Consider the following 69,892-nt stretch of genomic DNA (forward strand, 5'->3'; position numbering starts at 1 on the left):
GACATATCTTAAAACAAAAGGAGGGAAGGACTCATTTTGAATGTGGTAGAAACCAAGAAAGACATTAGAGACGATTTTGTGTCTTGGCTGGATATTTAAGTACAAGCAAGAGTTTGCTGAGTTGACAAGGGAGGAAGCATATTTACACAAATGAGACAGCAAGGAAATGACTTAGGATATAATATTCATAACTTCTTTGAATGTTCTATGGAAGAACCACCTTCCCTGCTTACTGTGTGACTTCAGTCTATCTGAGCCATAATTACTTCATGTCAGAAGAGTTAAGAAAATTGTGTTTACCTCACAGAGTCCTTGTGAAGTGTAAACAAGATAACAATTATAGAAGACTCAGAAAATTCCTAACATGCAGTAGTCACTCAAAAATTATAACTATTAGTGTTATATTTTATAAAAAGTATATGGATTTAAATATATAATTGGTATTTTGTTTAGTAATCACACTCTAAATAGCTGTAAACCTCATGTGTGTGTCTTATTTGTCTTATTCAAGTGCCTGTGGGATAGAAAGTAAGACTTAATCCCTTAATCTTTCATTTATATCAAGGAAAAATCTCAAATATATCTTGCTAAGAGACAATACCTCATAATACAAGAAAATATATTTCAATAATACTCAGTTATACATATTCCATTGGGTATGTTGACCTACTAAAATATAGATTAAAAAAACTTATGTAATCTCTGAAGAACATGTCAATAATAATTTAATAATGTTAAAAAGGGCCCATCATGCCAAGGTGTTTTTACTATTTAGAAGTAGTGAATCACTGCAATATAACTCTTTCAAATTGAATAGATCCAATAGAGAAAACATTTTATAGACAGAATCAACAAGAAAACATTTTATAGACAGAACCAATAAAGAAAACACCTGGTGGCACCAGTGGTAAAGAACACGCTTGCCAGTGAAGGAGATGTAAGAAACATGGGTTCAATTCCTGGGTCGGGAAGATACCCTGGAGGAGGGTAGGGCAACCCACTCCAGTATTCTTGCCTAGAGAGTCTCATGGACAGAGGAGCCTGGCAGGCTAAAGTCCATAGGGTCTCAAAGAGTCAGACGTGACTGAAGCGACTTAGCACACACATAGCACAATAAAGAAAACAGGCACTTCCTTTGGGATCTTTTACACCTTAATGAACATCCGGTAGTCCAAAGGAATCAGAGTATTCTTCATTGTACACAAGTGGTTCTCTCTCCTAATCTAAGATGGGTCTTTAATCCTATTTTCCTACCAGCCTTTCATATGATTGCTCTTAACCTCTTTGACAGCAGAGGAGATTTACTCCCCATAAAATCCACTCTCAACATATTATCCTGGAGTTAAACACATAAATAAAAACTTGTGAAATCCAGCAAAGCAATGTCTTATAATGAGTCTACTTGAAGGATACATCAGATAAGGGAAGAAATATGGGTGCTGATTTACTTGGCTTTAACCAAATTAGGTAGCTCAGAATATAAGAGGAAAAGGAAATGTGCCATTTCTAAATATAGGAATATTTACCAGATAAACATAACTATATAATTTGCTAAAATGAACTGATTTTCTATTGAGATAAAAACAACAACAATAATCCTGCACATGCTCAAAGTAATCCTCAGCAGGGTATAAAAGTGACAGATGGCAAGGAGAGATCATACTCAAGAACCTCACTCACCTATTAACAACAGAACCTTCACCCTCTGACACCATGGTCAGCTCCTGTTGTGGATCCGTCTGCTCTGACGAGGGCTGTGGCCAAAGTCTCTGCCAGGAGACCTGCTGCCAGCCCAGCTGCTGCCAGACCACCTGCTGCAGGACCACCTGCTGCCGCCCCAGCTGTGGCGTGTCCAGCTGCTGCCGGCCTGTCTGCTGCCAGCCCACCTGCCCTCGTCCCACCTGCTGCATCTCTAGCTGCTGCCGCCCCTCCTGCTGTGTTTCCAGCTGTGGTTCCAGCTGCTGCAGGCCTACCTGCTGCATCTCCAGCTGCTGCAGGCCCCAGTGCTGCCAGCCTGTGTGCTGCCAGCCTACCTGCCCTCGCCCCACCTGCTGCATCTCTAGCTGCTGCTGCCCCTCCTGCTGTGGGTCCAGCTGTGGTTCCAGCTGCTGCAGGCCTACCTGCTGCATCTCCAGCTGCTGCAGGCCCCGCTGTTGCCAGTCTGTGTGCTGCCAGCCCACCTGCTCCCGCATCTCCAGCTGCTGCCGCCCAAGCTGCTGCCTGCGCCCAGTGTGCGGCCGGGTCTCCTGCCACACCACTTGCTATCGGCCCACCTGTGTCATCTCCACCTGCCCCCGCCCCGTGTGCTGTCCCTCCTCTTGCTGCTGAATCTCTGCTTTGAACACACTGCTTCCTCATTTCCTCCCTCCCCACAGTTGCAGAGCTTCTTTTTAACTTGTGGAGGGTTCAAGAGAGCTGGTTTCTTGAATTTCATAAGCAAACACCAGGCATACTGAGCCCACGTTCTAACTTCTCTCCAAACTCCCCCACTTCTAAATGTAATCACTCAGAATCTCCCAGGAAATTATATTCTCCCAACACTCCTCCCTTTTTCTTCAGCACGTCTATTTTTCATGCTTAAGGAACTTGTCTAAATCACTTGTGAGGCCACTGAATTTATCTCTCTGACATGTTTTTTGGTGATTTTCTTATGTCTTGTTATTCCCATGAACCTAAATAAATGTCCTCCTACTGGCACTGAAAATTGAATCTGATTGTTACTCTCTTTCTTTGTTTTAAGTATTTACATTTTGATCCAAAGTAATTGTATTTTGCCTGCACCTGCCAAAGAGCAGAAATTAATCAACCTTCAGTTCAGTTCAGTTCAGTTAAGTCACTCAGTTGTGTCTGAATCTTTGTGACACCATGGACTGCAGCACACCACGCCTCCCTACCCATCACCAACTCCCAGAGTTTACTCAAACTCATGTCCATTGAGTCGGTGATGCCATCCAACCATCTTATCCTCTGTCATCCCCTTCTCCTCCCACTCTCAATCTTTCTCAGCATCAGTGTCTTTTCAAATGAGTCAGTCAGCTCTTTGCATCAGGTGGCCAAAGGATTGGAATTTCAACTTCAACATCAGTCCTTCCTATGAATATTCAGGAATGATTTCCTTTAGGATGGACTGCTTGGATCTCCTTGCAGTCCAAGGGACTCTCAAAAGCCTTCTCCAACACCACAGTTCAGAAACATCAATTCTTTGGCACTCAGCTTTCTTTATAGTCCAACTCTAACATCCATACATGACTACTGGTAAAACCATAGCTTTGACTAGGTGCACTTTTGTTGAGAAAGTAATTTTCTGCTTTTTAATATGCTGTCTAGGTTGGTCATAACTATCCTTCCAAGGAGTAAGTGTCTTTTAATTTCATGGCTGCAATCACCATCTGCAGTGATTTTGGAACCCCCCCAAAATAAAGTCTGCCACTGTTTCCACTGTTTCCCCGTCTATTTGCCATGAAGTGAAAGGACTGGATGCCATGATCTTAGTTTTTTGAATGTTGAGTTTTAAGCCAACTCTTTCATTCTCCACTTTCACTTTCATCAAGAAGCTCTTTAGCTCTTCTTCACTTTCTGCCATAAGGGTGGAGTCATCTGTATATCTGAGTTTATTGATATTTCTCCCGGAAATCTTGATTCCAGGTTGTGCTTCATCCAGCCCAGCGTTTCTCATGATGTACTCTGCATATAAGTTAAATAAACAGGGTGTCAATATACAGCCTTGATGGACTCCTTTTCCTATTTGGAACTAGTCTGTTGTAATACTGGAGTGGATTGCCATTCCATTCTCCAGGGGATCTTTCTGCCTCAGGGATCAAACCCAGGTCTCCTGCATCACGGGCAGATTTTTATCTTCTGAGCTATCATGGAAGCCCGTACATATACAGTGGAGTTCTGCTTTATTCGAGTAGCTGGAATTTCAGTACATTTGATTTATTATTATTATTCAGAATATTCAGTTTACTCTGCCTTATAAAGAGGCTACCTTCAGTGCCAGGGAGGTGATATAAAGCAATGGAACAGACCTGATAACAGTCCCTAGGTATTCCTGGAGACTGTGGTTTTATGTTCAAGACCAAAAAAGGGACCTTACCAGTGCCACTTCTGCTCATGTCCCTTCCCTTTCCTTCTAGCAGTGCTAATCTCAAGAACACTTCTCAATAAACATCCTGTTCGTTAATTTTTATCTCTGGGTCTGCTTGCTAGGGGACTCAAACAGTCCTGAAAAGCTATTTGTAATTCACAACAGTTAATCTGAGAGTCGGAAAGACTGACTGAAGTGTAGTTCTCATCTTCAGTGTATAATAAGTAGGAGCTTAAACATAAACGTAGAGAACTTACAGAAATGAATCTGTAGAGAGAACTGTGAATTTTATCTAAAGTACATTTATTCTTTGCTAAGGATTTTATGTCACTTATATACAAGCATCTCCTTTAGTTAAAAATTTAAATAACACAAAAGAATGTGTTCAGAAGTGAGTTTCCTATTATTAATCTTTCCCAATTCCATTGAAAACCCTTTTTTACAAACAGAGATACATTCTTATTGAATGCATTTGTATCACATTTGTCTGTACTCACAAACCCAGCTTTAGTTGTATATTTTTTTGTTCTGATGTTTATTCAAATATTATTTTTTTGCCTTCAGAGAATGTTAATACATTCCTTCAATACCAGGTAAGGTATATTATTTGACAGATTTGTTTACATATGTTTTATATTTACTGTTGAGAACTGTAAATACATGTTTCCCATTGGATTTTATGAAGAAATCTTGCTAAGTGCATAAGAAATTTATCAGTTTTCTAAGTCAGCCAACTTCACTGTTAACAATAATACTCAGGTGATTCTGTGGGATTTTCTAGACATATAATCATGGCTGAGAATAGCCCCCAGCCTCAGGTATGCCCCAGATTCATTCCCCAGTTACCCAGGTGGTAACCGCATTATTAACCCAAACTCATGGGTTTTTCTTTCGTTCCTGCCTTCTTTCCCGCTTCCTCATGTGTACCTCCCAGAATTTCCCCCCATCCCCAAGTGAGCTACTTGCACTCACATCTTTGTCTCAGTATCTACTTTGGGTGCAATTCAAACAAAGACAATAGATGTTCAGCAAATATTTTTAGTTGATTGATATTAAACCAGTTATAGTGGTTACTTCTCACAAAAGAGAGCTAAACTGGGATGTCTGGAAGTGAAGAGAACCAGGGTCAACCTATGTGTTCACCTCCTTTCTATCATATCTGTTTCTGTCTTAATACAGCATATGTATCCATGGTGTCCTATAGGTAAGTTCCATCCTGTGGATCAAATTTGAACTTCCACAAATGTGTTTTATCAGCTGACACGTTGCTTGCCACATAAATAAATGTGGTTTTCCTCAAGTGTAACCATGATCCCTCTGTTTGGAATGTTTCTCCCACTTTTCTCCAACAGACAAAACAGACATATTTTTAAAGGACCATTACATACGTGTAAGTCATCCAAGAGCCTTCATTCACTCAACAAACATTTGTCACTAATGTGCTCTGTCTCAGTAACAAAATTAAATTTTATACTTCATGCCTTCACAGTGTCTGCATCGCAGTATGGAATGACAGAAAGTAACTGTGGTACATCAGAGAGTGCATAATTCAGAGCACAATGCAGGGACAAATTGTATTTGAACGGGGTAGTTAATCATTGGGGGGAACGCATTCAGGGGAAACCTGGGGTATTGACAGAGGAATAGTAGTTTGCAAAGATAAAGATAAAGATGAAACATTCCAGGAAGATGAAACAGCTTCAGCAAAGGCATGCAAGCTTTTTTTTCATCTCTTCCTCAGCTGCCCTAAAACAGCTTAACTTATGTTTAATCTTATACAAGTTTTTTTTTCTTCTTTCCTCAACGGTTCTATGCTTCCTTGGCCTATTGCTTAAAGAAGTATTAAGAATATACACTGTATTATATGCTGTATTAAAGACTGAAAACAAATATAAGATATTCAGCACAATGCTCAGTGAACTCAGCACAGTGCCTAGTGAATTTAGCATAATGCATAGTAAATACTACAAATGATAAATATCATTATACCTCACCTTTTATTGAAGATGTGTGGAACATATCCATGTACTATATATGCTGATTCTAGTTATTTAGTTAAAAATAACATATGAAGCTCAGTCTGGTGCTCTATGACAACCTAGAGGGGTGGGATGGGATTGGGGTGGAGGGCAGATCAGATGGAGGGCGCATATATATACTTATGACTGAATCATATTGTTGAACTGCAGAAAGTTATACAACCTTGTAAAGGAATTATCTTCCAATTAAAAATTAAGACTTAAAAAATAACTGTCATTCTCTTGAAAATCAAAGTCGCTCACTCATGTTCAGCTCTTTGCAACCCCATGGACTATACACTCTAGGTCAGAATACTGGAATGGGTAGTGGTTCCCGTTTTCAGGGGATCTTCCCAAACCAAGGATCAATCCCAGGTCTCCAACATTGTAGGCAGATTCTTTACCAGCTGAGCTATCAGGGAAGCCCTTCTTTTAGCTATTGTCAAACTGTTTCTTATGCATGTGTCTCATTCAAGTATCTACAGGAAAAAGATGAGGAGTTATCTGTCAAGTTCTCTTACTACCCAACAGAATGTCTTGGATCCATATTTTTGAAAACTTAATAATTCCAAACATGTTTATATATAATGAATGCTTTTGTAATGAAATATCCTGTGCACAAGTCTGACAAAGATAAATCAAAACATCCCATTCATGTTGGGATGAACACAGGAAAAATGTGTTTCTTCTACTTAAAAACTGTGACTATTGTTAAGTGCTTCTGACAATAGAGCCCAAACAGACACAGAATTTGAAACTTCCTTGTGGTCTAACAATCTTCCTGACCATCAAGATGCCTACAGAGTATCACAATCATCCATATTATTTGTGGGACAACCTCCCCACAAACATCTTTCTTTCTATTTCCTTGCCAGTGCTTCACCTTATCAGCACATGTTCCCCTCACCCTTGACACCAAAATATACATGAGCCGTATAAGAAACTTTTTCTCTCTGATGTTCAGACAGCAGTGATAGGAGAGAATATCACATTCAAAAAAAATGTTAGAGTCATATGATTAATGCTTTGTTAAGACATTGAACACACCAGGAGCAAAAGTGACACCCACGAAAGAAGAATTGGGATATGGCTATCAATTGGACACACACGAGCATATCAGGAAAAGGAAAAGTGTTATTTTCTCCAATTTGTAATATTGCATGATAAACATAAAATTATGTAATTAAATGATCAATTATCCTAAGAGGGTAAACAATAACAAGGAAATAACGATGTTATGATAGCAGCCCTTCAGCAGGGTATAAAGGGGGCTGTAGGCCAAGGAGACACTCAAACTCAAGAAACTCACTGAGAACCTCCACCCTCTGACACCATGGTCAACTCCTGTTGTGGCTCCGTCTGCTCTGACCAGAGCTGTGGCCGAAGTCTCTGCCAGGAGACCTGCTGCCAGCCCAGCTGCTGCCAGACCACCTGCTGCAGGACCACCTGCTGCCGCCCCAGCTGTGGTGTGTCCAGCTGCTGCCGGCCGGTCTGCTGCCAGCCCCCCTGCCCTCGCCCCACCTGCTGCATCTCTAGCTGCTGCCGCCCCTCCTGCTGTGGGTCCAGCTGCTGCAGGCCTACTTACTGCATCTCCAGCTGCTGCAGGCCTACCTGCTGCATCTCCAGCTGCTGCAGGCCCCAGTGCTGCCAGCCTGTCTGCTGCCAGCCTACCTGCTCTCGCCCCACCTGCTGCATCTCTAGCTGCTACCGCCCCTCCTGCTGTGGGTCCAGCTGTGGTTCCAGCTGCTGCAGGCCTACTTGCTGCATCTCCAGCTGCTGCCAGCCCCAGTGCTGCCAGCCGGTCTGCTGCCAGCCCACCTGCTCCCGCATCTCCAGCTGCTGCCGCCCGAGCTGCTGCCTGCGCCCAGTGTGCGGCCGGGTCTCCTGCCACACCACTTGCTATCGGCCCACCTGTGTCATCTCCACCTGCCCCCGCCCCGTGTGCTGTCCCTCCTCTTGCTGCTGAATCTCTGCTTTGAACACACTGCTTCCTCATTTCCTCCCTCCCCACAGTTGGAGAGTTACTTTTTAACATGTGGAGGGTTCAAGAGAACTGCTCTCTTGCATTTCATAAGCAAACACCAGACATCCAAACCCACGTTCTAACTTCTCTCCAAACTCCCTCCCTTCTAAATGAGATCACTCAGAATCTCCCAGGAAATTACATTCTCTCAACACCCTTCCCTTTTTCTTCAGCACATCACTTCTGGGGTCACTGATTTCTATCTCTCTGACATAGAATTCCAGTGAAGACTTTTTGAGTACTCTTTGTTAAAGATTTTCTTATGTCTTCTTATTTCCTTGAACCAAAATAAATGTCCTCCTCCTTGCACTGAGAATTGAATCTGATTGTTACTCTTTTTTTTTTTTTAAGGATTTACATTTCGATCAAGTAATTCAATTTTGCCTGCACCTGCCAAACAGCACTAATTAATCAACTTTAAAGAGAGGTCACATGACATTGATCACTGAATACTTGTGTCTAGAAAACAGATAATCATTTTCTAGTCGTTAATGGGGAAAGTAGTGAAACTGAAGTGGAGCATCTATGAATATAATAACAGGAGGAAAGTGTTGAAAATATTTAACACAATTCATGATTTTAAGAACACCACCTTTCAGGGTTTTTTCACCTATAAAAGCAGTGGATAGATAGTTTAGCAAAGTCTATGTATTTTCTGCTTCGGGTCACATGCCATGAGTCCTTCATTCACATACACAGTGAAAATGTTAGTCACTCAGCTGTGTCCAACTCTTTGTGATCCCATGGATTGTAGCCCACCAGGTTGCTCTGTCCATGGAATTCTGCAGGCAAGAATACTGGAGTGGGTTGCCATTCCATTCTCCAGGGATCTTCTGCCCAAAGGACCAAACCCAGGTCCCCTGCATTGTGGGGAGATTCTTGATCTTCTGAGTCACCATCGAAGTCCCTACATATACATTGAAGTTCTGCTTTATTCTGGTAGCCAGAGTTTCAGTACATTTCATTTAATATTATTATTCTTCAGAATATTCAGTTTATTCTTTCTTATAGAGGGGCTACCTTCAGTGCCAGGCAGGTGATATAAATGATTGAAACAGACCTGTGACAGTTCCTAGGTATTCCTAGAGACTGTGATTTTATGTTCAAGACAAAAAGGGACCTTTCTAGTGCCATGTTTAGATGTCCACTGAAACTCTATCCTAGCTTGATTTCTCCAACTGTCCACTTCTGCTCACTTCCTTTCCCTTCCCTTTTAGATGCACTAATGCCAAGAGCACTTCTCAATAAACACCCTGTTTGCTAATTTTCAACTCTGGATCTGCTTCCTAGGGAACTCAAACAGTCCCTAAAAGCAATTTGTAAATCACAACAGTTAATCTGAGAGCTGGAAAGACTGCCTATAATGTAGTTTTCATCTTTTAGTGTAAAATAAGTAGGAACTTAAACATAAATGTAGAAAACTTATGGAAATGAATCTGTAGAGAGAACTGTGAATTTTATATAAAGTACTTTTATTCTTTTCTAAGGATTTTATGTCACTTATACACAAACACATGCTTTTTTAAAAAATCTAAATAACACAAAAGAATGTGGTCAAAAGTGAGCTTCCTATCAATAGTCTTTGCCAGTCCCATTCAAAACCCATTTTTACAGAGATACATTCTTACTGAGTGCATTTGTGTGATATTTATGTGTTTATTCACTAAACCAGCTTTTGTTGAGCATTATTTTGTTCTGATGTTTATTCAAATAATAATTTTTGGCTTTCAGGCAATGTTAATACATTCCTCCAATATCAGGTAAGTATATTATTTGACAGATTTGTTTATGTATTTTCTCTATTTCTTGTTAAGGACTGTGATTACATGTTTCCCATTACATTTTATGAAGAAATATTGCTAAGTGCATAGGAAATCCATCAGTTTTCTAAGCCAGCCAACTTCACAGTTAACAATAATATTCAGTTGATTCTGTGGATTTTCTAGACATACAATCATGGTGGCTAATATCGCCCAGCCTCAAGTATGTCCCCATATTCATTCCTCAGATACTCAGGTAGTAACTGCATAATTAACTCAGACTTTAGGGATTTTCTTTCATTGCTGCCTTGTTTTCCCACTTCCTCATGTGTACTTCCCAGAATACCCCTCCCCCAAAGTGAACTATTTGCACTCACATCTTTGTCTCAATATCTACTTTGGGTGCAATTCAAACAAAGAGAATGGATGTTCAATCAATATTTTTAGCTGATTAACATTAAACCAGTGATGGTGGTTACTTCTCACAAAAGAGAGCTAACTTGGGATATCCAGAAATGAAGAGAACCATCTCACACTTGTGTTCACCTCTTTTCTATCATATTTATTTCTATGTTTATAAAGTAAATGTGTCCATGTCATCCTATAAGTAAATTCCATTCTATGCATCAAATTTGAACTTCCACAAACGTGTTATTATCAGGTGACATGTTGCTTGCCACATAAACAAATGTGGTTTTCCTCAAGCATAACCATGATCCCTTTGTTTGGAATGTTTCCCCCACTTTTCTCCACCAGGCAAAACTGGCATATTTTTTAAAGGACCACTACATACCCATAAGTCATCCAAGAGTCTTCATTCACTCGACAAACATTTGTCACTAATGTGCTCTGTCTCAGTAACAAAATTAAACTGTATAGTTCACGCCTTCATGGTGTCTACAACACAGTAGTGGAATGACAGAAAGTAACTGTGATACAGCAGAGTGCAAAATTCAGAGCACAACACAGGGACAGATTGTATTGGTACAGGGTAGTTAATCATTGTGGGGAAGCATTAATGGAAAACCTGGGGTTTCCCATTGAGAGAGCAGTAGGAGTTTGCAGAGATAACGACAAAGATGAAACATTCCAGGAAGATGAAACAGCTTCAGCAAAGGCACGCAAGCTTCATTTTTTCACCTCTTCCTCAGCTGTCCTAAAAGAGCTTAACTTATGTTTAATCTTACACAAGTCTTCTTTCTTTTTCCTCTTAACCTTTCTATGCTTCTTTCCCGATTACTTAAAGAAATAGTAAGAATACAAACTATATTATATGCTGTATTAAAGATTCAAAACAAATATAAGATATTCAGCACAATGCTTAGTGAACTCAGCACAGTGCCTAGTAAATTTAACATAATGTACAGTAAATACTCTACGAATGATAAATATCATTATCCCTCACTTTTATTGAAGACGTATGGAACTTGTCCACATACTGTATATGTTGATTTCAGTTCTTCAGTTAAAAATAACATAGGAAGCTCAGCCTGGTGCTCTATGACAACCTAGAGGGGTGGGATGGAATTGGGGTGAGAGGGCGGATCAGAAGGAGGGGACATATATATAATTACGGCTCAATCACATTGTTGTACTGCAGAAACCTACACAACCTTAAAAAGGAATTATTCTCCATTTAAAAATAAAGACTTAAAAAAATAACTGTCATTCTTTTGAAAATGAAAGTCCCTCAGTTGAGTCCAGCTCTTTGTGACCCTATAGACTATACAGTCCATGGAATTCTCAAGGAGAGAATACTGGAATGAGTAGCCATTTCCTTCTCCAGGGAATCTTCCCAACCCAGAGATGGAATCCAGGTCTTCCGCATTGCAGGCGGATTCTTTTCCAGCTGAGCTATCAGGGAAGCCCTTCTTTTAGCATTTGCCAAACTGTTTCCTATGCATGTGTCTCATTCAAGTATCTACAGGAAAGGATGAGGAGTTGTCTGTCAAGTTCCTTTGCTACCCAACAGAATGTCTTGGATCCATATTATTGAGGACTTAATAGTTTCAAACATGTTTGTAATTAACAAATGCTTTTGTAATGAAATATCCTATGTACAGGCTTGACAACTAAAAGATAAATCAAAATATCCCATTCTTGCTGCCTAGCCTGGGAGACATATAGCAAAAATACATTTCTTCTATTTAAAGGTTGTGAGTATTGCTAAGTGCTTGAGACAGTGGAGTGAAATCAAGCACAGAATTTGAAAGTTTCTTGTGGTCTACTTATCTTCCTGACCATCCAAAATGCCCACATAGGATATCAATAATCCATATTATTTGTGGGACATCACCCCTCCAAACATCTTTTTTTCTAATTCGTTTCCAGTGTTTCACCTGACCACCACTTGTTACCCTCACCCTTGACAAGAAAATATACATGAGCCGTATAAGAAATTTTTCTCTCTGTAGTTCAGAGAGCAGTGAGAGGAGAGAATATCACATTCTAAAAAAAAAGAGTTAGAGTCATATGACTAATGCTTTGAAAGACATTGAACCCACCAGGAGCAACAGTGACACCCACTATGGAAGAACGGAGACAGGACTTTCAACTGGGGCAGGAGCATACCAGGAAAAGGAAAAGAATTTTCTCCACTTTCAAATACTGAATGATAAACAAACAATTATGTAATTAAAAGATCAATTTTCCTAACAGGGTAAACAATAACAAGGAAATAATGATATAATGGTAGCCACTCTTCAGCAGTATATAAGGGGGCTGCAGGCCAAGAAGACTCTCAGATTCAAGAAACTCACTTTCCTAGAAACTCACCCAGACCTCTACCCTCTGATACCATGGTCAGCTCCTGTTGTGGCTCCGTCTGCTCTGACCAGAGCTGTGGCCGAAGTCTCTGCCAGGAGACCTGCTGCCAGCCCAGCTGCTGCCAGACCACCTGCTGCAGGACCACCTGCTGCCGCCCCAGCTGTGGTGTGTCCAGCTGCTGCCAGCCAGTCTGCTGCCAGCCCACCTGCCCTCGCCCCACCTGCTGCATCTCCAGCTGCTGCCGCCCCTCTTGCTGTGGGTCCAGCTGTGGTTCCAGCTGCTGCAGGCCTACTTGCTGCATCTCCAGCTGCTGCAGGCCTACTTGCTGCATCTCCAGCTGCTGCCAGCCCCAGTGCTGCCAGCCGGTCTGCTGCCAGCCCACCTGCTCTTGCCCCACCTGCTGCATCTCTAGCTGCTGCCGCCCCTCCTGCTGTGTTTCCAGCTGTGGTTCCAGCTGCTGCAGGCCTACTTGCAGCATCTCCAGCTGCTGCAGGCCCCAGTGCTGCCAGCCTGTGTGCTGCCAGCCCACCTGCCCTCGTTCCACCTGCTGCATTTCTAGCTGCTGCCGCCCCTCCTGCTGTGGGTCCAGCTGTGGCTCCAGCTGCTGCAGACCTACTTGCTGCATCTCCAGCTGCTGCAGGCCCCGCTGTTGCCAGTCTGTGTGCTGCCAGCCCACCTGCTCCCGCATCTCCAGCTGCTGCCGCCCGAGCTGCTGCCTGCGCCCAGTGTGCGGCCGGGTCTCCTGCCACACCACTTGCTATCGGCCCACCTGTGTCATCTCCACCTGCCCCCGCCCCGTGTGCTGTCCCTCCTCTTGCTGCTGAATCTCTGCTTTGAACACACTGCTTCCTCATTTCCTCCCTCCCCACAGTTGCAGAGCTTCTTTTTAAAATGTGGAGGGTTCAAGAGAACCGGTCCATTGAATTTCATAAGCAAACACCAGACACACTGAGCCCTCAATCTAACTTCTCTCCAAACTCCCTCTCTTCTAAATGAAATCTCTCAGAATCTACCCCAAAATTACAATCTCCCAACACTCTTCCCTACTTCTTCAGGACATCGGTTTTTCGTACTTAAGGAATTTATCTCCATCACTAGTGAGACCACTTGATTTTTATCTCTCTGATACGGAAATCCAATGAAGATTTTTTTGCTGTACTCTTTGGTAAAGATTTTGTTATGTCTCGTTATTTCCATGAACCTAAATAAACGTCTTTCTACTGGCACTGAAAATTGAATCTGATTGTTATTCTCTTTCTTTTTTTGAAAGATTTACATATTGATCCAAAGTAATTCAATTTTGCCTGCACCTGCCAAACAGCACACATTAATCGACCTTCAATAGAGGTCAGAAGACATTGATCACTGCCTAGTCATGTCTAGAAAATAGATAAATTAGTCATTTTCTAGTCCTTATGGGGGAAGAGAGTGAAACTGAACTGATAGGGCATCTATGAATATAATAACAGGAGAAAAGATTTGGAAAGATTTAACACAATTCATGATTTTTAACAACACCACCTTTCAGGATTTTTTTCACCTATAAAATCATCACATAGTTTAGTAATGTCTTGCCAAGAGAATGCACTGGTCATAGCAAACACCCTCCTCCAACAACACAACAGCAGACTCTACACATGGACATCAGATGGTCAACACCAAAATCAGATTGATTATATTCTTTGCAGTCAAAGAAGAAGTTCTATACAGTCAGCAAAAACAAGACCAGGAGCTGACTGTGGCTCAGACCATGAACTCCTTATTGCCAAATTCAGACTTAAACTGAAGAAAGTAATGATAACCACTAGACCATTCAGGTATGACATAAATCAAATCCCTTATGACTATACCATGGAAGTGAGAAATAGATTTAAGGGACTAGATCTGATAGACAGAGAGTCTGATGAACTATGGATGGAGGTTCATGACATTGTACAGGATACAGGGATCAAGACCATCCCATGGAAAAGAAATGCAAAAAGGCAAAATGGTTGTCTAAGGAGGTGTTACAAATAGCTGTGAATCAAAAAGAAGTGAAAAGAATAGGAGAAAAGGAAAGATATTCCCATTTGAATGCAGAGTTCCAAAGAATAGCAAGGAGAGATAAGAAAGCCTTCCTCAGCTATCAGTGCAAAGAAATAGAGGAAAACAACAGAGTGGGAAAGACTAGAGATCTCTTCAAGAAAATTAGAGATATCAAGGGAACATTTCACGCAAAGGTGGGTTAGATAAAGGACAGAAATGGTATGGACCCAACAGAAGCAGAAGATATTAAGAAGAGGTGGCAAGAATACACAGAAGAACTGTACAAGAAAGATCTTCATGACCCAGATAATCACAATGGTGTGATCACTCACTTAGAGCCAGACATCCTGGAATGTGAAGTCAAGTGGGCCTTAGAACACATCACTACGAACAAAGCCAGTGGATGCGACGGAAATCCAGTTGAGCTATTTCAAATCCTGAAAGATGATGCTGTGAAAGTGCTGCATTCAATATGCCAGCAAATTTGGAAAACTCAACAATGGCCACAGGACTGGAAAAGGTCAGTTTTCATTCCAACCCCTAAGAAAGGCAATGCCAAAGAATGCTCAAACTACTGCACAATTGCACTCATCTCACACGCTAGTAAAGAAATGCTCAAAATTCTCCAAGCCAGGCTTCAGCAATACATGAAATGAGAACTTCCAGATGTTCAAGCTGGTTTTAGAAAAGGCAGAGGAACCAGAGATCAAATTGCCAATATCCAGTGGATCATCGAAAAAGCAAGAGAGTTCCAGAAAAACATCTATTTCTGCTTTATTGACTACTTGAAAACCTTCGACTGTGTGGATCACAATAAACTGTGGAAAATTCTGAAAGAGATGGGAATACCAGACCACCTGACCTGCCTCTTGAGAAACCTGTATGCAAGTCAGGAAGCAACAGTTAGAACTGGACATGGAACAACAGACTGGTTCCAAATAGGAAAAGAAGTATGCCAAGGCTGTATATTGTCACCCTGCTTATTTATCTTATATGCAGAGTACATCATGAGAAACGCTGGGCTGGATGAAGCACAAGCGGAAATCGAGATTGCCAGGAGGAGTATCAATAACCTCAGATATGCAGATGACACCACCCTTATGACAGAGAGTGAAGAGGAACTAAAAATCCTCCTGATGAAAGTGAAAGAGGAGAGTGAAAAAGTTGGCTTAAAGCTTAACATTCAGAAAACTAAGATAATGGCATCTGGTTCCATCACCTCATGGGAAATAAATGAGGGAACAGTGGAAACAGTGTCAGACTTTATTTTGGAGTGCTCCAAAATCACTGAAGATGATGATTGCAGCCATGAAGTTAAAAGATGCTTACTTCTTGGAAGGAAAGCTACGACCAAACTTGATAGCATATTTAAAAGCAGAGACATTACTTTGCCAACCAAGGTCCATCTAGTCAAGGCTATGGTTTTTCCAGTGGTCATGTTTGGATGTGAGAGTTGGACTGTGAAGAAACCTGAGAACTGAAAAATTGATTCTTTTGAAAAATGGTGCTGGAGAAGACTCTTGAAAGTCCCTTGGACTGCAGGTAGATCCAACCAGTCCATCCTGAAGGAGATCAGTCCTGGGAGTTCATTGGAAGGACTGATGCTGAAGCTGAAACTCCAGTACTTTGGCCACCTCATGCAAAGAGTTGATTCATTGGAAAAGACCCTGATGCTGGGAGGGATTGGGGGCAGGAGGAGAAGGGGACTACAGAGGATGAGATGGCTGGATGGCATCACTGACTCAGTGGACATGAGTTTGAGTAAACTCTGGGAGTTGGTGATGAACAGGGAGGCCTGGCGTGCTGCGATTCATGGGATCACAAAGAGTCAGACACGACTGAGCGACTGAACTGAACTGATGCATTTTCTACTTAGGGTCACATGCAATGAATGAGTCCTCCATCCACATACACAGTGAAAATGTTAGTCACTCAACCGTATCCAATTCTTTGTGACCCCATAGATTGTAGCCCACCACGTTCCTCTGTCCACGAAATTCTGCCGGCAAGAATACTGGAGTGGGTTGCCATTCTGTTCTCTGGGGATTTTCTGCCCCAAGGACCAAACCCGGGTCTCCTGTATTGCAGGCAGATTCTTTATCTTCTGAGCCCCCATGGAAGCCCCTACATATTCACTGGAGTTCTGCTTTCTTCTTGTAGCCAGAACTTCAGTAGATTTGGTTTGTTATTATTCTTCAGAATATTCAGTTTATTCTGCCTTATAGTGGGGCTGCCTTCAGTGCCAGGCAGGTGATATAAATGATTGAAACAGACCTGGTAACGGTCCCTAGGTTTTGCTGGTGACTGTGATTTTATGTCCAAGAGTAAAAAGGGAGCTTTCCAGTGCCATGCTTAGGTGTCCACTGAAACTCTATCCCAGCTTGATTTCTCCAACTGTCCACTTCTGCTCACTTCTCTTCCCTTTCCTTCTAGAAGTGCTAATCCAAGAACACTTCTCAAGAAACATCCTGTTTGCTAATTTTCATCTCTGGGTCTGCTTCCTAGGGGACTCAAACAGTTCCCAAAAGCAATATGTAATTCATAACAGTTAATCTGAGAGCTGGAAAGACTGATTGAAATATAGTTTTCATCTTTTAGTGTATAGTAAGTAGGAGCTTAAACACAAACGTGGTAAACTTATGGAACTGAATCTGTATAGAGAACTGTGAATTTTATCTAAAGTACATTTATTCTTTTCTAAGGATTTTATGTCACTTATACACCAATATCTGCTTTAGCTAAAATTTTAAATAACACAAAAGAATGTGTTCAGAAGTGAGTTTCCTGTTATTAGTCTTTGCCAATCCTATTCAAAACCTATTTTCACAGAGAATCATTCTTACTGAATGCATTTGTATGACATTTATGTCTTTATTCATTAACCCAGCTTTAGTTGTACATTTTTTTGTTCTGATGTTTATTCAAATATTATTTTTTAACCTTCTTGAAATGTGAATACATTCCTCCAATAAGTATATATATATATACCAGATAAGTATATTATTTCACAGATTTGTTTACATATTTTTATATTTATTGCTCAGATCTGTGAATTCATTTTTCCCATTACATTTTATGAAGAAATCTTTCTAAGTGCATAGGAAATCCACCAGTTATCTATATCAGCCAAATACACTGTTAACAATAATATTCAGGTGATTCTGCAGGATTTCCTGACATACAATCATGGTGACTAAGAGCCCCAGCCTCAGGACGTCCTCAGATTCATTCCCCAGTTACCCACAGTGGTAACCACATTATTAACTTAGATGTTTAGGTTTTTCCTTCTTTCCTGCCTTCGTTTCCACTTCTTCATCTGTACTTTCCAGAATCGCTCTGCAAAGTGAACGACTTGCACTTACATTTTTGTCTCAATATCAACTTTGGGTGAAATTCAATCAAAGACAATAGATGTTCAGCAAATATTTTTAGCTGATTGATATTAAACCAGTGATGGTGGTTAATTCTCACAAAAGAGATCTAAATTGTGATATCTGGAAGTGCAGAGAACCAGTGTCAACACTTGTGTTCACCTTCTCTCTATCATATCTGTTTCTGTGTTACTATACCACATGTATCCATAGTATCCTATAAGTAAGTTCCATTCTATGAATCAAATTTGAACTTCCACAAATGTGTTTTATCAAGTGACATGTTGCTTTTCACATAAACAAATGTGGTTTTCCTCAAGTGTAACCATGATCCTTTGTTTGGAATGTTTCTCCCACTTTTCTCTACCAGTCAAATATACATATTCTTTAAAGGAACATGACATAACCTTAAGTCATCGAAAGCCTTCATTCACTCGACAAACATTTGTCACTAATGTCCTCTGTCCCAGTAACAAAATTAAAAGTTATAGTTCATGCCCTCAGGGTGTCTACATTGCAGAGAGTGCAAAATTCGGAGCACAAAGCAGGGACAAATTATATTTGAACAGGGTAGTTAATCATTTCGAGGAAGCACTGGGGTTTTGACAGAGGAATAGGAGTATGCAGAGATAATGACAAAGATGAAACATTCCAGGAAGATGAAACGGCTTTAGCAAAGGCTTGCAGTTTTATTTTCCACCTCTTCCTCAGCTGTCCTAAAACAGCTTAACTTCTGTTTAATCTTACAGAATTTTTTTTCCTCTTAATGTTTCTATGCTTCTTGGCCTATTGCTTAAAGAAGTAGTAAGAATACACACTATATTATATGCTGCATTAAAGATTCAATACAAATATAAGATATTCACCACAATGCTCAGTCAACTCAGTACAATGCCTGGTAAATTTAGCATAATGCATAGTAAATACTCTAGAAATGATATATATCCTTATTCTTTGCCTTTTACAGAAGATGTATGAAACTTAACCACATATTATATATGTTGATTTTAGTTCTTCATTTAAAAATAGCATAGGAAGCTCAGTCCAGTGCTCTAAGACGACCTAGAGGGGTGAGATGGGATTGGGGTGGGAAGGCAGATCAGAGAGAGGGGATATATATATAGTTAAGGCTGAATCACATTGTTGTACTACAGAAAGCTACACAACCTTGTAAAAGAATTATCCTCCATTTAAAAAATAAAGACTTAAAAATAACTGCCATCACCAGCCCAGGTTGGATGCATGAGACAAGTGCTCAGGGCTGGTGCACTGGGAAGACCCAGAGGGATGGGATGGAGAGGGAGGTGGGAGGGGGGATCGGGAAGGGGAACACATGTAAATCCATGGCTGATTCATGTCAATGTATGGCAAAAACCACTATAATATTGTAAAGTAATTAGTCTTCAACTAATAAAAATAAATGAAAACAAAAGAAAGAAAGAAAGAAAGTTGCTCATTCATGTCCAGCTTTTGTGAGCCAATGGGCTATACAGTCCATGGAATTCTCCAGGTCAGAATACTGGAATGGGGGGCTGTTCCCTTCTCCAAGGAACCTTCCCAACCCAGGGATCGAACCCAGGTCTCCCACATTGCAGGTGGATTCTTTCCCAGCTGAGCTATTGGGGAAGCCCTTCTTTTAACTATTGCCAAACTGTTTCTTAGGCATGTGTCTCATTCAAACATCTACAGGAAGATGAGGAGTTATATGTCAAGCTCTCTTACTAACCAACAGAATGCCTTCACTCAGTTGAACCCTTATTAATTTCAAACATTTTTATATATAATGAATGCTTTTGTAATGAAATATCCTATGTACTATTCTGAAACTAAAAGATAAATCAAAATATACCATTCATGTTGCCTAGCCTGGGAGGCATAGAGCAAATATGTGTTTCTTCTATCTAAAAGCTGTGAGTACAGCTAAGTGCTTGAGACGCTGGAGTGAAATCAGACACAGAATTTGTAACTTCCTCGTGGTCTATCTTCCTGACCATCCAAGAGGCCAACATAGGATCACATTCATCCATATTATTTGTGGGACATCACCCCCTCAAACACCTTGTTTTCAAATTCGTTTCCAGTGTTTAACCTCACCAGCACTTGTTCCCCTCACCCTTGACAACAAAACACACATGAGCCATATAAGAAAATTTTCTCTCTGAAGATCAGAGAGCAGTGATAGGAGAAAATATCACATTCAAAAAATAAGTGTTAGCTCATATGACTAATGCTTTGTAAGACATTGAATCCACCAGGAGCAAAGGTGACACCCACAAGGAAAGAAGTGGGACAGGGCTTTCAATTGGACACACAGGCGCTTACCAGGAAAAGGAAAGGTATTATTTCCTCCATTTTCTAATACTGAATGAGAAACACACAATTATGTAATTAAATGATCAATTTTCCTAACAGGGTAAACAATAACAAGGAAATAATGATGCAATGATAGCAGCTCTTCAGCAGGGTATAAAGGGGGCTGTGGGCCGAGAAGACTCTCAGATTCAAGAAACTCATTTTCCTAGAAACTCACTCTCCTAGAAACTCACTCAGACCTCCACCCTCTGACACCATGGTCAGCTCCTGTTGTGGCTCCGTCTGCTCTGACCAGAGCTGTGGCCGAAGTCTCTGCCAGGAGACCTGCTGCCAGCCCAGCTGCTGCCAGACCACCTGCTGCCGCCCCAGCTGTGGTGTGTCCAGCTGCTGCCGTCCCATCTGCTGCCAGCCCACCTGCCCTCGCCCCACCTGTTGCATCTCTAGCTGCTGCCGCCCCTCCTGCTGCATCTCCAGCTGCTGCAGGCCTACTTGCAGCATCTCCAGCTGCTGCAGGCCCCAGTGCTGCCAGCCTGTCTGCTGCCAGCCCACCTGCTCTCGCCCCACCTGCTGCATTTCTAGCTGCTGCCGCCCCTCTTGCTGTGGGTCCAGCTGTGGTTCCAGCTGCTGCAGGCCTACCTGCTGCATCTCCAGTTGCTGCAGGCCCCGCTGTTGCCAGTCTGTGTGCTGCCAGCCCACCTGCTCCCGCATCTCCAGCTGCTGCCGCCCGAGCTGCTGCCTGCGCCCAGTGTGTGGCCGGGTCTCCTGCCACACCACTTGCTATCGGCCCACCTGTGTCATCTCCACCTGCCCCCGCCCCGTGTGCTGTCCCTCCTCTTGCTGCTGAATCTCTGCTTTGAACACACTGCTTCCTCATTTCCTCCCTCCCCACAGTTGCAGAGCTTCTTTTTAAAATGTGGAGGGTTCAAGAGAACCGGTCCATTGAATTTCATAAGCAAACACCAGACACACTGAGCCCTCAATCTAACTTCTCTCCAAACTCCCTCTCTTCTAAATGAAATCTCTCAGAATCTACCCCAAAATTACAATCTCCCAACACTCTTCCCTACTTCTTCAGGACATCGGTTTTTCATACTTAAGGAATTTATCTCCATCATTAGTGAGACCACTTGATTTCTATCTCTCTGATATGGAAATCCAATGAAGATTTTTTTGCTGTACTCTTTGGTAAAGATTTTGTTATGTCTCGTTATTTCCATGAACCTAAATAAACATCTTCCTACTGGCACTGAAAATTGAATCTGATTGTTACTCTCTTTTTTTGAAGGATTTACATATTGATCCAAAGTAATTCAATTTTGCCTGCACCTGCCAAACACCACAAATAATCAACCTTCAAGAGTGGTCAAATGACATTGACCACTGCCTAGTCATGTCAAGGAAATAGGTATATTGATCATTTTCTAGTTTATGGGGAAAAGGGGTGAAACTGAAGTGATAGAGCATCTATGAACATAATAACAAGAAGAAAGATTTGGAAAGATTGAACGCAAATCACGATTTTTAACAACACCAGATTTCAGGGTTTTTTCACCTATAAAAGTATCACATAGACAGTTTCGTAAAGTCCATGCATTTTCTACTTTAGGTCACATGCAATGAGTCCTTCATCCACACACACAGTGAAAATGTTAGTCACTCAGCCATGTCCAACTCTATGCGACTCTGTGGATTGTAGCCCAGCAGGCTGCTCTGTCCACGGAATTCTTCAGGCAAAGAATACTGGAGTGGGTTGCCATTCCGTTCTCCAGAGGATCTTTCTGCCCCAGGGATCAAACTCAGGTCTCCTGCACTGTGGGCAGATTCTTAATCTTCTGAGCCACCATGGAAGCCCCGACACATACAGTGGAGTTCTGCTTTATGCTGGTAGCCAGAGCTTCAGTAAATTTGGTTTATTATTATTATTACTATTCAGAGTATTCAGTTTATTCTGACTTATAGTGGGGCTACCTTCAGTGCCAGGCAAGTAATATAAATGAATGAAACAGACCTGGTAACAGTTCCTAGGTTTTGCTGGTGACTGTGATTTTATGTCCAACAGTAAAAAGGGACCGTTCCAGTGCCATGCTTAGATGCCCACTGAAACTCTATCCCAGCTGATTTCTCCAACTGTCCACTTCAGCTCACTTCCCTTCCCTTTCCTCCTAGCAGTACGCATCCCAAATACACTTCTCGATAAATATCCTGTTTGCTAATTTTCATCTCTGTGTCTGCTTCCTAGGGAACTCAAACAGTCCCCAAAAGCAATGTGTAACTCACAATAGTTAATCTGAGAGCTGAAAAGACTGACTGAAATGTAGTTTTCATCTTTTAGTGTATAGTAAGTAGAAGCTTAATCATAATCTGAGAAAACTTATGGAACTGAATCTGTAGAGAGAACTGTGAATTTTATCTAAAATACATTTATTCTTTTCTACGGATTTTATGTCACTTATACATAAACATATGTTTTTTTAAAAAATTTTAATAACACAAAAGAATGTGATCAAAAGTGAGTTGCCCATCATTAGTCTTTGCCAATCCCATTCAAAACCAATTTTTACAAATGGAGATACATTCTGTTGTTGTTGTTGTTGTTGTTTTAATTTTTTCCCCCATTTATTTTTATTAGTTGGAGGCTAATTACTTTACAATATTGTAGTGGTTTTGGTCATACATTGAGATGAATCAGTCATGGATTTACATGTATTCCCCATCCCGATCCCCCCTCCCACCTCCCTCTCCACCCAAATGGAGATACATTCTTACTGAACGCATTTGTATAACATCTGTGTCTCTATTCACAAACCCAGCTTTGGTTGTACATTTTTTTTCTGATGTTTATTCAAATATCATTTTTTTGCCTTTAGGCAATGTTAATATATTCCTCCAATACCTGGTAAGTATATTACTTGACATATTTGTTCACATATTTTTTATATTTATTGTTGAGAACTGTGAATACATTTTTCCCATTAGATTTTATGAAGAAATATTGCTATCTGCATAAGAAATCTATTAATGTTCTAAGCCAGTCAACTGCACTGTTAACAATAATATTCAGGTGATTCTTTGGGATTTTCTAGACATATAATCATGGCGGCTAATAGCCCCCAGCCTCAGGTATGTCTCTAGATTCATTCCTCAGTTACCCACAGTGGTAACCACATTATTGACTCAGACTCATGGGTTTTTCTTTCATTCCTGCCTTGCTTTCTCATTTCCTCATGCATACTTCCCAGAGTCCCCATCCCGCTCCCCAAGTGAACTACTGCACCCACATATATGTTTCAATATCTATTTTAGGTGCAATTGAAACAAAGACAGTAGATGTTCAGCAAATATTTTTAGTTGATTGTTATTAAACCAGTGGTGATATTAAACCAGAGTAAGAATACACACTGTATTATATGTTGTAGTAAAGATTCAAATGAAATATAAGATATTCAGCAAAATGCTCAGTGAACAATGCCTGGTAAATTTAGCATAATGCATAGCAAATACAAATGATAAATATCATTATTCCTCACCTTTTATTGAAGATGTATTCTCACAAAAGAGAGCTAAATTGGGAGGTCTGGGAGTGAAGAGAACCAGTTTCAACATTTGTGTTCATCTCCTTTCTAGCATATCTGTTTCAGTGTTAACAGTATATGTATCCATGGTGTCCTATACATAAGTTTCATTTTACGGATCAAATTTGAACTTCCATAAATGTGTTTTATCAGGTGACACGCTGTTTGCCACATAAACAAATGTGGTTTTCCTCAAGTGTAACCATGACCCCTTTGTTTGGAATGTTTCTCCCACTTTTCACTACCAGACAAACAACTCATAATTTTAAAGGTCCATTACCTACCCATAAGTCATCCAAAAGCCTTCATTCACTCGACAAACGTTTGTCACTAATGTGCTCTGTCCCAGTAACAAAATTAAATTTTATAGTTCATGCCTTCAGGGTGTCTACATTGAAATAGTGGAATTGACAGAAAGTATCTGTGGTAAGGCAGAGAGTACAAAATTCGGAGCACAACGCAGGGACAAATTGTATTGGTACAGGGTAGTTAATCATTAAGAGGAAGCATTCAGGGGAAACCTGGGATATTGATGGAGGAATAGTAGTTTGCAAAGATAATGACAAAGATGAAACATTTCAGGAAGATGAGACAGTTCAGCAAAGGCATGCAAGGTTTATTTTCCACCTGTTCCTCAGCGGTCCTAAAACAACTTAAATTCTATTTAATCTTATAGATTTTATTTGTGGTCTTCTTAATGTTTCTATGCTTCTTTGGACTATTGCTTAAAGAAAGAGTAAGAATACACACTGTATTATATGCTGTAGTAAAGATTCAAAACAAATATAAGATATTAAGCAAAATGCTCAGTGACTCAGCACAATGCCTGGTAAATTTAGCATAATGCATAGTAAATACTCTACAAATGATAAATATCATTATTCTTCATCTTTTATTGAAGATGTATGAAACTTATCCACATACTATATATGTTGATTTTAGTTCTTCATTTAAAATTAACATAGGAAGCTCATTCCAGTACTCTACGACAACCTAGAGGGTGGGATGGGATTGGGGTGGGAGGGCGGATCAGAAGGAAGGGACATATATATACTTAGGGCTGAATCACATTGTTGTACTGCAGAAATCTACTCAACCTTGTAAAGGAATTATCCTCCATTTAAAAAATAAAGACTTTAAAAAAATAGCTGTCATTCTTTTGAAAATGAAAGTCGCTCAGTTAAGTCCAGTTCTTTGTGACCCCATGGACTATACAGTCCATGGAATTCTCCAGGTCAGAATACTGGAATGGAGGGACCTTTCTCTTCTCCAGGGGATCTTCCCAACCCAGGGCTCGAACCCAGGTCTCTCACATTGCAGGTAGATTCTTTCCCAGCTAAGCTATCGGGAAAGCCCTTTTTTTAGCTATTGCCGAATTGTTTCTTAGGCATGTGTCTCATACAAGCATATACAGGAAAAGAGGAGGAGTTATAGTCAATTTCTCTTACGATCCAACAGAATTCTTGGATCCGTATTTTTGAAGGCTTAATCATTCCAAACACATTTATATATATAATGAATGCTTTTGAAATGAAATATCTGTGTACATGTTTGACAACTAAAGGATAAATCAAAACAACCCATTCTGGTTGCCTAGCCTGGGAGACATACAGTAAAAATGTGCTTCTTCTATTTAAAAGCTGTGAGTACTGCTAAGTGTTTGAGACACTGGAGTGAAATCAGACACAAAATTTGAAACTTATTTGTGGTCTACCTATCTTCCTGACCATCCTAGGTGCCCATTTAGGATCACATTCATCCATATTATTTGTGTGACATCCTCCCCCCAAACATCTTTCTTTCTAATTCCTTTCCAGTGTTTCACCTGACCAGCACTTGTTCCCCTCACCCTTGACAACAAAATACACATGAGCCGTATAAGAAACTTTTTCTCTCTGAAGTTCAGAGAGCAGTGATAGGAGAGAATATCACATTAAAAAAAAAAAAAAAGATGATAGAGTCATATGATAAAAGCTTTGTAAGACATTGAACCAACCAGTAGAAAAAGTGACACCCAAAAGGAAGAACTGGGACAGGGTTTCCAATTGAACAGACAGGCACTTCCCAGGAAAAGGAAAGTTATTGTTTACTCCATTTTGGAATACTGCATGAGAAACACACAATTATGTAATTAAATGATCAATTTTCCAAGGGCGGGGTTAAACAATAACAAGGAAATAATGATGTAACTGTAGCAACTATTCAGCAGGATATAAAGGGGGCTGCAGACCGAGAAGACTCTCAGACTCAAGAAACACAATTTCCTGGAAACTCACCCGGAACCTCCACCCTCTGACACCATGGTCAACTCCTGTTGTGGCTCCATCTGCTCTGACCAGAGCTGTGGCCAAAGTCTCTGCCAGGAGACCTGCTGCCAGCCCAGCTGCTGCCAGACCACCTGCTGCAGGACCACCTGCTGCCGCCCCAGCTGTGGTGTGTCCAGCTGCTGCCGGCCGGTCTGCTGCCAGCCCACCTGCCCTCGTCCCACCTGCTGCATCTCTAGCTGTTGCCGCCCCTCCTGCTGCATCTCCAGCTGCTGCAGGCCCCAGTGCTGCCAGCCTGTGTGCTGCCAGCCCACCTGCCCTCGCCCCACCTGCTGCATCTCTAGCTGCTACCGCCCCTCTTGCTGTGGGTCCAGCTGTGGTTCCAGCTGCTGCAGGCCTACCTGCTGCATCTCCAGCTGCTGCAGGCCCCGCTGTTGCCAGTCTGTGTGCTGCCAGCCCACCTGCTCCCGCATCTCCAACTGCTGCCGCCCGAGCTGCTGCCTGCGCCCAGTGTGCGGCCGGGTCTCCTGCCACACCACTTGCTATCGGCCCACCTGTGTCATCTCCACCTGCCCCCGCCCCGTGTGCTGTCCCTCCTCTTGCTGCTGAATCTCTGCTTTGAACACACTGCTTCCTCATTTCCTCCCTCCCCACAGTTGCAGAGCTTCTTTTTAAAATGTGGAGGGTTCAAGAGGACTGGTCCCTTGAATTTCATAAGCAAACACCAGACATCCAAACCCACATTCTAACTTCTGTCCAAACTCCTCCCCTTTGAAATGAGATCACTCAGAATCTCCCAGGAAATTACATTCTCCCAATACGCCTCCCTATTTCTTAAGACATCTGTTTTTCATGCTTAAGAGATTTGTCTCCATCACTTGTGGGGCCACAGATTTTTATCTCTCTGATACGGAAATTCAATGAAGATTTTTTTGTTGTATTCTTTGGTAAAGATTTTCTTATGTCTCGTTATTTCCATGAACCTAAATAAACGTCTTCCTACTGGCACTGAAAATTCAACTTGAATGTTACTCTCTTTCTTTTTTTTAAGGATTTATATTTTGATCCGAAGTAATTGTATTTTGCCTGCACCTGCCATGCAACACAAATTAATCAACCTTCAAGAGAGGTCAAATAACACTGATCACTATTAGTCATGCCTAGAAAATAGATAAATAATAATTTTCTAGTCTTTATGGGGCAAAAGGTGATACTGAAGTGATAGAGCTTCTATGAATATAACAGGAGGAAAGTTTTGAAAAGATTGAACACAATTCATGATTTTAAGAACACCACCTTTCAGGGTTATTTCACCTATGAAAGCAGCAGATGGATAGTTTAGCAAAGTCTATGTATTTTCTACTTTGGGTCACATACAAAGAGACCTTCGTCCACATACACAGTGAAAATGTTAGTCACTCAGCCGTGTCCAACTCTATGTGACCCCATGGATTGTAGCCCAGCAGGCTCCTCTGTCCACGAAATTCTGCAGGCAAGAATACTGGAGTGGATTGCCATTCCGTTCTCCAGGGGATCTTTCTGCCCCAGGGATGAAACCCAGGTCTCCTGCACTGCGGGCAGATTCTTAATCTTCTGAGCCACCATGGAAGCCCTGACACATACAGTGGATTCTGCTTTATTCTGGTAGCCAGAGCTTCAGTAGATTTGGTTTATTATTATTATTACTATTCAGAGTATTCAGTTTATTCTGACTTATAGTGGGGCTACCTTCAGTGCCAGGCAGGTGATATAAATGAATGAAACAGACGTGGTGACAGTTCCTTGGTATTGCTGGTTACTGTGATTTTATGCCCAAGACAAAAAAGGGACCTTTCCAGAGTCATGCTTAGATGTCCACTGAAACTCTATCCCAGCTTGATTTCTTCAACTGTCCACTTCTGCTCACTTCCCTCCTCTTTCCTCCTAGAAGTCCTAGTCCTAAGAGCACTTCTCAATAAATATCCTGTTTGCTAATTTTCACCTCTATGTCTGCTTCCTAGGGAACTCAAACAGTCCTGAAAAGCAATTTATAATTCACAACAGTTAATTGGAGGCTGAAAAGACTGACTGAAATGTAGTTTTCATCTTTTAGTGTCTAGTAAGTAGAAGTTTAATCATAATCTGAGAAAACTTATGGAAATGAATCCTTAGAACTGTGAATTTTATCTAAAGTACTTTTATTTTTTTCTAAGGATTTTATGTCACCTATACACACACATGCTTTTTTAAAAATTTTGAATAACACAGAAGAATGATCAAAATAGTTGCCCATCATTTGTCTTTGCCAATCCCATTCAAAACCAAGTTTTATAAATGAAGATACATTCTTATTGAATGCATTTGTATGACATTTATGTCTTTATTTAGAAACCCAGCTTTACTTGTACATTTTTTTGTTCTGATGTTTATTCAAATATTATTTTTTTGGCCTTCAGGTAATGCTAATACATTCCTCCAATACCTGGTAAGTATATTATTTGACAGATTTGTTTACATATATTTTATATTTATTGTTGAGAACTGTGAATACATGTTTCCCATTAGATTTTATGAAGAAATATTGTTAAGTGCAAGGAAATCTATCAGTGTTCCAAGCCAGCCAACTTCACTGTTAAGAATAATATTCAGGTGATTCTTTTGGATTTTCTAGACATACAATCATGGTGGTGAATAGCCCGCAGCCTCAGGTATGTCCCCGGATTCATTCCTCAGTTACTCACAGTGGTAGCTGTGTTATTAACGCAGACTTACGGGTTTTTCTTTCGTTCCTGCCTTACTTTCTCACTTCCTCATGTGTATGTCCCAGAATCCACCCCTCCACCCCCCCAGCCCTCTGCCAAGTGAACTACTTGCACTCACATTTATGTTTCATTATCTATTTTGGGTGCAATTGAAACAAAGACAATAGATGCTCAGCAAATATTTTTAGCTGATTGATATTAAACCAGTGGTGATGGTTACTTCTCACAAAAGAGAGCTAAATTGGGATGTCTGCAAGAGAAGAGAATCAGTGTCAACACTTGTGTTCTCCTCCTTTCTATCATATCTGTTTCTGTGTTAATACAGTATATGTATCCATGGTGTCCTATAAGTATGTACGATTCTATGGATCAAAGTTGAACTTCCACAAACGTGTTTTTTCAGGTGACATATTGCTTGCCACATGAGCAAATGTGATTTTCCTTAAGTGTAACCATGATCCCTTCGACTGGAATGTTTCTCCCACTTTTCTCCACCAGGCAAAACTGACATATTTTTTAAAGGAACATGACATACCCTTAAGTCATCCAAAAGCCTTCATTCACCCAACGAACATTTGTCACTGATGTGCTCTGCCCCAGTAACAAAAATAAATTTTATAAGTCACGCTTTCAGGGTATCTCCATCGCAATAGTGGATATGACAGAAAGTAACTGGTACAGCAGAGAGTGCAAAAAACAGAGCACAACGCAGGGACAAATTGTATTTGAACGGGGTAGTTAATCATTGCAAGGAAGCAAGAAGGGTAAACCTGGGGTTTTGAGAGAGGAATAGGAGTTTGCAAAGATAACGACAAAGGTGAAACATTCCAGGCAGATTACATGGCTTCAGAAAAGGCTTGCAAGCTTTAATTTTCACCTCTTCCTTAGCTGTCCTAAACAGCTCAACATTTGTTTAATCTTACACAAATTTTTTTTTCTCTTAACATTTCTATGCTTCTTTGGCCTATTGTTTGAAGAAGTAGTAAGGATACACACTATATTATATACTGCATTAAAGATTCAAAACAAATATAAGATATTCAGCACAGTGCTCACTGAACTCAGCACAGTGTCTGGCAAATTTAGCATAATGCATAGTAAATACTCTACAAATGATAAATATCATTATTCCTCACCTTTATTGAAGATGTATGGATATATGTTGATTTTAGTTCTTCATTTAAAAATAGCATAGGAAGCTCAGTCTGGTGCTCTATGACAACCTAGAGGGGTGGGGTGGGATTGGGATGGGAGGGCGGATCAGAGGGAGGAGACATATATATACTTAGGGCTGAATCACATTGTTGTACTGCAGAAAGCTACACAAACTTGTAAAGGAACTATCCTCCAATTAAAAAATAAAGACTTAAAAAAATAACTGGCATTCTTTTGAAAATGAAAGTCACTCAGTCATGTCCAGCTCTTTGTGACCCCATAGACTATATAGACCATGGAATTCTCAAGGTCAGAATACTGGAATGGGTAGCCATTCCCTTCTCCAGGGGATCTTACCAACCCAGAGATCGAACCAAGGTATCCCACATTGCAAGCAGATTCTTTACCAGCTGACTTACCAGGGAAGCCCCCCCCCTTTTTTTTTAACTATTGCCACGCTGTTTTTTATGCATATGTCTCATTCAAGTATCTATAGGAAAAGGATGAGGAGTTATCTGTCAAGTTCTCTTACTACCTAACAGAATTCTTGGATCCATATTTTTGAAGGCTTAATCATTCCAAACACATTTATATATAACAAATGTTTTTATAATGAAATATCCTGTGTACAAGTTTGACAACTAAAAGATAAATCACAACATTCCATTCTGGTTGCCTAGCCTGGGAGACATACAGCAAAAACCTGTTTCTTCTATTTAAAAGCTGTGAGTACTGCTAAGTGCTTGAGACAGTGGAGTGAAATCAGACACAGAATTTGAAACTTCCTTGTAGTCTACTTATCCTCCTGACCATCCAAGATGCCCACTTAGGATCACAGTCATCTATATTATTTGTGGGACATCCTCCCCCAAACATCTTTCTAATTCCTTTCCAGTGTTTCACCTGACCAGCACTTGTTCCCCTCACCCTTGACAACAAAATATACATGAGCCATATAAGAAATTTTTCTCTCTGAAGTTCAGAGGGCAATGATAGGAGAGAATATCACATTAAAAAAAAAGATGCTAGAGTCATATGATAAAAGCTTTATAAGACATTGAACCAACCAGTAAAAAAGGTGACACCCAAAAGGAAGAACTGGGACAGGACTTTTTTTTTTTCATTTATTTTTATTAGTTGGAGGCTAATTACTTTATAATATTGTAGTGGTTTTTGTCATACATTGACATGAATCAGCCATGGATTTACATGCATTCCCCATCCCGATCCCCTCTCCCACCTCCCTCTCTACCCGATCTCTCTGGGTCTTCCCAGTGCACCAGGCCCGAGCACTTGTCTCATGCATCCAACATGGGCTGGTGATTTGTTTCACCCTAGATAATAGACATGTTTCGATGCTGCTCTCTCGAAACACCCCACCCTCGCCTTCTCCCACAGAATCCAAAAGTATGTTCTGTACATCTGTGTCTCTTTCTGTTTTGCATATAGGGTTATCATTACCATCTTTCTAATAGGACACACAGGCACTTACCAGGAAAAGGAAATGTATTATTGTCTCCATTTTGGAATAATGCATGAGAAACACACAATTATGTAATTAAATGATCAATTTTCCTTTGCGGGATAAACAATAACAAGGAAATAATGACATAATGGTAGCAGCTCTTCAGCAGTATATAAAGGGGCTGCGGGCTCTCAGACTGAAGAAACTCACTTTCCTGGAAAGTCACCCAGAACCTCCACCCTCTGACACCATGGTCAGCTCCTGTTGTGGCTCCGTCTGCTCTGACCAGAGCTGTGGCCGAAGTCTCTGCCAGGAGACCTGCTGCCAGCCCAGCTGCTGCCAGACCACCTGCTGCAGGACCACCTGCTGCCGCCCCAGCTGTGGTGTGTCCAGCTGCTACAGTCCCATCTGCTGCCAGCCCTCCTGCCCTCGCCCCACCTGCTGCATCTCTAGCTGCTACCGCCCCTCCTGCTGTGTTTCCAGCTTTGGTTCCAGCTGCTGCAGGCCTACCTGCTGCATCTCCAGCTGCTGCAGGCCTACCTGCTGCATCTCCAGCTGCTGCAGGCCCCGCTGTTGCCAGTCTGTGTGCTGCCAGCCCACCTGCTCCCGCATCTCCAGCTGCTGCCGCCCGAGCTGCTGCCTGAGCCCAGTGTGTGGCCGGGTCTCCTGCCACACCACTTGCTATCGGCCCACCTGTGTCATCTCCACCTGCCCCCGCCCCGTGTGCTGTCCCTCCTCTTGCTGCTGAATCTCTGCTTTGAACACACTGCTTCCTCATTTCCTCCCTCCCCACAGTTGCAGAGCTTCTTTTTAAAATGCGGAGGGTTCAAGAGAACTGGTGCCTTGAATTTCATAAGCAAACACCAGACATACCGAGCCCATGTTCTAATTTCTCTCCCAACTCCCTCCCTTCCAAATGAGAACACTCAGAATATCCTAGAATACATTCTCCCAACACTCGTTCCTATTTCTTTAGGACATCTGTTTCTTATGCTTAAGGAACTTGTCTCTATCACTTGTGGGGCCACCGATTTCTATCTCTCTGATATGGAAATCCAATGAAGATTTTTTGGTGTAATCTTTGGTAAAGATTTTCTTACATCTTTTTATTTCCATGAACCTAAATAAACATCCTCCTATTAGCACTGAAATTTGAATCTGATTGTTACTTTCTTTCTTTTTTTAAAGGATTTACATTTTGATCCAAAGTAACTGAATTTTGCCTGCACCTGCCAAACAACACAAATTAATCAACCTTCAAGAGAGGTCAAATGACATTGATCACTGCCTAGTTATGTCTGAAAAATAGAAAATTAATCATTTTCTAGTCTTTATGGGGAAAAGGGGTGAAATTGAAGTGATAGAGCATCTATGAAGATAATAACATGAGAAAAGATTTGGAAAGATTGAACACAATTCATGGTTTTTAACAACACCACCTTTCAGGGTTTTTTCACTTATAAAAGCATCACATAGATAGCTTAGTAAAGTCTATGTATTTTCTGCTTTGGGTCACATACAATGAGCCCTTCATCCACGTACACAGTTGAAATGTTAGTCACTCAGCCACGTCCAACTCTGTTCAACCTTGTGGATTGTATTCCAGGAGGCTCCTCTGTCTAAGGATTCTGTAGGTAAGCATACTGGAGTGGGTGGCCATTCCATTTTCCAGGGGATCTTTCTGCCCCAGGGATCAAACCCAGGTCTCCTGCATTGCTGCCAGATTCTTTATCTTCTGAACCACCATGGAAGCCCCTATACATACAATGGAGTTCTGCTTTATTCTGGTAGCCAGAGCTTCAGTAAATTTGGTTTATTATCATTATTACTATTCAGAGTATTCAGTTTATTCTGCCTTATAGTGGGGCTACCTTCAGTGCCAGGCAGCTGATATAAAGCAATGAAACAAACTTGGTGACATTTCCTAGGTATTGATGGTGACTGATTTTATGTCCAAGAGTAAAAAGGGAGCTTTCCAGAGCCATGCTTAGATGTCCACTGAAACTCTATCCTAGCTTGCCTTCTCCAACTATCCTTTTCTGCTCACTTCTTTTCCCTTTCCTCCTAGCAGTACTAATTCCAAGATCACTTCTCAATAAACACCCTGTTTGCTAATTTTCATCTCTGGGTCTGCTTCCTAGGGAATTCAAACAGTCCCCAAAAGCAATTTTTAATTCACAACAGTTAATTTGAGATCTGGAAAGACTGAATGCAATGTAGTTATCATCTTTTAGTGTATAATAAGACTTCCCTGTTGGCTCAGATGGTAAATCGTCTGTCTACAATGCAGGAGACCCAGGTTTAATCCCTGGTTCAGGACATCTCCTGGAGAAGGAAATGGCAACCCACTGCAATATTCTTGCCTGGAAAATCCCGTGGATGGAGGAGCCATGTAGGTTACAGTCCATGGGGTCACAAAGAGTCGGACATGACTGAGCGATAGTATACAATAAGTACAAACTTAAACATAAACGTAGAAAACTTATGGAACTGAATTTGTAGACAGAACCGTGAATTTTATCTGAAGTACTTATTTCTTCTCTAAGGATTTTTTTTTTCCCAGTGGGTTTTGTCATACATTGATATGAATCAGCCATAGAGTTACACGTATTCCCCATACTGATCCCCCCTCCCACCTCCCTCTCCACCCGATTCCTCTGGGTCCTCCCAGTGCACCAGGCCCGAGCACTTGTCTCATGCATCCCACCTGGGCTGGTGATCTGTTTCACCATAGATAATATACATGCTGTTCAAAAATTTGAATAACACTAAAGAATGTGATCAAAAGTGAGTTGCCCATCATTTGTCTTTGCCAACCCCATTCAAAACCAATTTTTTCAAATGGAGATAAATTCTTATTGAATCCTTTTGTATGACATTTATGTCTTTATTCACAAACTCACCTTTACTTGTACATTTTTTTTCCGATGTTTATTCAAATATTATTTTTTGGTCTTCAGGCAATGTTAATACATTCCTCCAATACCAGACAAGTATATTATTTGACAGATTTGTTTACATATCTTTTTATATTTATTGCTCAGATCTGTGAATTCACATTTTTGCCATTACATTTTATGAAGAAATATAAAAGTGCATAAGAAATCTATCAGTTTTCTAAGACAGCCAGCTTCACTGTTAACAATAATATTCAGTGGATTCTGTGGGATTTTCTAGGCATACAACCATGGCAGCTAATAGCTCCCAGCCTCAGGTATGCCCCAGATTCATTCCTCAGTTACCCACAGTGGTAACTGCATTATTAAGCCAGACTTTTGGCTTTTTCTTTCTTTCCTGTCTTTCTTTCCCACTTCCTTGTGTGTACTTCCGAGAATTGCATCCCCAGGTGAACTACTTGCACTCATATCTTTGTTTCAATATCTACTTTGGGTGCAATTCAAACAAAGACAATAGATGTTCAGCAAATATTTTTAGCTGATTGACATTAGACCAGTGATGGTGGTTATTTCTCACAAAAGAGAGCTAAATTGGGATGTCTGGAAGTGAAGAGAACCAGTGTCAACATTTGTATTCACCTCCTTTCTATCGTTATCTGTTTCTGTGTTAATACAGTATCTTTATCCATGATTACCTGCAAATAAGTTCCACTCTATAGGTCAAATTTGAATTTCCACAAATGTGGTTTATCAGGTGACACGTTGCTTGCCATGTAAACGAATGTGGTTTTCCTCAAGTGTAACCATGATCCCTTTGTTTGGAATGTTTCTCCCACTTTTCATTACCAGGCAAAACAGACAAATTTTTTAAAGGACCATTACATACCCTTAATTTATCCAAAAGCCTTCATTCACTCAACAAACATTTGTCACTAATGTCCTCTGTCCCAGTAACAAAATTAAATTTTATAGTTCATGCCCTCAGGGTGCCTACATCTCAGAAAGTGCAAAATTCGGAGCACAATGCAGGGACAAATTGTATTTGAACAGGGTAGTTAATCATTGGGAGGAAGCATTCAGAGGAAAGCTAGGGTTTTGACAGAGGAATAGGACTTTGCAGAGATAACGACAAAGACGAAACATTCCAGGAAGATGAAGCAGCTTGAGCAAAGGCTTGCAAGCCTTATATTTCACCCCTTCTCAGGTGTCCTAATACAGCTTAACTTCTGTTTAATCTTACACACAAGCTTTCTCTTTTTCCTTTTAACGTTTCTATGCTTCTTTGGCTTATTGCTTAAAGAAGTAGTAAGAATACACACTATATTATATACTGCATTAAAGATTCAAAACAAATATAAGATATTCAGCACAATGCTTAGGAATACAGCATAATGCCTAGCGAATTTAGCATAAAGAATAGTGAGTACAAATGATAAATGTCATCATTCCTTACCTTTTATTGACAATGTATGGAACTTATCCACATAATAGTATGTGGATATGTTGATCTCAGTTCTTCATTTAAAATAACATACGAAGCTCAGTTCAGTGCTCTATGACAATATAGAGGGGTGGGATGGGATTGGGGTGGGATGGCAGCTCAAAGGGAGGGGACATATATATAATTATGGCTCAATCACATTGTTGTACTGCAGGAACCTACACAACCTTGTAAAGGAATTATCTTCCAATTAAAAAATAAAGACTTAAAATAAATAACTGTCATTCTTTTGAAAATGAAAGTCATTCGGTTGTGTCCAGCTCTTTGCGATCCCATGGACTGTATAGTCCATGGAATTCTCCAGTTTAGAATACTGGAATGGGTAGCCATTCCCTTCTCCAGGGGAACTTCCCAACCCAGGGATCGAACCCAGGTCTCCCACACTGCAGGCGGATTCTTTACCAGCTGAGCTATCAGGGAAGCCCTTCTTTCAGCTATTGCCAAACTGTTTTCATACTGTTCATGGGGTTCTCAAGGTAAGAATACTGAAGTGATTTGCCATTCACTTCTCCAGTGGACCAAGCTTTGTCAGAACTCTCTACCATGACCTGTCTGTCTTAGGGGGCCCTAAACAGCATGGCTCATAGTTTCGATGAGTTAGATAAGGCTGTGGTCCATGTGATGAGATTGGTTAGTTTTCTGTGTATAGTTTTCAGTCTGTCTGCCCTATGATGGAGAAAGATAAGAGGCTTATAGAGCTTCCTGATAGGAGAGACTGACTGAGGGGAAAACTGGGTCTTGTTCTGATGGGTGGGGCCATGCTCAGTAGTTCAGTTCAGTTGCTCAGTCAAGTCCAATTCTCTGCGACCCCTTGAATCGCAGTACGCCAGGCCTCCCTGTCCATCACCAACTTCCGGAGTCCACCCAAACCCACATCCATCGAGTCGGTGATGCCATCCAACCATCTCATCCTCTGTCATCCTCATCTCCTCTTGCCCTCAGTCTTTCCCATCATCAGAGTCTTTTCAAATGAGTCAGTTCTTCTCATCAGATGGCCAAAGTATAGGAGATTCAGCTTCAACATCAGTCCCTCCAATGAACACCCAGGACGATCTCCTTTAGGATGGACTGGTTGGATCTCCTTGCAATCCAAGGGACTCTCAAGTGTCTTTTCCAACACCTCAGTTCAAAAGCATCAATTCTTCAGCACTCAGCCTTCTTTATAGTCCAAATCTCACATCCATACACAACTACTAGAAAAACCATAGCCTTGACTGGAAAGACCTTTGTGGACAAAGTAATGTCTTTGCTTTTTAATATGTTGTCTAGTTTGGTCACAACTTTCCTTTCAAGGAGTAAGCATCATTTAATTCCATGGCTGCAATCACCATCTGCAGTGATTTTGAGCCCAGAAAAAGAAATCCTGACACTGTGTCCACTGTTTCCCCATCTATTTGCCATCAAGTGATGGGACTGGATGTCATGATCTTAGTTTTCTGCAAGTTGGGCTTTAAGCCAACTTTTTCACTCTCCTCTTTCACTTTCATCAAGAGGCTTTTTAGTTCCTCTTCACTCTCTGCCATAAGGGTGGTGTCATCTGCATATCTGAGGTTATTGATATTTCTCCCGGCAATCTTGATTCCAGCTTGTACTTCATCCAGACCAGTGTTTCTCATGATGTACTATGCATATAAGTTAAATAAGCAGGGTGACAATATACAGCCTTGACGTACTCCTTTTCCTATTTGGAACCACTCTGTTGTTCCATGCCCAGTTCTAACTGTTGCTTCCTGACTTGCATACAGGTTTCTCAAGAGGCAGGTCAGGTGGTCTGGTATGTCAATATCTTTCAGAATTTTCCACAGTTTATTGTGATCCACACAGTCAAAAGCTTTGGCATAGTCAATAAAGCAGAAATAGATGTTTTTATGGGACTCTCTTGCTTTTCTGATGATCCAACAGATGTTGGCAATTTGATCTCTGGTTCCTCTGCCTTTTCTAAAACCAGCTTGAACATCTGGAAGTTCACGGTTCATGTATTGCTGAAATCTGGCTTGGAGAATTTTAAGCATTACTTTACTAGCATGTGAGATGAGTGCAATTGTGTAGTAGTTTGAGCATCCTTTGGCATTGCCTTTCTTTGGGATTGGAATGAAAACTGACCTTTTCCAGTCCTGTGGCCACTGCTGAGTTTTCCAAATTTGCTGGCATATTGAGTGCAACACTTTCACGGCACCATCTTTCAGGATTTGAAATAGCTCAACTGGAATTCCATTACCTCCACTAGCTTTGTTCATAGTGATGCTTCCAAAGGCCCACTTGACTTCACATTCCAGAATGTCTGGATCTAGGTGAGTGATCACACCATGGTGATTATCTGGGTCATGAAGGTCTTTTCTGTACAGTTCTTCTGCGTATTCTTGCCACCTCTTCTTAATATCTTCTGCTTCTGTTAGATCCATACAATTTCTGTCCTTTATTGACCCCATCTCTGCATGAAATATTTCCTTGGTATCTCTAATTTTCTTTAAAAGATCTCTAGTCTTTCCCACTCTATTGTTTTCCCCTATTTCTTTGCACTGATCGCTGAGGAAGGCTTTCTTATCTCTCCTTGCTATTCTTTGGAACTCTGCATTCAATTGGGTATATCTTTCCTCTTCTTTGCTTTTCACTTCCCTTCTTTTCACAGCTATTTGTAAGGCCTCCTCAGACAGCCATTTTGCTTTTTTGCATTTCTTTTTTCTTGGGGATGATCTTGATTCCTGTCTCCTGTACAATGTCATGAACTTCCATCCATAGTTCATCAGGCACTCTGTCTATCAAGTCTAGTCCCTTAAATCTATTCCTCACTTCCACTGTATAGTCATAAGGGATTTGATTTAGGTCATACCTGAATGGTCTAGTGATTTTCTCCACTTTCTTCAAGTAAATATTTATCAATTTTCTATTGAAGGGTAAAGCTATGTTCCCTCTCTGCTATTTACCAGGAGCCAAACTATGATGGAGGTAACGAATATAATGGCTTCCCCCTTCAAAAGGCCCCATGCATGCACTGTTACACTCAATCCCCCCAACTCTGCAGCAGGCCACCGCCAACCCACACCTCTGCTGGAGACTCCTGGACACTCACAGGCAAGTCTGGGTCAGTCTCTTGTAGGGTCACTGCTTGTTTTTCCTGGGTCCTGGTGCACACAAGGTTTTGTTTGTGCCCTCCAAGAGCCTGTTTCCCCAGTCCTGTGTAAATTCTGGTGGCTCTGTGGTGGGGTTAATGGTGACTTCCTCCAAGAGGGCTTATGCCATACCCAGGTCTACTGCACCCAGAGTCCCTGCCCCTTCAGCAGCCTGCTGCTGAAGCGTAACTCCTCAGGGGGCACACCAACATACTTCTGTCTCAGTCTCTGGGGGTCTTTAGGTCCTGGAGTGCACAAGGTATGTTTGAGCCCTCTAAGCATCTCTAGCATGTATGGACTTTGATTCTAAATATGATTTTGCCCCTTCTACCATCTTGCTGGGACTTCTCCTTTGCTCTTGGACATGAGGTATCTCCTTAAAGTTGCTCCAACACCACACAGCCACCACTCCAGCATCAGCTACCATCTTGCTGGGGCTTCTCTGCCCTTGGATGTGGGGTATCTCCTCATAGTCACCTCACCACCACACAGCCACTGCTCCAGGGCCTATGGTCTTGCTGGAGCTGCTGAGTGCCAAAGAATTGATGCTTTTGAACTATGGTGTTGGGGAAGACTCTTGAGAGTCCCTTGGACAGCAAGGAGATCCAACCAGTCCATCCTAAAGGAAATCAGTCCTAAATATTCTTTGAAAGGACTGATGCTGAAGCTCAAACTCCAATACTTTGGTCACCTGATGTAAAGAACTGACTCATTTGAAAAGACCATGAGGCTGGGAAAGATTGAAGGCAGGAGGAGAAGGGGATGACAGAGGATGAGATAGTTGGATGGCATCACTGACTCAATGGACATGATTTTTTCTTTTTTCTTTTTTTTTGGACATGAGTTTGAGTAAGCTTCAGGAGTTGGTGATAGACAGGGAGGCCTGGCATGAGTCCATGGGGTCACAAAGAGTCAGACATGACTGAGTGACTGAACTGAACTGATTGAAACTGTTCCTTATGCATGTGTCTTAGTCAAGTATCTATAGGAAAAAGATGAGGAGTTATCTGTCAAGTTCTCTTACTACCTAACAGAATGTCTTGGATCCATATTTTTGAAGGCTTAATCATTCCAAACATGTTTATATATAATGAATGCTTTTATAATGAAATATGCTGTGTATAAGTTTGACAACTAAAAGATAAATCAAAATATCCATCTGGTTGCCTGTCCTGGGAGACAGAAAGCAAAAATGTGTTTCTTCTATTTAAAAGCTATGAGTATTGCTAAGTGCTTGAGACAGTGGAGTGAAATCAGACACAGAATTTGAAACTTCCTTGTGATCTAACTATCTTCCTGACCATCCAAGATGCCCATCTAGGATCACATTCATCCATATTATTTGTGGGACATCCTCCCCCCAAACATCTTTCTGTCTAATTCCTTTTCAGTGTTTCATCTGACAAGCCATGTTCCCCTCACCTTTGACAACAAAATATACATGAACCTTATAAGAAACATTTTCTCTCTGATGTTCAAAGAGCAGTGATAGGAGAGAATAGCACATTCAAAAAAAAAATGTTAGCATCATATAACTAATGTTTTGTAAGACATTGAACCCACCAGGAGCAAAGGAGACACCCACTAAGGAAGAACTGGGACAGAGCTTTCAGTTGGACACACAGGAGCATACCAGGAAAAGGAATAGTGTTATTTTCTCCATTTTGAACTACTGAATGGGAAACACACAATTATGTAATTAAATGATCAATTTTCCTAGGAGGGTAAACAATAACAAGGAAATAATGATGTAATGATAGCAGCTTTTCAGCAGGATATAAAGGGGGCTGTGGGCCAAGGAGACTCTCAGACTCAAGAAACTCACTCTCCTGGAAACACACCCAGAACCTCCACCCTCTAACACCATGGTCGGCTCCTATTGTGGCTCCGTCTGCTCTGACCAGAGCTGTGGCCGAAGTCTCTGCCAGGAGACCTGCTGCCAGCCCAGCTGCTGCCAGACCACCTGCTGCAGGACCACCTGCTGCCGCCCCAGCTGTGGTGTGTCCAGCTGCTGCCGCCCCATCTGCTGCCAGCCCACCTGCCCTCGCCCCACCTGCTGCATCTCTAGCTGCTACCGCCCCTCCTGCTGTGGGTCCAGCTGTGGTTCCAGCTGCTGCAGACCTACTTGTTGCATCTCCAGCTGCTGCAGGCCCCAGTGCTGCCAGCCTGTGTGCTGCCAGCCCACCTGCCCTCGCCCCACCTGCTGCATCTCTAGTTGTTTCCGCCCCTCCTGCTGTGGTTCCAGCTGTGGTTCCAGCTGCTGCAGGCCTACCTGCTGCATCTCCAGCTGCTGCAGGCCCCGCTGTTGCCAGTCTGTGTGCTGCCAGCCCACCTGCTCCCGCATCTCCAGCTGCTGCCGCCCGAGCTGCTGCCTGCGCCCAGTGTGTGGCCGGGTCTCCTGCCACACCGCTTGCTATCGGCCCACCTGTGTCATCTCCACCTGCCCCCGCCCCGTGTGCTGTCCCTCCTCTTGCTGCTGAGCCTGCTGCCCTGTGACCACTGTCTCCACTTACCTCTGTCCTACATATGTAGATCCTTTTTCACGCTGACCCTTAGGACTCATGGGCTAGCTGACATCATTCAGTTAGTTGAATCTCATGATTCCAGTGGGTTCACCACTGTTCTGCTGACTCTGTGAGCATATTCTGGCTCATTTATAATTCTCCCTTGCTATATTTTCCTTTCTATATCAGCACCAAATAAAAATTAATTTGCAGTCCATCAGATAAGAAATTATCTCAGTCCTCTAAATTTTTCATTCTTCCTGATATTTTGGTCATGATCTGCAGGTGGTCCACAAGGTGGCCATTATCTGCAGCTGCTGAGTGGCACTGAGTTGACACCCTGAGATTGGGGGTGGGGAGGCCCAATTTACCCTTTATTTTCTCCTTGAGTGAACTTCTTTTGTTTGTCACTTCTCTGCTTTCTAATAAACTTCTCTGCATATAGAAACTCACTGGCATATTTTCCTATTGCTTTCATGATCATTTTACTTACTAACTAGACAATTTATGTTGTATATGAAGATACAGAAAGAATAACCCATGTTGAAACCACTTTGACAATAGATGCTACATCAGATATAGATGATTTAAGATTTTAGAACAAAACTGGCATGTATGTATATGTGCACGTGCATGTGAGTACATTTAATATACTAAATTCAGTTCAGTTCAGTTCAGTCGCTCAGTCGTGTCCAACTCTTGGCGACCCCATGAATCGCAGCACGCCAGGCCTCCCTGTCCATCACCAACTCCCGGAGTTTACTCAAACTCATGTCCATTGAGTAAGTGATGCCATCCAGCCATCTCATCCTCTGTCGTCCCCTTCTCCTCCTGCCCCCAATCTCTCCCAGTGTCAGGGTCTTTTCCAATGACCTCCTCACATGAGGTGGCCAAAGTATTGGAGTTTCAGCTTTAGCATCAGTCCTTCCAATGAATTAGGACAGAATTAATTAAAACACATTATACCCTTTAATACCACTAGCTCCCTTTTGGAAAAAAGGATAAAATTTCTAAGCATGGAGTACATGCCAAAAATTGCCTGTAAAGAATTTAATGTACTCAATTCCTTTCACTTAATATCCAACGTTTCCAAGTTATAATCATAGATGGGTTATATGTCCCATTGAGTTCAGTTGAGGAGATACCATGTTTCATTGTATTTTAAAAAAACAATTTATTGAGGTCTGATTGATGTATTAAAAAGTTATATATATTTAGTGAATACAACTCATTGAGTTATATATTACTGTATTTTTAAGAAAATATTCCGGATCTGGATGGTGTGCTATGTTTCTGAGTATATCTCTCAAAGTTTTCCTCATAATTCAAATATCTCCTCACTTAACAAATGTCTCCTCATTGAACAACTCAAATGTCTCCTCCTCCTCCTCACTCACTTAATATAACTTAAATGTCTCCTCCTAGGAGGTTGGAATTTCAGAGTTCACTTTTTAAAAAGATTATTTTAATTGAAGCTAATTTGTAGTTTTGAGTAGTTCTCAGTTGGGGTACACACTGACTCGGGGCAGGGGTGCACATTAATATTGAATTCTACAAAGAAGATTAAAACCTACCCAATGAGTAAGTAATGGCAAGATTTCCTAACCCCTGATTTAGAAATTGAAATAGCAACACCTTTGGATAGTGTCCACTCCAGTATTTTTGGGTTCCCTTGTGGCTCAGCTGGTAAAGAACTCGCCTGCAACGTGGGAGACCTGGGTTTGATCACTGGGTTGGGAAGATCCCCTGGAGAAGGGAACAGCCCCCCACTCCAGTGTGGTGGCCTGGAGAATTCCATGTACTGTATAGTCCATGGAGTTGCAAAGAGTCGGACACGACTGAATGACTTTCACTTTCACTTTTGGAAACTGTCAGAAATTACTTTCCAAAATAAAGTTCCATGACTTGTCTATAAAAATATTTAAAAATTGAACTAAAAGTTAAAGCAGCATTATAGCATCAAACATTCTCAACTACTAAAATATTTTCTATGCTGGCTACTTCCAGGATGAGGAAAATAAAGGGAGCTCATCTGAAGGAAACACATGGACCACCTTCTCCACAAGGGTAATTATCACATGTAGCAATAAACTGAAAATATAAAGATTGTCTCAGTTGCCAATTGCTACATTACAATCCATGCCAAAGCTTAATAGCCAAACACAGCAACTATTTTTTATTTCTCACAATTCTGTTCATTGACTGGGCATTCTGATGATCTTTTCTGTCCTCACTCATACCACTGTGCTGATCTCAAAATTTAACTGGGACTCAAAGTTCCAAGATTTACATGTCTGTTAGTTGACTCTTCCAGGAAGGAAAGGAAGATGCTTGAAGACTTGTTAAGACTTAGATTCCAGAACTCATATAACACTATTTCCACTGCTGTGTTATTGATCAAAGCAAGTCATAAGGCCAAACCAGACACAAAGAGTAAGGAAACAGAATTTACCTCTTGATGGGAAGAATTGCAAGACATGCTGGCCAGTTCTGGGCTAAGGCAGAATTCGGAAGCTCTACTATGTCAGTGACAGTCCTGAGGATCCCTTCCTTCCTGTCTTCCACTTATTTGAATATAAAGTAAAAACATTGATTCCTGAAAGGTGATATGGATTCCCATCTCTGAATTACAATGAGGAAGTTTTGGCAGAGGTGGGGCTCCATGTAATGGCAGCTCTTCATATTTAAGCAAAGAGAAATAAGGAAAATGAGAACTTCCAGACTGCAGAATGGTCCCATGTGTGCACCTGACATTAGCTTCTCACGGGTTGTGAAAATTTGTCACCTCCTAGTAACAAAAGTACTCTAGCCTGGAGGATCCCATGGACAGAGGATCATTGTGGGCTGCAGTTCATGGGGTCGCTACAAGTTGGACACGTCTGAGCAATTTCACTTTCACACATTGGAGAAGGAAATGGCAACCCACTCCAGTGTTCTTGCCTTGAGAATCCCAGGGATGGGGGAGCCTGGTGGGCTGCTGTCTATGGAGTTGCACAGAGTCAGACACGACTGAAGCAACTTAGCAGCAGCAGTAGCAGCAGCAGTAACAAAAGAGACTGTATGACCCCTACACACTTGAGATTTGATATGATGAAAAAAGCCAAAAGAGATTTTTTACTTAAAAAAGCAAAAGTACAAATGTCAAGAGGCAATGCTACATCTGCTGATTCATGTCAATGTATGACAAAAACCACTACAATATTGTAAGTAATTAGCCTCCAACTAATAAAAATAAATGAAAAAAAGAAAAAAGAAAAAAAGAGGCAATGCTACTCTCACAATCTGTCCCACCTTCTCTTTCCCCCACTGTGTCCACAAGTCCATTCTCTATGTCTGCGTCTCTATTCCTTCTCTGCAAAGAGACAGTAGCATTGGCATATAAACACTGCCATGTGTAAACTAGGTAGTTAGTGGGAAGCTGCTGCATAGCACAGAGGGCTCAGTTCAGTGTTCTGTGATGACCTAGAGGGTTGACATGGTGGGAAGGGAGATTCCGGAGGGAGAGGATATATGTGTACATATAGCTGACTCATTTTGTTGTACAGCAGAAATGGACACAACACTGTATAGCAACTATAGTCCAATAAAAATAATAATAACTAACAGAACTACAAACTACCAGCCAAAAAATAAATGTCAAGTGGCAGAGAGTGCCATCTCTTTCACATCTTTTATCAAGAGACTAAGACTATTGAAGCTTTGCAGAAGACATGGAAAGAGACTCTGAAGCTAAAGAGTTCAGTGTTATTGGCTTGATTTCAAAAGACAGAGAACCCAGAACATCTCCCTGATTTAGGAGGAGTTATGGCAGTTAAAGCTAATATTTACTATGGATTGATGGAATATTTACTCTCCAGTGCCCTCCATCCCCTACCCCAGCTAAAAAAGCAATTTCACCAAACGAAAGTCACTAAAAGACTTTGGGAGCCACCATTTTCATCATTATCCAGATGAACTGAGTGGTTTCTCGTGTTAGGTAACCACATGGTTGAAGGAGTGGAGGAAAGTATTATTTGTCATCATAACATCAAACTAACAAGAGCAGAACCCCCACTATTCAGGGCAACCAAGACCAATAGTTGATTAGTAAATAAAAAATAAAGTCATAGAGTGCTTCCACACTCAAACATGAAAGTTCTAAGGCAAAAACAATTTCTGAAGAACATTCAGTCAGTCAGTCAATCAGTTCAGTCGCTCAGTCATGTCCAACTCTTGGCGACCCCATGAATTGCAGCACGCCAGGCCTCCTTGTCCATCACCAACTCCCGGAGTCTACCCAAACCCATGTCCATCAAGTCGGTGATGCCATCCAACCATCTCATCCTCTGTTGTCCCCTTCTCCTCCTGCCTCCAATCCTTCCCAGCTTTAGGGTCTTTTCCAATGAGTCAACTCTTTGCATGAGGTGGCCAAAGTACTGGAGTTTCAGCTTCAACATTAGTCCTTCCAATGAATACCCAGGGCTGATCTCCTTTAAGATGGACTGGTTGGATCTCCTTGCAGTCCAAGGGACTCTCAAGAGTCTTCAACACCACAGTTCAAAAGCATCAGTTCTTTGGCACTTAGCTTTCTTCACCGTCCAACTCTCACATCCATACATGACCACTGGAAAAACCATAGCCTTGACCAGACGTACCTTTGTTGGCTAAGTAATGTCTCTGCTTTTAAATATGCTATCTAGGTTGGTCGTAACTTTCCTTCCAAGGAGTAAGTATCTTTTATTTTCATGGCTGCAATCACCATCTGCAGTGATTTTGGAGCCCAAAAAATAAATCCTGACACTGTTTCCACTGTTTACCCATCTATTTGCAATGAAGTGATGGGACCAGATGCCATGATCTTAGTTTTCTGAATGTTGAGCTTTAAGCCAACTTTTTCATTCTCCTCCTTCACTTTCATCAAGAGGCTTTTTAGTTCTTCACTTTCTGCCATAAGGGTGGTGTCATCTGCATATCTGAGGTTATTGATATTCCTCCTGGCAATCTTGATTCCAGCTTGTGCTTCATCCAGACCAGCGTTTCTCATGATATACTCTGCATATAAGTTAAATAAGCAGGGTGACAATACACAGCCTTGGCATACTCCTTTCCCTATTTGGAACCAGTCTGTTGTTCCATGTCCAGTTCTAACTGTTGCTTCCTGACCTGCATACAGGTTTCTCAAGAGGCAGGTCAGGTGGTCTGGTATTCCCATCTCTTTCAGAATTTTCCACAGTTTATTGTGATCCACACAGCCAAAGGCTTTGGCATAGTCAATAAAGCAGAAATAGATGTTTTTCTGGGACTCTCTTTCTTTTTCGATGATCCAGCGAAGGTTGGCAATCTGATCTCTGGTTCCTCTGCCTTTCCTAAAATCAGTTTGGACATTTGGAAGTTCGCGGTTCATGTATTGCTGAAGCCTGGCTTGGAGAATTTTGAGCATTACTTTACTAGCGTGTGAGATGAGTGCAATTGTGCGTTAGTTCGAGCATTGCTGCTGCTGCTAAGTCACTTCAGTCGTGTCCAACTCTGTGCAACCCCATAGATGGCAGCCCACCAGGCTCCATGATCCCTGGGATTCTCCAGGCAAGAACACTAGAGTGCCATTGCCATTTCCTTCTCCAATGCATGAAAGTGAAAAGTGAAAGTGAAGTCGCTCAGTCATGTCCGACTCTTTGCGACCCCATCGACTGCAGCCTACCAGGCTCCTCCGTCCATGGGATTTTCCAGGCAAGAGTACTGGAGAGGGGTGCCATTGCCTTCTCCAAGTTCGAGCATTAACTAATGATAAATAATGACACATCACAAGAGGAAATGGACCTCCACTGGTTCACCCTCATAATGGTTTAGACCTTCCTATTGCTGGGAGTCCCAGGGATTTCTCTGGCCCAAGACACATGATTTTCTCAGCCTGAAATCCCTACACCATAGCAAAGACTAAAATTGGATTTTAAACTCATTTATATTGTAAGCAGTTCTACATATAACTTTTGTTTTTCTTCTATCAACATTCACAAAAGAAGAAGATTCACTGGGCTTCTCTTGCTAAGAATTTCCAGTTCTGGCTATCTCAGATGAAAGATCCTTCCAGACTCTTTTGTAATCTTTTGGGCCCAGTAAGGGAGTTAAAACCCTAGCCCATAGTCATTGGTTCATATCCAGAAGAAGCTTCAGCATAAGTTCACAGATTAAAAAATTTGGTCTTAAGTTCCTGCTTCATTCTGGAAATTTTTGTTTTCTTTCTTTTTTAATTTTTATTAATTTCAATATTTTTAATTGGAGGATAATTTCTTTACTGTAAAAAGTTGGACTTATTTTACTTACTTTACTTCTGTAAACTTTATAGTTTACAGACTTTTTATGACTGAACAACTAACATTTTCAAAATTTCTTTACAATTTATTGTGTTGGTTTCTGCCGTATATGAGCATAAGTCAGCCGTAGGCATACAAATGTACCCTCCCTCTTGAAACTCCCTCTCACTTCCCACCCCATCCCACCCCTTTAGGTAGTCACAGAGCACTGGGTTTGAGCTCCCTGCATCATACAGCAAATTTTCATCAACTATTTCTTTTATATATGGCAGTGTATATGTTTCAGTGCTGTTCTCTCTATTCATCCCACCCTTTCCTCCCCCCACTGAGTCCATAAGTCTGTTATCTATGTCTGCATTTCCACCGCTACCCTGCAAATACGTTCATGAATACCATCTTTCCATATATATGTGTTAATATATGATATTTGTTTTTCTCTTTGACTCAGTTCACTCTGTGTAATAAGCTATAGGTTCATCCACCTCATTAAAACTGACTCAAATGTGTTCTTTTTATGATTGAGTAATATTCCATTGTATATATGTACCACAACTTCTTTGTCCATTCTTCTATCAACAGGTATCTAGGTTGATTCCATGTCCTAGCTTTTGTAAATAGTGCTGCAGTGAACACTGGAGTACATGTGTCTTTTTGAATTATAATTTCCTCAGAGTATATGCCTAATGGTGGGATTGTTGGGTCATATGGTAGTTTTATTTCTAGTTTTTTAAGGAATATCCATACTGTTCTCCATAGTGGCTGTATCAGTTTACATTCCCAAAACAATGCAAGAAATTTATTATTTTAAAAATTATATCCAGGGACTTCCTTGGTGGTTCAGTTTAAGACTCTCAGCTTCCACTGCAGGGGACACAAGTTCAATCCCTGGTTGGGAAACTAAGATCCTGCATCCATGGCACAGTCAAAAAATAAAAGTGATGTGGAGAATGAGAATTCTTTTGCAGTCCAGTGATTAGGACTCAAAGCTTTCACTGCCAAGGACTTAGGTTAGATCCTGCAAGCCAAGCAGTATGGTCAACAAATAAATAAAACAAAAAAATTATACCCAGAATCCATATATATGCATATATATAGTCAGAGGGGAGATTTCGTATCAGTTTGGTATCCATGTTGCTGAAGTCCTTCAATTAACTTTCCTAACAGAAAATTTTGTCTGCTAGTCATTGAAATAATTGGTAGAGTACACAATGAAATATGATTTCTAATGAAATATTTGATTAAATCAATAGCTGCTTTCATAAAATCAGTGCCATTCCTAGACTGTTCCCTGTTGAACACCTAATCAAAGACAAACTATTAGGAGACAGATAACATGAATTTCTTTTGGAGAAACAAGGAAGCCCCTGTTTAATCAATGACATTTCTTGGTTGCTCAGGATGAAAAGAGTAAGTAAAACGAAAGTTACACACATGAATGGAGATCCAGAAGATGAAATCCAATTGGACTTTCTAAAAGTCTGTATCCAAGCTTCATAACAAAGGTTATAAAGTAACTAATTTGCACTCTGACAGATTAGATCACTCTTCACTAATATTTACTGTCTGCCTCTCCTACCTCTCTGGGAGAAGTGTCCTCTCCCTGTTTCCCATCCATGATTTGGATTTCACCATGTGATTTGCTTTGGCCAATGGAATATTAGAAGACACAACCCTAGCCAAGATTCGGAATGTGTTTGCATGATGGGAATTGTTTCCTTGTGCTGTCAGGAATAGGGTTACTAGGTAAAATGCAGGATGCCTCATTAAACTGGAATTTCAGATAAACAACAAATAACTTTTTACATAAGGATGCCCTGTGCATACTTGCACATACATACATTAAAATACCATATACTTACACTAAAATATTATTTGTTGCTTATTTGAAATTCAAATGTAACTGAGGGATGTGTATTTTTATTTGCTGACTCTGGAAACATGAATTCAGAAGGAAGTCGAAAACTAACCCATGGCCAGAAGCCAAGACCAGTCTTAAAAATCAGCCAAACTCAACTGAACTGCAGACAAGTGGCCAAGAAATAAATACTCTCTATTATATGTTATAAGAGTTCATGGTTATTTGTTATGCAGCAAGAGTTGACTAATTCAACTGTGGTGGCAATGAGAAACTAGTAAATATATCAATTGGTATGAAAAGATTAACCAGATAGTTTTCCATGTGTAAAATAACAATAGGGGAGTGCCCAAGTGTTTTGCTGGACTTGATTTTATCTCAAACTTTCTGGAAGACTAGGTTAATAATAATCTCTAGGTTTATAGATAAAATTAAGTTCTTATGATTTGTCACTGATGGCCCAGGCAGGATGTCTGCCTCTTTGAGAGTTCGTGTGGCTGAACACTGCTTGAGAGTTCCACTACTGGCATCCCCATAATAACCAGGGAGAGCCATGGGCACACCCTACTCCCCAGGAGACACTCCAGGACCAGCAGTGCTGCACATGACTGCTCCATGGCCCAGACGAGAAGAGCTAGGGAGCAGGCTTTGGGGGATCCAGTAAACAAGAGAAAGTTCCTGCCCACAAAACTCAAGCACAACAGCCCCAACATGGACTGCAAGGAAAGGTTGCTGACCAGACAGAGGTGGAGAGTCAGGATAACCCCCTGGAGACCAACCATCACCCCAGTACGTGGAGCAAAGAAGAGTGGGCCCAACTTTGGTTCATCTTTGGCACCACAGACTCAGTCTTACTTTATGGAGAGCATGCAGTTTGTGTAGTGTGAAAAGCACGTGCTAATGTGTAAGCAGAGCCAGATATTCATTTCCCTCAGCATGCACTCGTGAGAACAGGTTTTCCTTCCATAGCTGTGGAGAGTCTAAACACAATCCACAGAGCATCTTCAACACCAAGCCAATTTTAGGAGCACAGGTTTGGACTGTCCCTCTTTCTGAAGAACATGAAAGGTACCAAGTCTCACAGTTGAAAAGGATCTTGACTACTTAATGGACTGAGTGTATAGTGCCTGAAAAATAAATAAATAAATAAAAACCCTGCAAAATACGCTTTATGACATTTATGATTTGCCACATGAGATGCAGTCTTTATTTTGAAATTTTGTTTTATTTTTTACTGAAGTTTAGTTGATTTGCAATATTATATTGGTTTTGAGTGATTGGCATGGTGATTCAATATTTTTATAGGTTATACTCCATTACAGGTTGTTGCAAGCTAGTGGTTATGGTCCTCTGTGATGTATGATATGTCTTTGTTGCTTATCTATTTTATACAAAACAGTTCGTATCTCTTAATCCCCTGAAAGGGAAAGTGTTAGTAGCTCAGTTGTGTCTGACTCTTTGCGATCCTATGGACTGTAAGCCCACCAGGCTCCTCCATCCATGGGATTTCCTAGGCAAGAATACTGGGAGTGGGTTGCCATTTCCTTCTCCAGGGGATCTTCCTGACCCAGGAATCGAACCTAGGTCTCCTTTATTGTAGGCAGATTCTTACTGTCTGAGCTACCAGGGAAGCCCCTTAATCCCCTACCCTTAATTTTATTTTGAAATGTTAGGATGTGCTTCTCCCCAGGTCATGGTAACCCCCACTAGTCCCTGATAGACACAGTGCTTTCAGGAACAGGACCATCACAGACCACCTTGTTCATGAGGCTGAAACTGAAGGACATGCAAGATATTTCAATAGTTTATTTAAAAATAAGTGAAAATATTTTTAAAAGCTCTTAAGAATGGTAAAAAGTGAAATTATTCATCTTAACTTAAAGAAAAATCCCATTGGATTTTGTAAGCATGTCTGTTAAAACAAAAGTTTAAGGGTCAGACATACTTGGAATAAACCCAGATTCTTGAGAGCTGTGTTATTCCAATTATTGAAGAACTGTATAACCTTGGGCAAACTAGTTAAACGTGCTGAGGTTCAATTCTTTTTCTACAGAGGTAATAATACATAACTCATCTGATTGCTATGATGACTAATACGATAGGTAAAGATACCTATTATAGTCCTTGGAATGTACATGTGTGTGCATGTGTGTGTGCATGCACATGCTCAGTCATGTCTGACTCTTTGAAAACCCATAGACTTAGTCCACCAGGTTCTGCTGTCCAAGGAGTTTTCCATGCAAGAATACTGGAGTGGGTTGCCATTTCCCACTCCAGGGGATTTTCCTGAACCAGGGATCAAACACACCTCTTCTGTGTCTCCTAGTACTCGATATATATAGTAACTTAAAGCTCTTACATACTGAGAAGAAAAATGAGTGCTGAAAGCATCAGCAAATAAAACAATTCATCTAGAGGGAACTATTATAAACTGTTCTTAGGGGAAAATGGGTATAAGCTTCCAGTAAGGGCCTAGTTAGGAAATGCTTTGTAAAGCTGTGATATATTAGTTCAAAGGACTATTGAGGCCAAAAAATGTCCACAGAATGTTAGTTGTAAATAGAAATGTTATTTGTAAGCAAATCAGAATATATTATCCTTAGATCAAATTAAAATGTGACATTGCCCACAATATTTCATGTAATTCTAGCCACATTATGTGAGAGAACACTGAGTCTGTACAGTAAAACTCAACTAATATTATAAAAGGAGCCAAGGGAGTACCTTGGCATGAGGAATACAGAGAATGAACTTGAAATAATTCACATTCATGATATCTTTCATGATACCATTGAAGCAAAAATAAAACTGATACCCTCATGACAACAAAAAGCCTCCTCCTTATAGCTCAAGGGGGTAATTTTAGGACAAATGACATTTTAAAAGCATTTGATTAGTGATTTGCAAGCTCTTGGTCCTTCTTTTTCCATTTAGTACATGGCTGACAGGAGAGGATTCTTCTTTTTTTTCAAATTCAAAGGAAAAGTGTAAATTTACTTCATACATAAGATACAAATTTATAGAACTCATCAGAAAGGGTAAAGTATAGGGTGAAGGTACAATTGAAAAACAATAAAAGGAATTAGACAAGTGCGTCTCTCACAGAGCCACAATGTGCTACCAAGGGAAACCAGATGACACTGTAAGACCTGGGAAAAGCAGTCCCCCCGACCCCATCCCAGCTCTAATAAGTCAAGCTCTGTTGATCCTCTGTGCTGGTGCACAGATCTGAGCTAGCACACAAGCCCTGAGGCCCTTTCAGATTACCTGTCATTGGGGTAAGTTGTTTCCTCATTCATTTCTAGTTGGGGACTTCCCCAGTGGTTCAGGGGTGAAGAATCTGGGTCAAGAAGATGCCCTGGGGAAGGAAATGGCAATCCACTCCAGAATCCCATAGACAAAGGAGCCTGGTGAGGACCCCAGTCCATGGGGTCACGAAGAGTTGGACACAACTCAGCGACTAAACAACAGCATCACTCTAAGTGATCCCTACTTGAGATTGTCAATTATATCCCAGTAAAACTGGAGAAGGAAAAAATACTTAAGATATTCTCTCTCCTGTCTGACAACTGTATCATCTGCAGAGCCTGATAAACAGAAAAGTCACAGTAGAAGTTATTTACTGAGGAATGAGGAGACTGGGGACCCCATTAGGTGACCATGGTGAAATCACATGACCCTTTTTGTAAAATGAGGAGATATGTGTATAAGTTCTCTGCCATCTCTTTGCAGAATCTACACATGGCACCCCAACCCCATTGTCATGGCAATGACAATCCCAAATAAATTACACAGATAAAAGTTGCAATGGATCCTTGATGAGGGTTTTATCATTAAGGTAGAGGTTGGGTTTGGTTTGGAAGGTGAGGAGGGTGCAGAATCCACCCGGAGGTGGATGGGAAGGCACCAACAACCAAGGCAGGACCACCCAGGCCCTCTTGGGGAGGAGTGATTAAACCATGTGGCAGCCATCCTGGCGCCATGTGGTCCTTCCCCACATGGAAAACCACAAACCTGCCCTTCGGTGAGTCATGGAAGGAGACACCTGGGAAACAGGGGCCAACTGGCTGCACCGCAGTGCTACTACGAGCCTGTTACCTTCATGTGCACGGTTGTAAATACCAGGTCGCTGTTTGGGTGGCAATTATGGGAGTCTTTGAAGTCCAGAAATAAAATGCTAACTACAGGGCCAGAGGGTAAAGTAATTAGATACTAGTATAATTTGGGAAACACATTCTTTTTCATATGGATTAGAATATTTCAAAGGAAATTTCATTAGCTTCAAATCATGTGGCTAGATTTGGTGAATATAAACAAAACAAGAAAATAAGAAAATATCTGTGGGGTGTGTGTGTGGATATAGGGGTAGAGGGTTACCCAAACTGGTATTAGTCAATGCTAAATCCTCACTTAATTGGCTAGAATATTAACAAGGAATGGCATGAGTCTTTGGGGATCATCAGCTCCTGACTAGGGTATATAAAGGGCCCCGAGCAGGGGGAAGACACTCACACCTGAGAACACTCAACTCCTCTCACCTCCTCAACCCCACTCAGCCCCGCACACCACCATGACCGGCTCCTGCTGCGGCCCCATCGTCTCCTCCCTGAGCTGTGGCGGAGGCTGCCTCCAGCCCTGTTTCTGCCGCGACCCCTGCTGCTGCCGCCCCGTGTCCTGCCAGACCACCGTGAGCCGGCCCGTGACCTGCGTGCCCCGCTGCACGCGCCCCATCTGCGAGCCCTGCCGCCGCCCAGTCTGCTGCGACCCCTGCAGCCTGCAAGAGGGCTGCTGCCGCCCCATCACCTGCTGCCCCACGTCCTGCCAGGCCGTGGTCTGCCGCCCCTGCTGCTGGGCCACCACGAGCTGCCAGCCCGTCTCTGTGCAGTCCCCGTGCTGCCGGCCCCCCTGCTGCCGGCCCGCCCCCTGCCGCACCACCTGCCGCACCTGCAGGACCTCCCCCTGCTGCTGAGACCCCACTTTCCCATAAAGCAACATCCTGGAGCCTAAGCGTCCACTCTGCATTTTAATCACGTTGAGAGAAAAATAGACATTTTTTTTCCTAAGGCGACAATAGTCATTTTTATATCTTACCATCTGGATATATAAGCAGATGTCCAATCAAATTTCCAGGTGTGTCCGTCAGCAGAAGTCACTATGGATGCTAAATCCATCTTTAAAAGTCCCCAGAGTGGGTGTTGCAAACCCATTCTGAATTCCAGAGGCTGCTCAAACTCTCCTCACCATCTTTTGTAATGTGTTTGCCTGCTTATTTTTCAATAAAGTAATTTTTTCCTGTAATCCCCCTGCTACCTGATTCATTCATTAGTGCATGTTTATTAGTGTACATAGATGAACAAACAATGAAAAGGAAGACAGGTGGAGAGGATGAAGGAGACAGGAGAGGGAAAGAAGAGGTACTAGGGATCCACATATGAGTCTTAACCGGTGGTACAGGACTGTGAGACTGGTCCTCAGACTGCCCACCTGCATAGGAAATCTGGGCACACTAGGTCCTCCGTGGCTTGTCCTTTGCCCACATCTCCAGGTTCACGTCTCAACACTCCCCAACTATATTTCACTTTAAACAACTCTGAACTTCTCACAGTAACTGGCACAAGTCAAGAAGTTCCATGTCTTTGCTTTTGTCATGTTCCTCATTTAATCTGGAACATCCTTTCATCTACCCCTTCCCTCCACCCTCTCCACCTACCTAACTCTGACTCATTTCCAAGGTTCAGCTCAGTCCTCTCCAATTGTTCTGTCCTAAGCCCTCCATCACACAAACATACATGTATAACATGCATGAGCGCACATGCACACACCCACAAGCTAGGTTAGGTGCCCCTCAGTTGTGCCAATAACATCCTATACTTCCTTCCCTCTTCACAAGGAATAGTATTGAGATTATCTATTTCTCTACCTCCAATGAAGGGGCCATAATTTGCCTGGTTCCCATTACTGAGGTCAATGTTTAGGATATAGGTGGTAGTCAATTTCTATTTATTTAATCAAAATATATTAGAAGGGAATTGTCTTTATGAAGAGAATTCTAAAAGCTATATATTTACTTAAAGCAAAAATTCATCAGTTTAACTTAATTTTTCTGACCTCCAGGTTTCCCTATCTACAAAATGAGAAAATTAATATTTATCAATGTAGATTTCTGGGTAAGTTAAGCAACTTAATGTATATAAAGTGCCTGGCACATAGGAAGCACCCCTACTGTTACCAAACCAAATTTGGATCTGCTCACTCATGCACAGTAAAACAAATCTTTTGACACTGCATCGTGGTGAAGAAGAGCACAGAGTTGATTGCAAGGCAGCCAACATGGAACCAAGCAAGGAGAATGGGCAGCTTGGGCTCAAAAGACCTGAACTCCCCAACGGCTCTCAGGGAAGTGTTTTTATTTTTTTTATTTTTTTATTTTTTAAATATTATTTTATTAGTTGGAGGCCAATCACTTTACAACATTTCAGTGGGTTTTGTCATACATTGACATGAATCAGCCATATAGTTACACGCAACAAAAAGAATAAAATACTTAGGAGTATATCTACCTAAAGAAACAAAAGACCTATACATAGAAAACTATAAAACACTGATGAAAGAAATCAAAGAGGACACAAACAGATGGAGAAACATACCGTGCTCATGGATTGGAAGAATCAATATTATCAAAATGGCTATTCTACCCAAAGCAATCTATAGATTCAATGCAATCCCTATCAAGTTACCAACGGTATTTTTCACAGAACTAGAACAAATAATTTCACAATTTGTATGGAAATACAAAAAACCTCGAATAGCCAAAGTAATCTTGAGAAAGAAGAATGGAACTGGAGGAATCAACCTGCCTGACTTCAGACTCTACTACAAAGCCACAGTCATCAAGACAGTATGGTACTGGCACAAAGACAGAAATATAGATCAATGGAATAGAATAGAAAGCCCAGAGATAAATCCACGAACCTATGGACACCTCATCTTTGACAAAGGAGGCAAGGATATACAATGGAAAAAAGACAATCTCTTTAACAAGTGGTGCTGGGAAAACTGGTCAACCACTTGTAAAAGAATGAAACTAGAACACTTTCTAACACCATACACAAAAATAAACTCAAAATGGATTAAAGATCTAAATGTAAGACCAGAAACTATAAAACTCCTAGAGGAGAACATAGGCAAAACACTCTCCAACATAAATCACAGGGAAGTGTTTTTAAAGGCAAGGTGAGGAGGAGTGTCTCAGGGTCCAGGATCAGCTCACACTCCATTTTCTGATTGTTTGATGGTGAGGTTAACAGGGTGATGTTTCAGGAATCTGCCTTCAACCTTCTGATTCCAATTGGTCTGGGGTCTCTGTGCTTGTGATCAGCACACAATTAATTTCTTCCACCTGATGGGGGTTTAGTGTCTGTAAAACAACTGAAGGATATGGCTCAGAATAGTATTCTTGACAAGGAACTGAAAGTCCTTGACTGTTTTATGGCTGAGCTATCATGATTTTGTCTTGCTTGACTGTCTTCCTTTGTTTCTGTGTTTTCTCATTTCTTCGATTAAATTTGCTCTTTGGAACTTGGGGGAGGCTTAGGAAGCTAAAGGTTTTCTGCAAACAAAAAGCAGGCAGGGGACATGGGGGAATTTGTTTCTGCGAAGGCCCCATAGCATCCTGGCCTGTTTCAATGCCATCCACATTTGTTGAACATTTGATAATCACTATAACAAACAGGCTCAAAAGATGTACTACTTATTACATATCATGTTATTTTAAGTTGGAAGGCATTCAGGGGAAGAATTTTTTTCAGGATAATCCATAACCACTGCCAGGGACTAATTTACTAATAAATATAATAAAGACAGCACAAAAATATTCATCATTAGGTCAGGGCTGTTTCAGGATGAAAGGGCTCTTTAAAGGCTGATTTACAGTATGTAGGAGAGAGTCTTTGATGGCAGAATTTATGAATATGAATAGGGCTTTATCATCAGGGGTAATAAGAACTGGGGATATATATGCATTTGATAGTTACACTTTCCCTTTCACCGTAACCCAAAGGAATTAAACACAAAGCTGTAGGAGACTCCAAAAGATTACTTGTTTAGTCTTCCTTAGATTTAAGGAGATAAACACTTAAACCACTTAGAAGAGGTATTTATTTTTTTTAATTCCAGAAATAAATCCCACTAGTTCCCTGATCACAGAGACCTTTTGTCTTTTCCAACTAAAATATTTTCTCTTTTCAATTAATAATACCCATATCATATCTTCTACATTTTTATGGATTTTATAATAAACTTGGATTATGAAGAACAGCAGAGACTCTTTACAGATGAGGAAACTGGGGCTGCTAGTGTTAAAGTATTTTCTCTAAATTACAAAATTGCCAGGTGGTGGAGGAAGAATTTATTTTTTAACTTTTCATTTTATATTGGAATATAGCCACTTAATAATGTGGTGATAGTTTCAGGTGGATGGCAAAGGGACTCAGCCATACATATATATGTATCCTTTCTCTCCCAAACTCCCCTCCCACAGACTGCCACATAACACTGAGCAGAGTGCCCTTGGGTATACAATAGGTCCTTGTTGGTTATCCCTTTTAAATAAAGCAGTGTACATTTCGATCCCATACTCACTATCTCTCCCTGCTATCCTTCCCTCCTGGTAACCATAAGTATTCCATTCTCTAAATTTGTGAGTCTGTTTCAGTTTTGTAAATAAGTTTACTTGTATTATTTCTTTTTAGGTTCTGATATTTCTCTTTCTCTGTCTGACTTATTTGTCTTCCCCATCCTCCTCTTGCCCTTTCTCCCTCAATCTTCCCCATTCCCATCTCTGACCCTTATGATTGGAGGCTATTTTAAAGATCATTTTGGAGAACACAGAATGCATTTTCTATTTTCAGAATTTGAAAAATGTCCTAACCTCCAGGGCCCCCAACCTAGTTTTTAAAAAAACACAACTCATGACACTCATAACAAAACACAACTCATGAAACTATTGAGATGAGGGCATGGCTTTTTCTGCCATCAGAAAAGTCATCATCATTACATGCTTTTTCAATCCAACTAAAAAATCCCATAATTTACCATCTTAGATAATGTTTATTTGCTTCCACTCTAATGATTATGCTCTTGCAGAACATCTGGAATTTGAACAATGTAACTAAAAAAGCCCATGAGATAAAGGCCAGGGACACATCCCTTGTCTAACAAGCTTAGGTCCATTAGTGTGCTATAGCAAGGGAGACCACATGGCATTAGGAACACATGACATCCCACCAAGTGAAGTTAAAGGTTTTTATAGGATTTTGAGAAATGGGACAATTTAGGTAGAATTACATGAAATGGTAGGTTCAAAGCAAAATGGGGCTTTGTGTAAAAGAATTAACATCAATGCTGGGCAGTGAAATGGACTTAATATCTTCTTTCTCTGGAAACCACACAGTTAAGATAACTGCAGAATGTTGTGTCTGAAAAATCTCCTATCTGACTCTCTGCCCCCTGGGTTGGATATTGAGACTGCTTTTGTGTTAAGGTTATTAAGGTCCTGTCCAAGCAATAGTGGGATGTCCCCTTATTCCTTGGGCTTCCCAGGTGGCTCAGTGGTAAAGAATTCACCTGCCAGTGCAGGAGATGCAAGAGACACAGGTTCCAGCCGTGAGTCGGGAAGATCTCCTGGAGTAGGGAATGGCAACCCACTCCAGCATTCTTGCCTGTAAAACTCCATGGACGAGGAACCTGACAGGCTGCAGTCCATGGGGCTGCAAAGAGTCAGACATGACTAAGCATAGCACAGCCCTTATTACTATTGTTACTTCAAATAGCAAAGTTTCTGACAGTCTATAACCACAGAACACAAAATTTCTTAGGACTATGCCCGTTTGTTAGTTAAAATAAGCAGTGAGTTTACAGACATATTCCTATTCCTAATGTTTGAATCTCTGAATATATTCTAATGGATTCCCTGGACTCCTTTAGGTAAAGAATCTGTCTGCCAATGCAGTAGGTGCAGGAGACTCAGGCTTGATTCTTGGGCAGGGGAAGATCCCCTGGAGAAGGAAATGGCAACCCATTCCACTATTCTTCCCTGGGAAATCCCATGGACAGAAAAGCCTGCTGGGCTACAGTTCATATCGTCGCAAAAGAGTTGGACATGACTTAGTGACTAAACAAACAGCAATATATTCTAAGCCGAATAACAATATGCTAAAATAAACCATAAATTAAGCGAGTTCTTGTTTTATTTCCCTATATGAGACAGAATTTTTTATTACTACTATTACCTGTTCACTCTTTTAAAGTGACTCAGAGTTGGAAAAAGACCAGGAGTTATGCATCAGTGTTTGTACTCAAAAGATGGTGTGCAGTATCGCTAAAGCTTTGTCACTCTTTTACATGTATGTCTCTGGAGAAATCATTTCACCAGTTTGGCCTTCCACAAACTGGGATAGACTATCATGGATCAGAAACTCAAAAGCCTTTAAGGACCAGAATTATGGTGGACCAAAGTGTGTCAACTACCTCAGCAACCTTTGTACAATGTTATCTTTTTTTAGCATTTATTTATTTATTGTCACATTTTTTGAAGTATAGTTAGTTTACAATGTGATGCCAATAGAAAAGAGTACAGTGTTGTTTTTAACTTTTTTTCCAATTTACACTTATTTTCTGCACCCCCATTTGTCTTAGCTGAGACTGAAACAGACAAAACAATTTTGTCAATCATCAGCTCACTTACTTCCCTTTGTCATTTTTTAAATTTTTATTATTTTTTTTGACTGCACCATGTGTCATCTGGGATCTTCTTTCACCAGCCAGGGGAGGGACCCATGCCCCCTGCAGTGGAAGCACAGAGTCTTAACCACGGGACCACCAGGGAAGTCCCTCCCCTTGTCTTTGTTAGAAGCCCACCTTCACACTTGATACATAAGCAAGCAAAATCCTCAGCCTACAAACCAAAGTGTCTACAACAGAAGGGTAATTAGTCCCTTTATGAATATTTTAATGTGCTCTGAGGAACTCAGTACAAGTGCTTGTATCACACCTAGGAAGCAAGAAATATTCCAATTTCTATGTTATTTCTAAGACTCAAGAAGGAATACTCAGAAAGGCATAATACAAATAAAATTCTTACTTTGTTTGGCCTTACTGTCGCATGAAAAGTCTGTCTCCTTTAATTGGTTTCCCTGCCTCTGTCTTGCCTTCCTAAAATTTATAATTACTCTGTGATGAGAAACTACAGCCCAGCACTATTTACTTAGTAAGGGTCCCATATGTTGCTATGAAGTGATAGGCCAGTTCAGGCCACTAAACAGCATTACTCAAGTGACTTAGGTGGTTATTTCCTTATAAACAAGGTGAAACAACACATTATTTTACAGAAGCACTGGGCCATTTGTTCCATAGCAGAAGCAGTACACATCACCTTTTACAAGCCATTTTGGTTTTCCAGAAACTCATCCTTCATTTCAGTGTCAATCAGAAACCAGGCTTAAGACCTCATGAACCTTATATTCCCATGCTTAGTCATGGATGATGAACAGAGGAAAGTGTGGTGGTGGCAACACTGGATGCCTCAAACTTTCAACTCGCCTGTCACATGACATGATCTGGAAGGATTAGCTATTCAATGAGTAATTTTTCAGATGATGTAAATCATCAAGTATTCATTTCAAGGGGGAAAGCAGACAGGAAGAAAGAAAAGCACCTATCAGCGATGCTGGTATTGCTGCCTCAGCAGCTGAATCAATCTGGAGTTCTCATTTCAATGGGCAACCATAACTCCAGGAAACAACAGCTTGTCATGGGGATCATCAGCTCCTGGCCAGGGTATATAAAGGGCCACGAGCAGGAGGAAGACACTCACACCTGAGAACACTCAACTCCTCTCACCTCCTCAACCCCACTCAGCCCCGCACACCACCATGACCGGCTCCTGCTGCGGCCCCATCGTCTCCTCCCTGAGCTGTGGCGGAGGCTGCCTCCAGCCCTGTTTCTGCCGCGACCCCTGCTGCTGCCGCCCCGTGTCCTGCCAGACCACCGTGAGCCGGCCCGTGACCTGCGTGTCCCGCTGCACGCGCCCCATCTGCGAGCCCTGCCGCCGCCCAGTCTGCTGCGACCCCTGCAGCCTGCAAGAGGGCTGCTGCCGGCCCATCACCTGCTGCCCCACGTCCTGCCAGGCCGTGGTCTGCCGCCCCTGCTGCTGGGCCACCACGAGCTGCCAGCCCGTCTCTGTGCAGTCCCCGTGCTGCCGGCCCCCCTGCTGCCGGCCCGCCCCCTGCCGCACCACCTGCCGCACCTGCAGGACCTCCCTCTGCTGCTGAGTAGCCCTGCAGGAAATCGCCCCAGGAATTCAGAAACATGTGCCAGCCCTTCCCACCCCTGATGGATCAGATGAGAGATACCACTTTTGGAACCTACCTGCTTGCAACAACTAACTGAGCATTAACTGTTTATCCCTTTTCCCACATAAATCCGTAGCTAATCCTGGCCTTCTTTGACCATCTTTAAAAAAATTCCAGCTTTCAGGATTTGAATTCTCAGCTTGAAAAGAAAATGAATAAACAAAGATCAAAGTTGCTCATGAATAGAGCCCTAGTCCACTGACTCATCATCACTTCTCTACTATTTCAAGATGAGATTTTTTCTAGGATATTACATTTATCCTGGGGCTTTGCATGGTAAAATAATAAATTTTTGTTTCTCAAAAGCAAATGTGTTTCTTTATTGTTTATTAATCTTCAAAAGTTCATTTTTAAGCTTGTGTTATGATACGTGGGGTCAGAAGAAACAAGTGAAGAAAGATTTTCCAAGGGCCATTTTTTAATTTTAGGAACAATTCAGGCACAAGTTCTCTAATTTTAATAGCAATCCAAATAATTTAGAACCTCTTACATGAAGCACTTCATATTTCAAGTCAAAGTTTTCATTCATGCTGAGGAAGTGGAGAGTTGATAGGAAGTCTCTCTGATCCCAAACTTGACTAATGAATCATTCTCACATCTGTGGTAAGGGGGCGAAAACCTAAGTCCTAAATATTCATTGGAAGGACTGATGCTGAAACTGGAGCTCCAATGTTTTGACCACCTGATGCGAAGAGTCAGTTCACTGGAAAAGATCCTGATGCTGATAGAGACTGAAGGCAAAAGGAGAAAAGGGCAGCAGAGGATGAGCGGTTAGACAGCATCACCAACTCAATGGGCATGAATGTGAGCAAACTCTGGGAAATAGTAAAGGACGGAGTAGCCTGGCGTGCTGCAGTCCATGGGGTCACAAAGAGTCAGACACAACTTGGCAACTGAACAACAACAACAGCCTAAGTCAAATCCCATTTGTTCCCTGGCTTAGAGAACTGTGCAGTGATTAATATCAATTTGTACCTGGAATTCCTAACCACTGAAATGCCTGTCCTAGAAGAACCAATATGCCATATTTTCCAGAATCCCTCCAGCCAAGGAAGGAGAAATGTAGCTTGACTAGAACCATTTCTAATTTAGAACTCTAAACAATTTTACTATCAAAACCATGCCAATGTATTTGAAATAATAACATTAATCCACACTGGATATGTTTTTGTGGCTTTTAAACGCTTGTAGGCTGGTCAGGAAACTAGCCACTATTGTTATCCTGAGAAATAATGTATTGACTTCCTGACATCTGATCTTAAAGAGTTTTGGGAATGTGCTGCTTATACACCTGGTCTCATCTACCTGCCCAGCTACAGGAATCAGGCAAGGAAATCTTTGTGAAGACCCAGATCTTGACTGACTTTGTTCACTGCTGGATTCCCATTGACCAGCACAATACTTGATACATAGTATATGATCAGAAATTATTTACTACATAATTGAATGAATAAATTCTAAGGAGTTGGGAGACAGAAAGATTTCATTACACCCCAGTGCTCTTCTCAGGCTGAACATGTGCATTCTTACAGTAAAACAGTAAGCCACCTCTTGAAGAGAAGTAGTTTTCTTTTCTTTTTTTAATCTCTGTGCCTGACTTTTTCTTCAATGATTATTTTATTTATTTTTTCCTGTTTATTTATTTATTTTTTACTTTACAATATTGTAGTGGTTTTTGCCATACATTGACATGAATCAGCCATGGATTTACATGTGTTCTCCATCCCGATCCCCCCTCCCACCTCCCTCCCCATCCCATCCCTCTGGGTCTTCCCAGTGCACCAGCCCTGAGCACTTGTCTCATGCATCCAACCTGGGCTGGTGACCTCTTTCACCCTTGATAGTATACTTGTTTCAATGCTGTTCTCTCAGAACATCCCACCCTCGCCTTCTCCCACAGAGTCTAAAAGTTTGTTCTGTACATCTGTGTCTCTTTTTCTGTTTTGCATATAGGGTTATTGTTACCATCTTTTTAAATTCCATATATATGTGTTAGTATACTGTATTGGTCCTTATCTTTCTGGCTTACTTCACTCTGTATAATGGGCTCCAGTTTCATCCATCTCATTAGAACTGATTCAAATGAATTCTTTTTAATGGCTGAGTAATATTCCATAGTGTATATGTACCACAACTTCCTTAATAAAGTTCCTTCCTGGAATAAAGTTTTCTCAAGAAGTAGCTCATTATTTTTAAAACCTTTACATTGTCGGTATATACAATGGAATTTCCTCTTAATTAAGTTTGACACTTTTGTTGTTCAGTCGCTAAGTCGTCTGACTCTTTGTGACCCCGTGGACTACAGCACACTAGACTTCCCTGTCCTTCACTAGCTCCCAGAGTTTGCTCAAATTCATGTCCATTGAGTTGATGATGCTACTTAACTGTCTTGTCATCTGCCACCCTCTTCTCCCTCTTCTCCTTTTGCCTCCAATCTTTCCCTAGCATCAGGGTCTTTTCCAATGAGTCAGCTGTTCGCATCAAGTGGCCAAAATATTTGACAGTTTACTGGTTTACAGTTCAAAAGTACAATTTCTATCTTTATATTCTTGATCTTTGTTTTTTATTAATAATTTTTAAAATTATTTTCTTCAATTCTCTCACTACACTTTGTTTTCCTTTCCTCAGAATTTTCCTCCTCAACCTTCTAGAGACTTTCTCATCTTGTAGTGTTTTCTCAAATGTAGAATGTTCTGTTTGATCCCAAGCTCATCATTACTATTGGATCATGTTTGTTGCACCATACACCATACCCTGGTCAGCCACAGTGGCTGGTGCAGGTCTGGATAAGCCTGCAAGTGATTGTGTGGGCAGAATACTTGAAAAGAAGGCTTAAATTGCAGCCTTCAGCCACAGATCTAGAACAGACTTGAATGTAAAGCACAGGTCAGAACCAAGCAAATCCAGAGGCAGAGAAAAAAAAAAAAAACTGCTGAGTGACATGATTTTCCTGCAGACCCTGACAATTTGAAATAATTGAAAATCACAAGGGGCCTGTAAGCAGAAGGAAGCCTAGTACACGGGGCACACTGAAGCATGAGACAGTGGGGTAAGGGCAGGGTGAGCTTGAGACCACCTCAGGCTGTGGGACCTATTATACCTGGGGGGGGTCATCGTGCTGGCAGGCTGCAGCCTTCATCTAGATGGTGGTTCTGTTTGTAGTGTCTCGCACCACTCAACTATGTCCAACTTTAATACTTTTTCCTTAGAGTGTGTTTTGGAATTCTAAGAAGGCTCACATTCCTAAGGATACTAATTAAGATGTAGAGTTCTTCCAGATGACTCTCAAAATTAGCCATTTCACACACAACAACAATTTTTAAAATAATTTGTCATTGAAATTCCTAAATAAAGCAGACATTCCTTATTGACAGGGAGTGAGGTTTCCACAGTTTCATTCTTCAACTCCTTAGGCTTACAATGTTGCCATAGATTGGAATAACTAATAACTATTGGAATAACTACTGGCTCCAACACTAGCAGATGACCTTAGGCAAGTCACTTATCTGGCTTTATGTGTAAAATAAGAGATATAACAATAACTACCTCACAGGATTTCTTTTTATTGAAGTATAGTTAATTCACAATGTTGTATCATTCTGAAGTGTACAGCAAAGCAGTCCAATTATACATTTATATATATATATGTATATATATTCTTTTTCAGATTATTTTCCTTTAGAAGTTATTACAAGATATTAAGCATAGTTCCCTGTGCTATATAGTAAGTCGCTGCTGTTTACCTATTTTATATAGAGTATTGTGTATACGTCAACCCCAAACTCCTAATTTGACCTCCTCTGCCTGCTATCCAGGCTTCCCCAGATGGCGCTAGTGGTAAAGAACCCGCTGCCAATGCAGGGGACATAAGAGAGGCAGCAGGTTCAATCCCTGGGTCCGGGAAGATCTCCAAGGAGGGCATGGTAACCTACTCCAGTATTCTTGCCTGGGAAATCCCATGGACAGAAGAGCCCGGCGGGCTCCAGTCCATAGGGTCGCAAAAAGTCAGACACAACTGAAGCAATTTAGCTCAGTACAGCCCAGCACCTGCTATCCCCTTTGAAAACAATAAGTTTGGTCTCTAGTATCATAAGATTTTTTGAAGAATATATTAATCCATTTATTTCTTTTAGCATAATGCTTAGAATGTGGTTAAAACTCAAGGATTCTGGCTATCATGAAAATTACATAAAATTTACCATGATTTGGAAAGATATAACTAATGGAAATTAATAAACATGTACCTAAGACCAAACAAAGTAACATAGTAACAGTAGAATGGTGCTTTCCAGAAGCTGGGTTTATATTCCACATTTTACACATCAGATACCAGATAATTGACTTGACTAAGGTCCTTTAGCTAGGACCAGTATTTGTGTTGGAAATAATATTTATGGGATGGGGGGGAGATTTTTTTTAAAGTTACATTGAAGATTTCCAGGAGCTGGGGAGAGAGGGTCATGGGGAGTCATTATTTAATGGGTACAGGATTTCAGTTTTGCAAGATGAAAGAGTTCTGGTGATGAAAAGTGCTGATAGTGGCACAACAAATGTGGATGTACTTAATGCCACTGAACTGTACACATAAAAATGATTAAAACAATAAATTTGATGTTATGTGTATTTTAGCACTAAAAAAATTGGGGGGGAAACTACTGATGATAGAATTTTACTAAGATGCATTCCTGTAGCTCCAAAAAGTAGACAGAAAATTTCTTCTTTTACTGACAAACTGTGACTTTTAAAATATCTCTATAGTATTTTTCTGAACTTGCTTTGCCCAGGAAGCTTAACAGTATTAAAGGATACTCATAAGTTGGGGAATTCACTTCCACTATTAGTAAGAGCATGACAACCAGTCTTATGTTATCAAAACATCAACTGGCAAAAGCATCACTGAATTATGAAGATAATTGGACACTTTGAAGTCAGGGCCATTAAATTCATATTTGAACCATAAATAGAAAAATATAATGAGTCTTCATTAAGTAAGGAAAACAGTCTTTTATGAGTACTTGAGCATCTGAAAAAAATGTCTAGGGAACTTAACTAAACTTGCCAGGGCCATTTCAAAAGGAATAAACAAATACAAGGAAATGACGATGTGTCGTGGGGATCATCAGCTCCTGGCCTGGGTATATAAAGGGCCCCGAGCAGGGGGAAGACACTCACATCTGAGAACACTCAACTCCTCTCACCTCCTCAACCCCACTCAGCCCCGCACACCACCATGACCGGCTCCTGCTGCGGCCCCATCGTCTCCTCCCTGAGCTGTGGCGGAGGCTGCCTCCAGCCCTGTTTCTGCCGCGACCCCTGCTGCTGCCGCCCCGTGTCCTGCCAGACCACCGTGAGCCGGCCCGTGACCTGCGTGCCCCGCTGCACGCGCCCCATCTGCGAGCCCTGCCGCCGCCCAGTCTGCTGCGACCCCTGCAGCCTGCAAGAGGGCTGCTGCCGCCCCATCACCTGCTGCCCCACGTCCTGCCAGGCCGTGGTCTGCCGCCCCTGCTGCTGGGCCACCACGAGCTGCCAGCCCGTCTCTGTGCAGTCCCCGTGCTGCCGGCCCCCCTGCTGCCGGCCCGCCCCCTGCCGCACCACCTGCCGCACCTGCAGGACCTCCCCCTGCTGCTGAGCGGCGCTTCCTAGGCGCGCATCGTCCTTAGGTAGATGGCGGGGTCTATCCTGCTGTCCCACAGCTTCAGAGCAGAACCACATCTTTTCGTGAGAAGCCCATTCCTCCTCTCTTCAAACTCGGCGGCACCCTTTTCAAACTAATTACTGATGAAAACTATCCTGTGCTCCCATGACCCCTGCTCACTCCTATATTGTGTTGTTGGTTTTCTAATAAACTTCACACTTTCCGCATAGAAATCATAGTCTCTGTGATATTTCCTTTCATTAGATTCTGTCTCTATTTTCCAGAGATAGCCAAAGCAAGATAGGAAATAATCCTCTTTAGTTGTTCTCTAAAATAAATAAAATCTGGGTAGTTTCCTCATGATCATTGTAAATGGCATTTATAGGACACAGTAGCTGACTACAGAAGACAGAAACAGCTATGTCTCCAAGTCACGAATGCCCACAGTTTGGACAGGTACTAAACACCTGAGAAATGTCTTCAGCAGTGACCAGGAAGGAGTCTGCATCGAGTTACCACTTACCTTCCCAGTCTGAGTATTCATTCAGGGAAATGACACCTGTTAACTCAGATAGAAAGAGGCATCTGGCCAATTGTCTATCTCTGAAGTTAAAGAGCAGTTGCCGGGAGCCAACACACGAGACCCTGCCCCTAACAAGGCTGTAAGGGAAAAAACCTGACGGGCAAGGCGAATCAGGTTTTCAGGGGTTTTTCGAAAAGGCCAGCTCATGAGATCCCACCCATGACAAGGTCACGAGGAGAAAGCCTGACAGGCAAGGCAGATCAGGTTTTCAGGGATTTCGGAAAGCTGCCCCCGGCTCTCACCTTAAAGATGATATCTGTCTTTCTGATGCCTGCCTCAATGGACTACTCCCTAATTTCTCTGACACAGGCAGGAAGGCCTTCCCCGATCTCTTCCCAAATAAGAATCAATTTAGAATTTTAATCAATAAGTTTCCCAGATGGTGGTATTTTATGAAATTATTTAGGGTGAAAGGAGTGTTTTAATTTAAACTCCTTTGCTGGTAGTTTGTTAGCCAAATGCCTTTATGCCCTTGGTACTAATATGCATGATTGCTTATAATATCCTAATCATAAAATAGCATAAAAAACCTGATTATATAAAAGCCCTAATAGATATAGAGCCCTTTTAAGGGGTAAAGGAGTCCTATTAGAAAACATAAGAAAATTATTCTATAGGTGGTTATTGGGTTGTGATTTGCTTGCTATGTTTTGCTTGCTGTGTTTTGCTTGCTGTATTTTTGCCTTTAATGTGCTACGGTTGTGTTATAAAAACCATTGTTAATATAGTTAAAGATCTAGGGAAATAAGAACTTAGCCCTAGTGTGGTAACAATGAGATGGTTGTTAATTGTCAGCCAGGAGTACTAGGCAGAAGCTGCCTCACTGAAGCCGCAGAGTCTGTATGGGGTAAACTTCTTAGATAAACGCAACTGACAACTTTTGCAGAAAGATTAATTTTTGTATTAACAAGAATATAATTCTACTCTGTACTACTTCCCTATGACCCTGTTACCTTTCAGTTAAGGTCACCATAAAAACGGAAAATAGGTTTACAATCACCTGACCTGCATAAAATGTTATTAGCCTCAAGGCCAGAAGATAATGTACAAGACCCTCATAAACAAAGAAGTATGCAGAAAACACCCTAGTTTCGTGAAGGACAAGCTGACGTAATGTTAAACTATCTTCCCCTTAGAAATGTACTAACTTAGGGTATAAAAGCTACGGTAAAAAATAAAGCATTGCCAGACTCTTCCAGACTCTCTGCACCCCCGTCTGGTCATTTTCTCTCTCTCTCTTTCTCTCTCTTTCTCTCTCTCCCTCGCAGACTTGGCCCTATCAAGGCTAGTCTCACGTCTCTCTCTCGCCGATGCCGTTCATCCTGAGGGTACTTCCTGGATCCTGCCGAGGCTGGACCCCGGCAAGTAATGAGTAATAAAAGATCAAATAAGTTTCTTTCTTTTTTTAATATTTATTTATTTGGCTGCATGGGTCTTAGTTGCCTCATGCAGGACCTTTCTTTGTGGCCCACAGACTCTCTAGCTGTAGCCTGAGGGCTCAGTAGTTGGGGCACACAGGCTTAGATGCTCCGCTGTATGTGGATCTT

The 69,892-nt window shown here is 41.4% G+C and overlaps 10 protein-coding genes across 21 annotated transcripts; all 10 read left to right on the forward strand.

Moving 5' to 3' along the window:
- The first annotated feature begins 1,713 nt into the window (after positions 1-1,713).
- On the forward strand, positions 1,714-2,328 carry LOC136149546 (keratin-associated protein 4-7-like). Of its 2 annotated transcripts, XM_065909900.1 has the most exons (2): positions 1,714-1,850; positions 1,968-2,328. In XM_065909900.1, the coding sequence occupies exons 1-2, from the start codon at positions 1,714-1,716 to the stop codon at positions 2,326-2,328; spliced, it is 498 nt and encodes a 165-aa protein (XP_065765972.1). The 2 variants fall into 2 exon arrangements, with proteins under 2 accessions (XP_065765972.1, XP_065765971.1); XM_065909899.1 differs by having other exon boundaries at positions 1,714-2,328.
- A 5,110-nt stretch (positions 2,329-7,438) lies between these two features.
- Positions 7,439-8,071, forward strand: LOC136149541 (keratin-associated protein 4-7-like). 2 transcript variants are annotated; one of them, XM_065909892.1, is made up of 2 exons: positions 7,439-7,575; positions 7,711-8,071. In XM_065909892.1, exons 1-2 carry the CDS (start codon positions 7,439-7,441, stop codon positions 8,069-8,071), a joined length of 498 nt encoding a protein of 165 aa, XP_065765964.1. The 2 variants fall into 2 exon arrangements, with proteins under 2 accessions (XP_065765964.1, XP_065765963.1); XM_065909891.1 differs by having other exon boundaries at positions 7,439-8,071.
- A 4,615-nt stretch (positions 8,072-12,686) lies between these two features.
- LOC136149182 (keratin-associated protein 4-7-like) lies at positions 12,687-13,478 on the forward strand. 6 transcript variants are annotated; one of them, XM_065909221.1, is made up of 3 exons: positions 12,687-13,000; positions 13,118-13,237; positions 13,349-13,478. In XM_065909221.1, the coding sequence occupies exons 1-3, from the start codon at positions 12,687-12,689 to the stop codon at positions 13,476-13,478; spliced, it is 564 nt and encodes a 187-aa protein (XP_065765293.1). The 6 variants fall into 6 exon arrangements, with proteins under 6 accessions (XP_065765293.1, XP_065765292.1, XP_065765290.1 ...); XM_065909220.1 differs by having other exon boundaries at positions 12,687-12,853; positions 12,941-13,237; XM_065909218.1 differs by having other exon boundaries at positions 12,687-13,237.
- Positions 13,479-20,619: 7,141 nt separating this feature from the next.
- On the forward strand, positions 20,620-21,207 carry LOC136149183 (keratin-associated protein 4-7-like). 3 transcript variants are annotated; one of them, XM_065909224.1, is made up of 2 exons: positions 20,620-20,741; positions 20,838-21,207. In XM_065909224.1, the coding sequence occupies exons 1-2, from the start codon at positions 20,620-20,622 to the stop codon at positions 21,205-21,207; spliced, it is 492 nt and encodes a 163-aa protein (XP_065765296.1). The 3 variants fall into 3 exon arrangements, with proteins under 3 accessions (XP_065765296.1, XP_065765297.1, XP_065765295.1); XM_065909225.1 differs by having other exon boundaries at positions 20,847-21,207; XM_065909223.1 differs by having other exon boundaries at positions 20,620-21,207.
- Positions 21,208-26,235: 5,028 nt separating this feature from the next.
- LOC136149633 (keratin-associated protein 4-7-like) lies at positions 26,236-26,808 on the forward strand. The gene is made up of 2 exons (XM_065910063.1): positions 26,236-26,387; positions 26,478-26,808. The coding sequence occupies exons 1-2, from the start codon at positions 26,236-26,238 to the stop codon at positions 26,806-26,808; spliced, it is 483 nt and encodes a 160-aa protein (XP_065766135.1).
- A 5,002-nt stretch (positions 26,809-31,810) lies between these two features.
- Positions 31,811-32,308, forward strand: LOC136149631 (keratin-associated protein 4-7-like). Its single transcript, XM_065910062.1, has one exon. The coding sequence runs from the start codon at positions 31,811-31,813 to the stop codon at positions 32,306-32,308; it is 498 nt and encodes a 165-aa protein (XP_065766134.1).
- Positions 32,309-40,933: 8,625 nt separating this feature from the next.
- On the forward strand, positions 40,934-41,548 carry LOC136149630 (keratin-associated protein 4-7-like). Of its 3 annotated transcripts, none has more exons than XM_065910060.1 (2): positions 40,934-41,100; positions 41,188-41,548. In XM_065910060.1, exons 1-2 carry the CDS (start codon positions 40,934-40,936, stop codon positions 41,546-41,548), a joined length of 528 nt encoding a protein of 175 aa, XP_065766132.1. The 3 variants fall into 3 exon arrangements, with proteins under 3 accessions (XP_065766132.1, XP_065766133.1, XP_065766130.1); XM_065910061.1 differs by having other exon boundaries at positions 40,934-41,070; XM_065910058.1 differs by having other exon boundaries at positions 40,934-41,548.
- Positions 41,549-54,287: 12,739 nt separating this feature from the next.
- Positions 54,288-54,686, forward strand: LOC136150062 (keratin, high-sulfur matrix protein, IIIA3). Its single transcript, XM_065910819.1, has one exon. The coding sequence runs from the start codon at positions 54,288-54,290 to the stop codon at positions 54,684-54,686; it is 399 nt and encodes a 132-aa protein (XP_065766891.1).
- A 6,961-nt stretch (positions 54,687-61,647) lies between these two features.
- Positions 61,648-62,046, forward strand: LOC136150059 (keratin, high-sulfur matrix protein, IIIA3-like). Its single transcript, XM_065910816.1, has one exon. It carries the CDS (start codon positions 61,648-61,650, stop codon positions 62,044-62,046), a length of 399 nt encoding a protein of 132 aa, XP_065766888.1.
- A 5,311-nt stretch (positions 62,047-67,357) lies between these two features.
- On the forward strand, positions 67,358-67,756 carry LOC136150061 (keratin, high-sulfur matrix protein, IIIA3). The gene has a single exon (XM_065910818.1). The coding sequence runs from the start codon at positions 67,358-67,360 to the stop codon at positions 67,754-67,756; it is 399 nt and encodes a 132-aa protein (XP_065766890.1).
- Positions 67,757-69,892: the final 2,136 nt, after the last annotated feature.

Source organism: Muntiacus reevesi, chromosome 18 (genome assembly GCF_963930625.1).
Source record: "Muntiacus reevesi chromosome 18, mMunRee1.1, whole genome shotgun sequence".
Lineage (NCBI taxonomy): Eukaryota > Metazoa > Chordata > Mammalia > Artiodactyla > Cervidae > Muntiacus > Muntiacus reevesi.

What these genes read in the sequence shown, in the direction of transcription:
- LOC136149546 (XM_065909899.1), top strand. Translation starts at nt 1,714, where the DNA reads ATGGTCAGCTCCTGTTGTGGATCCGTCTGCTCTGACGAGGGCTGTGGC.
- LOC136149541 (XM_065909891.1), top strand. Translation starts at nt 7,439, where the DNA reads ATGGTCAACTCCTGTTGTGGCTCCGTCTGCTCTGACCAGAGCTGTGGC.
- LOC136149182 (XM_065909217.1), top strand. Translation starts at nt 12,687, where the DNA reads ATGGTCAGCTCCTGTTGTGGCTCCGTCTGCTCTGACCAGAGCTGTGGC.
- LOC136149183 (XM_065909223.1), top strand. Translation starts at nt 20,620, where the DNA reads ATGGTCAGCTCCTGTTGTGGCTCCGTCTGCTCTGACCAGAGCTGTGGC.
- LOC136149633 (XM_065910063.1), top strand. Translation starts at nt 26,236, where the DNA reads ATGGTCAACTCCTGTTGTGGCTCCATCTGCTCTGACCAGAGCTGTGGC. An exon ending in GGTGTGTCCAGCTGCTGCCG is followed by an intron (nt 26,388 to 26,477) that starts GCCGGTCTGCTG and finishes CAGCTGCTGCAG; the next exon opens with GCCCCAGTGCTGCCAGCCTG.
- LOC136149631 (XM_065910062.1), top strand. Translation starts at nt 31,811, where the DNA reads ATGGTCAGCTCCTGTTGTGGCTCCGTCTGCTCTGACCAGAGCTGTGGC.
- LOC136149630 (XM_065910058.1), top strand. Translation starts at nt 40,934, where the DNA reads ATGGTCGGCTCCTATTGTGGCTCCGTCTGCTCTGACCAGAGCTGTGGC.
- LOC136150062 (XM_065910819.1), top strand. Translation starts at nt 54,288, where the DNA reads ATGACCGGCTCCTGCTGCGGCCCCATCGTCTCCTCCCTGAGCTGTGGC.
- LOC136150059 (XM_065910816.1), top strand. Translation starts at nt 61,648, where the DNA reads ATGACCGGCTCCTGCTGCGGCCCCATCGTCTCCTCCCTGAGCTGTGGC.
- LOC136150061 (XM_065910818.1), top strand. Translation starts at nt 67,358, where the DNA reads ATGACCGGCTCCTGCTGCGGCCCCATCGTCTCCTCCCTGAGCTGTGGC.